At 47.9% G+C, this 60,948-nt stretch overlaps 3 long non-coding RNA genes across 3 annotated transcripts; 1 reads left to right on the forward strand and 2 right to left on the reverse strand.

Moving 5' to 3' along the window:
* Positions 1-16,680: 16,680 nt before the first annotated feature.
* LOC109249616 (uncharacterized) lies at positions 16,681-25,610 on the reverse strand. The gene is made up of 3 exons (XR_008423039.1): positions 25,511-25,610; positions 22,830-22,958; positions 16,681-18,999 (listed from the first exon to the last, which is right to left on the reverse strand). It is a non-coding gene; the product is annotated as an uncharacterized LOC109249616 (long non-coding RNA).
* A 315-nt stretch (positions 25,611-25,925) lies between these two features.
* On the forward strand, positions 25,926-38,322 carry LOC109249618 (uncharacterized). Its single transcript, XR_002072670.2, has 3 exons — positions 25,926-26,038; positions 31,642-31,940; positions 38,227-38,322. It is a non-coding gene; the product is annotated as an uncharacterized LOC109249618 (long non-coding RNA).
* Positions 27,313-44,747, reverse strand: LOC109249617 (uncharacterized). The gene is made up of 3 exons (XR_002072669.2): positions 44,626-44,747; positions 38,033-38,978; positions 27,313-28,355 (listed from the first exon to the last, which is right to left on the reverse strand). It is a non-coding gene; the product is annotated as an uncharacterized LOC109249617 (long non-coding RNA).
* Between the last annotated feature and the right edge of the window lie 16,201 nt (positions 44,748-60,948).

Here is a 60,948-nt window from a genome sequence, read left to right on the forward strand (position 1 = left end):
AAGCCAGTTGTTTAAGACAGCCATTAAAAAGTAAATTATACAGGGACACCTGGGTGGCTCAGTCGGTGGCATGATCCCAGGGCTGTGGGGTCAAGCCCTGTGTGGGGTTCAGACTCAGTGTGGAGTCTGCTTAAGATTCTCTCTCTCTCGCTCTCTCCCCCCCCCCACCCCATCCTGCGCTAACTCTCTCTCTCAAATAAAAAAAAAATTATAAATTTACACCTAAATTATATCAAAAATAAAGGTAATAATACTCAAAATTATCATTCCTTATTATTTTACTACCTTTTACTATTATCTATGCTCTCGAGGTTATTTTCTACTCTGTGCCTGTATTGTGGACATACTACATAATGATACGTTACCGAACATCCCTGTGCAACATCATGTTCGTAGCATGAAATCAGCCACAGTGGGAGTACAGTAAAACCTTGGCTTATGAGGAACTTGCTCTGTGAGTGTTCCGCAAGACAAGCAAACATTTCCAGGAAATTTTAACTTGATAAAGGAGCCATGTCTTGCAATGCGAGTAGTACCTGACATTGAATGGCACATGATCACAGCTGAGCCAATGGTTCTTCTCTTTCACTGTGGGATTGTGGGTGATCATCTCCCGTGCTCGGATGCTCAGTCTCAGGCCGCGGTGTTTGGCAGAAATCAGTGATTCTTCAGAAAGTTGGAGGGTGCCCACAGCTGGTACGCGTGTATTTTTTGTCAATTCAAAGCACCCCTGGACAGTCCTTTGCTTTTCCCGACAAGAGGAAGCTTAGGAACGCTTTGCTTCATTCTAGGTCAGGCTGCCTGCTGATAGAGACACTTCCCTCTGCTGCCTTATTGCCAGTGACATTAAATACAGTAGATGACAAGAATTTATTAATACTGCGCTGTAGTCAACATCCGTGCGAGTGCATACCACGACCCCCATGCAGAACAATATTCCAATATTCCGTTGAGCCAATCGATAACAGTGGTTCCATTAGTGATGGGGAAAGTTGTCCTACACAATAACCCTCCTCTCTTGTCTCCCTCACACCAGGCATGAAGGTTTTAAGTACAGGTTAATTTGTTTATTTTTCTTTATATTTTGTATTTTCTTTATTATTTTGTATTATATTACAGTATTGAAATCACGTTTTATGAATATTTTGGGGTTGTGGAACGAATCATCTGAGTTTCCCATTATTCCCTATGGGGAAATTTGCTTTGATATACACGTGCTTTGGATTATAAGCATGTTTCTGGAACAAATTATGCTTGCAAACCAAGGTTTTACAGTATTTACACCACAGAATTTGGCAAGCAGTACACATCAGGGCTTGAGTTATTTTTTTTGTTGTCTGTCTAGACTTAAGAAGATGATGGAGTGGGGCACCTGGGTGGTTCAGTTGGTTAAGCTTCCTACTTTGGCTCAGGTCATGATTTCACAGTTCATGAGTTTGAGCCCCACGTGGGGCTCTGTGCTGACAGCTCAGAGTCTGGAGTCTGCTTAGGATTCTGTGTCTCCCTCTCTCTCTGCCCCTCCCCCACTCACACTCTATCTCTCTTCTCTCTTTCAAAAATAAGTAAACATTTTTAAAAAATGATGGAGAAAATGTTAACGATGTAGATTAAGCATATTGTGTGTCCTATGAGTAGCTGCGACGTTGGGAATAACACATAAAACTGAGGAAATAGTCTTCTAGTATTCAAAAACCATGATCTGATTCCGTGAAGAAGTCACATATTGATGAATGAATAAGTTTCCTATATATGTCTTCATTTTCCCTTTTGTCTTATTTAAAATAAACAAAAACATCCATCAACATTCATGTTTAAACTACGTTCATTTGTCAATGCTTTAATAGACTTTGCTGAACTAGATAGTAATCCAACATTTATTTGCAGGCTAATTTTCTCAAATCATGGTCTACTTGTAACCATAGGTTGACTTTGAATACAAGAATACGGCAGAAATCAACAAAGACATTCTGTATCAAGTAGCAATTGGCTATATGAAACTTGCAATAAAGAGCGCTGTGTATTTTATCAACAAGAGAAAGGATAAAGCCATATGATCATTTCAATAGATGCAGAAAAGCATTTGACAAAGTACAACATCCATTCATGATAAAAACCTTAACATAGTAGATTTAGAGGAGACATAACTCAATGTCATAAACGCCTTATATGAAAAGCCCACAGCCAACATCATCCTCAGTGATGAAAAACTGACAGCTTTTCCTCTACAATCAGGAACCAGACAAGGATGTCCACTCTCACTGGAAGTCCTAGCCACAGCAATCAGACAACAAAAAGAAATAAAAGGCACCCAAATCAGCAAGGAAGAAGTAAAACTTTTGCTATTTGTAAGTAACATGATACTATATACAGAAAACCTAAAAGGCTCCATCAAAAAAATGCTACAACTCATAAATGAATTCAGTGAAGTCACAGGATACAAAATCAATGCATAGAAATCTGTTGCATTTCTATACACTAATAATAAAGCAACAGAAAGTGAAATTAAGAAAACAACCCCGTTTACAATTGCACAAAAACCAATAAAATATCCAGGAATAAATTTAACCAATAAGGTGAAAGACCTGTTCTCTGAAAACTATAAAACACTGATGAAAACAAATGGAAGACGATGCAAACAAATAAAAAGACATTCCATGCTCATGGACTGGAAAAACAAACAATGTTAAAATATCCACACTACCCAAAGCAATGTACAGATTTAATGCAATCCCTATCAACGCCAACAGCGTTTTTCACAGAACTGGAACAAACAATCCTAAAATTTGTATGGAACCACAAAACGCCTCAAATAACCCAAAGAACAAAACTAGAGATATCCCAATCCTAGATTTCAAGATATACTACAAAGTTATAGTAATCAAAACAGTATGGTGTTGGGACAAAAATAGATACACAGATCAACGGAATAAAATAGCCCAGGAATAAACCCACAATTATACAGTCAATTATTCTTTGGCAAAGCAGGCAAGAATATACAATGGGAAAAAGACAGTCTCTTCCACAAATGGTGTTCAGAAAACTGGAAAGTCACATGCACTGTCTTAAACCATACACAAAAATAAACTCGAAATGGATTGGGACTTAAATGTGAGATCTGACACCATAAAAATATAGAAGAGAGCACAGACAGTCATGTCTCTGACATTGGCTGTAATAACATTTTTCTAGATACGTCTCCTGAAACAAAGGAAACAAAGGCAAAAACAAACTATTTGAACTACATCAGAATAAAAAGCTTCTGCACAGCAAAGGAAACAATCAACAAAACTAAAAGACAAACTACTGAATGGGAGAACATATTTGCAAGTGACATATCCAATAAAGGGTGAGTATCCAAAATATATAAAAGCTTATATAACTCAATACCACCCCCCCAAAAACTAATCCAATTAAAAATAGGCAGAAGACATGAACAGACATTTCTCCAAAGACATCCAGATGGCCAACAGACACATGAAAAGATGCTCATTATCACTTATGATCAGGGAGACGCAAATCCAAACTATAGTGAGGTTATCACCTCACACCTGCCACGCCAACAGGTGTTGGTGAGGATACGGAGAAAAAGGAACCCTCTTGCACTGTTAGTAGGAATGCAAACTTGTGCAGCCACAGTGGCGAACAGTATGGAGGTCCTTCAAAAATGTTAACAATAGAATTACCATACGACCCAGTAATTTTACTGCTGGTATTTACCAAAAAAATACAAAAACACCAATTTGAAAAGATATATTTATTGCACCCCTATGTTTATTGCAGCATTGTTGACAGGAAGCACATTCTGGAAGCAGGCCAAGTGTCTATTGATATAGGTGAATGGATAAAGAAGCTGCGGTATATATACACATAATGGAATATTACTCAGCCATTAAAAAGAAGGACATCTTGCCATTTGCAACAACATGGATGGATCTGGAGGCTGTAATGCTAGATGAAATAAGTCAGAGAAAGACAAATACCACCTGAATTCACTCACGTGTGGAATTTAGGAAATAAACAAGTAAACAAAAAAGAAAAAAAATTGAAAACACACTCTTAACTACACAGAACAAACTAATCGTTACCAGAGGGGAGGTGGTGGGGGGATGGGGGGGGTACACTTATCATGATGAGCACTGAGTCATGTATGGAATTGTTCAATCATATATCGTACACCTGAAACTAATATAACACTGCATGTTAACCATACTGGAGTTACACATTTTTTTTTTAATTTTTTTTTTCAACGTTTTTTATTTATTTTTGGGACAGAGAGAGACAGAGCATGAACGGGGGAGGGGCAGAGAGAGAGGGAGACACACAATCGGAAACAGGCTCCAGGCTCCGAGCCATCAGCCCAGAGCCTGACGCGGGGCTCGAACTCACGGACCGCGAGATCGTGACCTGGCTGAAGTCGGACGCTTAACCGACTGCGCCACCCAGGCGCCCCTGGAGTTACACATTTTTTAAAGAGTGCTTTATATTTTGTAATTATTTGTAAAGTGTGTGGTACCCATCCTTTGTGTCAATAAAACTTATAACAAATGTATGTGCGTATGTATTTGCCCACTTTCTTTCTGGACAGCCACTCGATGGACATTTATCAGGGTACCACTTCGTATGGGGCTCCAATAAAAACAGAGTAAACCCACTCTCTCAACCTCACCTATAGATCAACCACCAGAATAAAAATGACTTAATATATTCTGAAAATTTTGTGAAATCATTTTAAAATATGAGACAACAGTCGTAGGTCGAATGGGCTATAATAAGGCACGCTGTAGTCTGGTTAAATCAGTCACTTCCAGGGCTTTGATAATTGTAGGGTATAAGAAGAAATAATCCCTTTTCTCCACGATGGCTTAATTTCTCCCACGTCTTCCATTCCTGTAAACCGGTGTTGTAGAATCTGAAATCTTCCCTGGGTTAAGCATTGCTGAAAAGCCCCCATTACGATGTGTCTGGTGACAACATCTGTTCCTTAGCGTTGAAGCTGTAGATAGAACAGAGTTATTTGGGGGATACTTGGGAAGGTATCAGAAGATTGTGTCCTCGGTTTGGCAGTTGAGTAACAAGATGGAAAATCCAACAGTACAGAAGACTTAGGATTAGCTGCTTCCTCACCAACCAGCTCTGTGATCATGAGTAAGTCACCACGGAGGGTAACCTGGCCTCCTACCCGAGGGTAGACTCGCATGGACAGGGACCTGATTTTGCTCACTGCTTTCCCCCAAGCCTCACAAGGTACCTGGCATGCGGTAGGCATTCAATCAACGTTCGCTAAACCGACTGGGTGGTGATAAATACAAATTCTGCCTTCGTATTTTTTGTGAGGATCCAATCGATCGGCATGTACGTAAAGTGTTTTGTAAACTCAAGGCTGTTTAAGTTATCATTTTATTAGGTTCCCCCGTTAAAGAGCCGCTATGTGGCTGGCCTTGCCCTGCTTCCTGCTTTGATTTCGTCTCTCTGACCAGGAGCATCTCCGCAGGCACGATCCCCACCGGGTTCCCATAGCAGCTCGAGCAGACCCTGAACACAACAGGTGCACTCTGTGTTGGAATGGCTGGGTTTACTCACCTACCTTTTTCGCCCAACTGTGGGCTCCTTCAGGGCAGGATTTCTGGCTTATTCATCTGAGTACCTTCGGAGCTGCGTGCTCCGAGAAGAATGAATGAAACACGTGTGGACTCTAGGTCATCGGTTCAACTCGTCATCAGAATGTGTGTCAGACCAGGAGGGACAAATAGGCCGTGCTGTCCTTCTCAGATTAGAGGCTGCCACCGGTATAAAACAAGGAATATGGGATGCGTTTCCAGCAGACAATGAACCAGCCCTGCCGTGTGGCACTGTGTCATTTAAACAAGATTTGGTGGGCTAGCCTAGGAATCTAATGACCGTGTTTCCAGTTTTTTTCAGGCATTTAAAAAGTAACCCATGTCATGGGACCCCTGGGTGACTCAGTCGGTTAGGCGTCCGACTTTGGCTCGGGTCATGATCTCACGGTCCGTGGGTTCGAGCCCCGCGTCGGGCTCTGTGCTGATGGCTCAGAGCCCGGAGCCTGCTTCGGATTCTGTGTCTCCCTCTCTCTCTGCTCCTCCCCCTCTCGTGCTCTGTTTCTCTCTCTCTCTCTCTGTCTCAAAATAAATAAACATTAAAAAAATAATAATAAAAAAATAAACAATTACCCATGTGGACAAAATGCCTGTTCTACTAAAAAACAAAAACACATGCTATCCCATCCTATCAGCCAGCCCCAAATATATCATCATGGATATCTGTTGGCTTTGAGTGGTTCAAATCCCACTACCCACGCCCAGCAAACATTCGTCTTTCACTTCTGGGTGGACTGGAGTCTGTGTTGAGTTAACGAAATAGTAGCACAGCAGAAAGAAATCAATTTGAATTCACGGCAGCAGCGTTTGTGGGAAGGATTTCTCCCACTGAATTCACCCTGCCAAGGGATAAAAACGCATTCAGGGCTCTGCTGGTGTTTTGGCAGAAGCAGGAGACTGTGTGTGCAGGCGAGTCACACGTGCCCCAGCTGGGACACGCTTTTCCCACGCCGAGTCCCAGTCCCCTGTCCCTCCCTCCTTTCCTCCTTTTGTCGGTTTCCTGGGCTCGCTCAGTGAAGGGCGTCCAGGTGGCGGGTGGGCCCCCAAACAGAGGACGGGTTGGCTTTAATTATTTGCGTGAACTACTCAGAGCAAGAGAGATGTTTGCCAGATGACAGAACACATAAAAGACAGAGCCCATAATTAATCTTCACGGAGTGTCCGATTCTCGGCAAGCTCAGGGAGCTGATGTTCACCTTGCACGTCGACATGGCCCTCTCGCGTTCCTCCACACATCAAATAAGTGTATATGAACCCAAGGTGGGGCACACGAACACGATCCCTAGCTCCCCTCTGCGGGATCCTGAGTCCAAGGATGGAAAGCCCCCAGGGTCCCCCGAGCAGGTGCGACAACAGCAGGAAGAACGCTAACTGAACAGGAAATGGTTTTATCTTTTTTCTTTATTTCTTACTTTTTTTAACGTGTATTCATTTTTGAGACAGAGAGACAGAGAGAGAGACAGAGCATGAGCAGAGACCGAAGTCAGACGCTTAACCGCCTGAGCCCTGCAGGCGCCCCTGGTTCTTTTTAATTGTGCGGCAAAGCCATCGCCTGCCTGGCCAGCAGAGCGACCGCCTAAAGACAGTTGTTTGGCTTTCGCAAAACGGAGTCTTTTCGGATTGACAGGAAAGAGCACATCTTCTAATCTCTGCACATGCTTGCCAAGCCCCCAGGGGTAAGGAAGGCTGCATTTTGCAGCTACCAAAGATTCAGTCCCCAGAAAGTGTGGCTGTGCCCAAAGTCCTGCTAGGGAACAGCTCGGTGCCCACCTGCATGGGCGGAGATGAACCGAAGTGTGTGTGTGTGTGTGTGTGTGTGTGTGTGGGTCAGGGACAGGGGGGCTCACGTTCCCAACCTTGATGATTCATACTGGACAGTCTATTAGATGATTCCTGACACTCTTGGTCAAAAATCAACTCCGTCACCTTCCTGTTGGTGACGGACAGATCCATGTGATCTGCTGCTGTGGCCCCCGCTGGCCAGGCTCCCTAGGAGAGCCATCTCAAGCCTGGCCCGGGGGGAGGGGGGGGAGGGGTGGTCCTTAAAGCGTTTCCCTGCCCTATAGGCTGCCGCTCAGTTCATTACCGTGCCTCTCATTCATCGGCCCTGCCCTGCTGCTGGTTGGGATTCCACCTGTCTTCTGCCACCCTTTTGCCCACACCCAGCTGTCTGGCCACAGTGCCGGCACACAGGTCAAGGGAGCAGGGGTCTCCAAGTAGAACTCGTGTTGCGTTTAGTAAGAATCACTCTCGGGGCGCCTGGGTGGCTCAGTCGGCTGAGCGTCCGACTTCACCTCAGGTCACGATCTCGCGGTTCGTGAGTTCGAGCCCCAAGTCAGGCTCTGGGCTGATGGCTCAGAGCCTGGAGCCTGCTTCCGATTCTGTGTCTCCCTCTCTCTCTGCCCCTCCCCCGTTCATGCTCTGTCTCTCTCTGTCTCAAAAATGAATAAACATTAAAAAAATAAAAAAAATAAAAAAAATAAAAAAAAAAAGAATCACTCTCCCTCATATGTGCCTATGTAAATATGTAATATGAATGTAGACAAGGACAGAGAAGGCTTCCTGCTCCCTGCTCTGGCATTTGAGGCCAATCCCAAACGTCATCTAGGGCCAAGTGGAGAATCACGGTTTCAGGAACCTACACTGGTCTTCTGGGGTCTGCCCTTTGGGTTGGGGAGAGACCCCAAAGCTGCACCGTGCCTCACCGTGGATCTGGAAGGCGCGACACAGCATTGGGTGACACTGGAGGCTGAGAAAAAGATGAGAAGGTGCCAGGGAGAAGCGCAAAAGAGAACGCTCTCAGTCTCAGATGTGCACTGACCTGAGTCAGCCCAACCAACCCCTACTCATCCTGCAAAGCCCAGTTCAGAGCATCCTCCTTAGAGCAGATTTCCCTACCCCCATCCACGTTGCCTCTCTCACAGATCCCTGGCACTTTTCTCTGTTCCTAGAACAGAAATGGTCATGGCCTCCCCGGCCTGTGATACAAACTAATCACCAAAAAGTACTTGAGCTTTACTAGCTTGCTAATGAGGTGACCCAAGTCCTAAGTTCAGCCTCAGATTATCCCCCAGTGATTCTTGTGGGCCCCCAAAGGCTACCACAAAGGTCCTCAGCAAGGCCTCTGTGGTTGAACTTTGGTCTCGGTCTTCACCTGGAGCTATGATACCCCAAGTCTTCTTGAGGAAGGCACCCCTCTTCTGCCCAGCGGACGCCCTTGTGAAAATTCATTCATTCTGGGTCCCTCTGCTTCACTGGGCTTCTCTGGCCGGGGGAGGAGCAGAGAAAAATCTCTCCTTCCATTCTATGAGAACCTGAGCCATAAGACACTCTGTGTGCACCCCAAGTCTGTAGAGCTCCCTTTCACCTTCTGTTGTGTCCCCCAACTCTCCATAGAGCCGGCCTCCCGGATCAGGTGGGGGAAGATTGCCATTCATTTCCTCTCCATGCTCTTGCTTTTCTCTTCAGTGTCCTGGGGCCCAAGCATACCCTTCCTCCTTCTTCTGGTTAAAAAACAAAACAAAACAAAAACACGCAAAAAAAAAAAAAAAACAAAACCCACAAAAGCAACCAGGCCTATGAGCCAAGGCAAATCAATGACCTGAGCAGGGGAGGTAATAGGCTTTATTCACACGTCTGCTCAGACTGAACGGGGATACCAGACACACCCCTTTGCACGAGTGCAAAGGACCCTAGTATAACACTTGTCACATGTCTGTGATCGAGTCATCACAGCCGGACTCCACACGCCTTGAGAGCAGGGCCCACCCACAGACGGATCTTTATGTTTACACCCTCGACCTGGCACCCAGTAAGTGACCGTCACAATAACTAGTAATTATCGGGCGCTCACTGGGGATGGACCAGTGCAGGCTTGGATTTGTCCAATAGTGTCCAAATTTCTAACTAAAAATCGTTTGCATTAAAAGCTAAGAGGAGGGGCGCCTGGGTGGCTCAGTTGGTTAAATGTCTGACTTGGGCTCAGGTCATGATCTCTCAGTCCGTGAGTTCGGGCCCCGTGTCGGGCTCTGTGCCGACAGCTCGGGGCCTGGAGCCTGCTTCGGATTCTGGGTCTCCCTCTCTCTCTGCTGCTCCCCTGCTCACGTTCTGTCTCTCAAAAATGAATAAATGTTAAAAAAACTAAAAACAAAAAAAGCTAAGAGGAGCGCCTGGCTGGCTCAGTTGGTAGAACATGTGACTCTCGACATTGGGGTCATGAGTCTGAGCCCCACGTTGGGTGCAGAGATTAAATAAATACATAAATAAATAAATAAATAAAAGCCAAGAAAGATGAGCAATTAACCGTTAACTTCTTTCTCTAGTCCCCATATTAATCACCAAACCTCCTGCAAGACCAAAACAGGGACACAAAGTTTCAGCAAACGACACGAAGATTAGGGGGTGGTGGGATAGAGTGCAGTGAGCAATCCTCAGTAGGGTTCAAAGTACATTTCTTCATTTGATAACGCTCCCTAAAGAAGCTGACCAATTACCTGTTTCGACTCGGAGCCCTGAGGATTGGGCATGAAATATATAGAAACATTTATTCCACGGTAGAGAATTTATAGGGTGGATCAGTGGGCACGGGATCTGAGGATTAGTCACTTCTCCCCTCAGCAGGATGATAGAATTTATGGAGTTTTACTCTATATTTGATCGAAATATCTGCTAGGCTTCCCTAATGACGTTCTTTTTTAAAAATTTTTTTAATGTTTATTTATACTTGAGAGAGCGAGAGAGAGAGAAAGAATGAGCAGGGGAGGGGCAGAGAGAGAGGGAGGGAGACACAGACTCTGAAGCAGGCTCCAGGCTCTGAGCGGTCAGCACAGAGCCCAACACGGGACTCGAACTCACGAACCACGAGATCATGACCTGAGCTGAAGTCGGACGCTCAACTGACTGAACCACCCAGACGCCCCCATACTGACATTCTTGATTTGGTTTTCTTTTCTGATGATGGTCATAGCAGAGACTTCACTTACCATTATCACCATGAATAAGAAGAAAGTAACTTCTATGATCTTCTGGAGCCGTGAAATCTCATGGTTAGAAGTTTACGATAATTCAGTCCAACTACCCCTCTGAGGTCTCAGTTGCCCCAGTCCTATGATGCAAACGGTCACGTCCAACTCACCAGGGAGCGTATTATAGAACAGAGATTCCTGGGACGTCCTTCTGGAGACTCGGATTCACTCTGTCTGGGCAAAGTCTCAGGAAAATGAGTTTTTAACAACATCCCAGGCCTGAGAATCATTGCAATTGATAACATCTCCTGACAGAAGTTTCTCGAGGCTACGATTAAATGCCTTGGATGATGCTTAAAATAGTCCAAAACTATTTCAGATTCTGAGATTTTCGTTGAGCCAAATTCTTTCCCTGGGCCTTCTACCAATTGATACGTTCTTTAGAAATAAATTGAACTGGCCAATCTTTTTCCACCCAACAGATCTTCAAACACTAGAGATAAGAAGGAATGACTCCCTAGAGCCGACCTCCTCCAGATTATAACACACTAGTTGTGGTGACAGGGCTTCTTCCAACCAGAGTCCTTTTGGTACCATTCTTCTGGATTGTAGACCTCCAGACGGCCGGACCAGGTGCCATTGACCATTCACCACAGTCCAGTTCGAAGACACAACAATTGGTTTCCATTCAGGTATTCAACTAATATTTATAAACCACCTACTACGTGCCAGGCATTCTCCTAAGCCCGAGGGTACAGCCACAAATCAAAGTCCCTTATCTCATGAAGCTTACCTTCTAATCAGGGAGACAGACAAAAGGCAAATAAAGAAACAGATATAGGTAAGAGGGGATAAAGGTGCTGAGGAGTAAAGTTAGGCAAGGTAAGGAGGTAAGGTAAAGAGTAGGGGGTGTGGGGTGCCTGGGTGGCTCAGTCGGTTAAGTGCCTGACGCTTGATCTCAGCCTAGGTCTTGATCTTAGGGTTGTGAGGTTGGGCCCCGTGCTGGGTGTGGAGCCTACTTTAAAAATACGTGTTAATTTGAAATCCAAACAGATCTTTATTTTGGTCCAGAGGTACAAAATGCACCAGATGAATATTCATGAACACAAGTCATTATTCTTCAGGCTTCAAGGGAGCCGCTGGTGGAGAGAATAATCTGTGTTCCAGCCAATAGAGGGCAGCTGAGTGCAAGACATATTTCTGTGAGCTGAGCCGAGTAAGGCATCTCACGGGGCAACAGGGCCACACCCCAGTCATCGTCAAGTGAGTAAATTAGCCCCCAGCCAGGAGAAACTTCTTAATATTTTTTATTATTAAACTGTCTCCAGGCTACAAAAGTACTTCTACGTTGAGAATTTTCTTTCCTTACTTGCACAGAACCAGTAGTCCAGCCTAACAAGAGGGCAGAGTTCAATTCTGGAACCCAAAAAAATTTTTTTTTTCCCAGGACTTCTCTGAGAGGTTGATTTAGCGAGCTACTCATACAGAAATCAGAATTCAGTTACTCATCACAACCTAAAGATATTTTATTTGGAATGTTTGCATGACTACCCCCTCCGTTAACAAGACCCCGAGTCACGAAGGAGTCAGTCGCTTTGACACAGTGTAGGTCCTGGCACGGCAGTCGTTGAGAGAAAGGGGACTCGGAAAAATGGCTGGATCTTTGGACCGAGGGAGCAGGGAGGAATAATAAATTATAATCTTATTATCCCCAACCTACAGCCGCGACCCCATGGTCAAAGTAGCCTACAATTCAGAGTAGATATCTGGTCGTATCTGACTCAGCATTAACAAGGTTTCGGGAAGACTCAGGACCCACAAAATCGCCACTTAGAAAAGTGTTCCCCATCATGTCGAACGAGCATAGGAGAGACTCAAAGCATATTTTTTACCGCAAGGCGGAAGGTGGGCATCTGATGAACATCTTCTGAACTGACGTGCCCTTTTCCTGGAGTAGACTGAGTTAACAGCTCAGTGGTTTCGTTTCTGCAATTATCTCCCAGACCATTTATTGTTGCCCCGCTGGCCTTACTTGACTGCAGGTGCTCGATGGGAAAAAACACACATCCAACGTGGAAACACGATGATAATTTTACGACCACTTACGGAGCACTTCCTGTGTACTGTGACCCATATTATTCACACATTATACTATTTAGCCCCCCACCATCAAACAATGATACAGACATTCACACTGGTTTTAAAATAATAGAGGTTCAGAAAGTTCCGGTACATGGGTAAGTAGCAGAGCTGGGGCTTCAGGCTCTCCATAAAAAGCTATAAACCCTAGACTTAAATCACTACCTGATTCTTTTTTTTTTTTTAATCTTTTTTTTTTTATTTTTTTTTAACGTTTATTTATTTTTGAGACAGAGAGAGACAGAGCATGAACGAGGGAGGGGCAGAGAGAGAGGGAGACACAGAATCGGAAGCAGGCTCCAGGCTCTGAGCCATCAGCCCAGAGGCCGACGCAGGGCTCGAACTCACAGACCGTGAGATCGTGACCTGAGCTGAAGTCGGACGCTTAACCGACTGAGCCACCCAGGCGCCCCGACTACCTAATTCTTAGTTGATGGAATTTTCAGGGCACACATTTTTTGAGATGCGTGGCTTCTGTGGAAAAGGAAGGGCCTTATCACCTAGACAGAATCATGGCTCAGAGCCAAGGAGGTTAAGACCCAACGGAGTGGCCCAGCCCCCTGGAGAAGACGAGAAAGGATAAATGAACTTTCATTTTCTTTGTCATGCTTTGTCATCTACAAGGGGCACCCATTACAAAAATCATTCTTCCCAAGAGAAGATGGCACTCTGCGTAACGGTAGGCTATTTTATCTCATTGTTTTCCTTTCCTTTCTGAACATTAAACGGCCAAGTTTGATCCGCATTTGTTCAAAAGACCTTCCGTTTCTCAGACGGAACAGGAAAATGTCATCAAAGGCCACTGGTGTATGTGAGCACTCTGTGAGGCCTGAAACAGCTTCAGTGGTCCCCTGTCTTCTCTTCCCAATGCCCTGCATCCGTAGTCTGTTGTTGATCCCCGCTTTGAGCCGGCTATTTTGGACAAGCCACACAGACAGAAGCTTCTTTGGCCCCCCGGGGAACTGGGGAAGGCACCTGAGCTAGCTCAGGGGCACCCCCTCTGGGGGACAGGAGAAGGACGGGCTGACGGCCCCTGCTTCCTTGAAAGGAATCATTAGTAACCAGTGCAGAATCTCTTCCCCATGGGGCACAAAGCCCTTTTCACTTCAGCGGCCAGCAAACACTGACTGCGCTCCTGTTCAGAACTTTGTTAAAAGACAGCAGACGGTTACCTCTTAGAGCAATAGTATCGACACCTTACCCCCTCTCCCCCACCACCACCCCGGGGGGTTTTATGGAACTCCGCACTTCAACAAATACTTTTACACCCATCATCATCTCGTTGAATTTAAATAAATGAACCAGTTGAGCAAAAGCAAAATAATTCTGTCCTCAAAAATAACTGTGAATGAGCCCGTGGTTTCTGTTCCTCAGGGCTTTGCACTGTTCATTACACCCATGTAATTAGTCTCACCTCTGCTACCAGCCTCTTGGGGGCCTCGACGCCTCCTTGGGGAGCAAGGAAACCTGAAAGAAAATCTGCGCGGAGAAGCGAGCGGGGCTTAGGGTCACTGGCATTGATGTGATGCAGATTCCTTGTGGGTCCACGTGTTCATCTGGGTCACCCGGTTTGGGTTAAGCGCTCTTGGGGGGGGGGTCTGTCCTCAGCAGGTGCCGGCCACGGGGCAGGACACAGAACTTGCCTTCGTTCTCGGAAAGCAAAACCTCGTGACACGGCATAGGGAGAGACATACTGCCGGGGCTTTGGCAAAGAGAGGGGTCTGCTGCCTGCCGCCCCGCAGAGCTCTGCCAGGGTGCCAAAGAGCATGTCCCCACAGGGCCCGGGGGCTCCGGCTGCCTCCTCACCCAGCACCCTTGCTCACGCAGGGTCTCCGGCCTCTGGCCTCGTGGGCCCCTCCCTCCTGCTCTCTTTACACCTTGTCCTTTCCTGTCCAGGGTCTTGCACTATTCTCCTGCCTTCTCCAGCCCTGCCTCCTCCCACCCACTCATTCGCTCATATTTACTGAGCAGTCACAGTGTTATCAGAGAGTGTCATAGGTGTCACAGTCATGGCAGGGAACAAGACAGAGCCCACGCCCTTCTGGGCTGTCCATTCAAGCCAGAGAGAGAGAGAGACACACACAGCAAACAGATGCACATTCAACAGACATACCCTGGTTACCTCGTGGTGCTGCGAAGAGAGAGAAAATAGAAACGGGTAGGACGAGATGCGAAGGGGAGACTTGTGACCCAGGCAGCGGTTCTCAGTCAGAGGAGAGTCCGCCTCCCTCGGGACATTTTACGACGCCTGGAAACGCTCTCTACTGCTACCACTTTGAAGGTGCTGCTGGTAGCAGGTGGGGAGAGGCCAGGGAGGCTGGGAATCCTACAGTCCGCGGGAAAGCCCCACAGAGCACGGAATGATCTGGCCCAGCGTGTCACTAGTCCTGACCTCGAGACACCCTTGAGATGGACGGGGCCTCGTTCGGATTCTAAAGACACAGGAGCAGCGGCTGTGACGGGGGGCAGACCATCCAAGGAAGAGTCTGCCCCCAGACCTGAGATCTGCCCTTCCGTGGGGAGGCCAGGGCCGCGGTCCAGCGACGGGCAGAGAAGTTCAAAGGTAAAGCCGAAGCGTGACCCTGAGTGTCCATCACCATCTTCAGGAGCGAAGGCCTCTCCTTACAAGGGCAGCAGCTGGGGATGGCAAACACCATTTGTATTCCTGCCGCTTCCACGATTTTCATTTTGACCGCTGTTTGAACATAGAAGCTGCTGCTAAAGATTTGCCCCAAATCAAATACAAGGTACTGTACCCAGGGGCGCCTGGGGTGGCTCAGTCGGTTAAGGGGCTGGCTCTTGATTTTGGCTCAGGTCGTAATCTCATGATTCGGAGCCTGCTTGGGATTTTCTCTCCCTCTCCCTCTCCCTCTCCCTCTCTCATTGTCTCTCTCAAAATAAATAAATAAACACACACACACACACACACACACATATATATATATATATATATATATACACACTGTACCCAAAGAGTACCTCGGATGTCTACACTTGGATTTGACTCCAGTTCTGCCATTTATTAATTTCTACAAGGTTACAGCAAGGATTCAGTGAGGTGATGCATGCAACCGTATGGCACAAGTCCTGGCATCCAGTTGGCTCTGTCTGGTGGCTGTGAGGGTGGCAACGATGAGGGAAAGAACATACAGACATTAGTTAGCTCGTTAGTTAGTTAGCTAGTTAAGCAGCTCCTAATTAGGTGTTTTCTGGGCCCTCAGCCCCATATTAGTACTGTTAAAAAAAAAGGGTAAGGGAGAGGATACGCCGTCTCTGACTTCCAGGAACTTAAAACGTCTCCCCAAAAGAACACACACATCTTTCTAGGCATCGAGGGAAGACAAAACTTTCGCCTTTGCCCCTGCCCCGCCTCAATTTCACCACCACCACCCCCCGCTTGGCCTCAAAACTGTTAAGATAGAAAAGCCCCTGAAGACTGAGGCTAAAACACCCATTCTATACGTGAGGAAACTGAGGCCCAGGGAGCCTCAGCCATCTGGAGCTGCCAGATGGAGTGGGGCCTGTTGCCGTCGGGCGCGGTGGGGAGAGGAGCTCACAGGGAGAGGGCTGGTTACAGGACGGCTTCTAGAAGGGGGGCGAGTTAGAGGTGAAGGGGTCCGAGCGTATCCCCGTCAAGGGCTCCGAGAGATCCCCCCGTGTGTGGTAGGCCATCCGAGACTTTCTTATTTCCGTGCCTGCGTATTTCTTTATCCTTTTCTTCTCCCACCGAAATACACGCTCTCTGAGCCCAAGCTCTTTGGGTATCTGGTTTGTCTCCGTAGCTGCCCTCCCTAACCCCTCCAGCGGAATAGTCAGTAAACGCGGGAGGAGAATTCACCACCTCTGCACATGGCCAAATGCTCCGTCGGCAGCTCAGAGGGCGTGATGAAAACCAAACTTCTGTCTCTTAGCCTTTCTCGGGCAGAAACCCCCACAACAGTTAAAACACAAAGACAGTCAAACCCAGCAGCCACCTAGTTTTATTATTGCCTTTGTCAGCAGCAACAATAGTTTGTAAAGGGGAGAGAAGTCAACAGCGGACCAGCATCGTGTAGATATTACTGGATTCTTTCCGACATATTAGCAAACTCTTTTTTAATCATGAACATTTTATTTTTAATCGCCTTCTTAGTTGGGCCTCTTGTCTCTTCCCAAAGGGTTGGGCTGAACCAGGTAGAATCCGTGCTGGAGGGGACGGCAGTGGGGTGGCAAGGTCTTGGGACCAAATATCCCCGGAATGATGATGTGCGCTCAGGCCATCTGAAGGTGCAGCCAGGATAGAGCCAACATCGCTACGAGAGAACCCCAGTTTGTAGCCAGAGACCGCACAGCACTTCACATCAAATCTACAAAAAGAAGGGGCGCCTGGGTTGCTCAGTCGGTAGAGCGTCTGACTTCAGCTCAGGTCGTGATCTCACGGTCTGTGAGTTCGAGCCCCATGTCCGGCTCTGTACCGACAGCTCGGAGCCTGGAGCCTGCTTCGGATTCCGTGTCTCCCTCTCTCTCTGACCCTCCCCCGTTCATGCTCTATCTCTCTCTGTCTCAAAAATCAATAAACATTAAAAAGAAGAAGAAGAAAGGATGGAAACCAGAAAGCAAAGAGCCATGTCTGTGATTGGAAGAGTCCAAGTAAGGTATCATGATTGAGGATGGGAGGAGGGTTCAACTTGAATTTGCAAAGGTGGAAAAGCAGCGTCTTCATTGGGTGGCTGCACCAGATGTGGGCAGAAGGAGAGTTCAGTGCCGCTTACAGAGCGGTCGCCCGGCGGTCGCCTCCCACTCACAGGCCCTGGGTACATGGAACGGGCAAGAGAGATTTGGTAGGGGACTGAATCTGACAGGCATGTGGCCTCTCTTTCTCTGCAGGCTTGTCCTCACTTGCTTTTAATCCTACAAAGGGTTTCCATGTGGGGTGAGAAGCAGCGTAAACATTCCATAAATGTTGAATCCTTACCACTTGTAAGGAATGATACCAAAGCAAAAGTCCTTTCACTGGAGAAAATGGCAACCTTATCTAAAACAGGCGCTTTAAATAATGTCTTAAAGAATTCAGAAGGAAACAACCAGCCACGGAGAAGGAAGCGCTTCCTGAGCCCGCAGTGGGTTGTCTCTACCCACTCTTTCATCCACAAGCACTGATATCTCTCTAAACACCTGTCTTCACTAGATAATTCTACTGCCCTTCTCTTCGCGGCTTGCGCAGATACAATCCTTCCTCTCTGGGCAGCGGACAGAACTGCCCAGTATGAGGTTCAAGGACAGACGTCTACAGGGGCAGTGGGGCTCCTCAGGAATCCCCTTCTCCCTTGGCATTGGCAGTCAGTCTGGGGCTGCCGGCATCTGCCGTGCCTTATCAATGCAGCTCAGGAGGCAGGATGAAGTGACTTCACCAGGCCTGGAGAAGAATCGCTAATCAGGATGGTTCCAGAACATCTCTTCAGACGCTTAATAATAAATGCTTCTGTGGCGGTGGCCTCGCCCTGATTCTTCCGTAGGGAAGGATGACAAAATCAAGGCTACCGCCCTGGTGGCAGAATTACTGCCCGTGACCCCCGCTACACTCAAGGAATTGGCTTTTACACAGCCCGTTTAAAAAAAGGACACATGACAAATCTCTCAAAGGTCAGTGGAAACAGGCACAATCTGTTTTAAAATCTCAGTAGAGAAAAAAAACACACAGAGTGAAAGAACATACAAGATTAATGATCTCCCCGCAGTGCGGGGAGAAATCAACACCAGCTGGGGGATAGATCTGTCAGAGGCAATGAATGCCATGAGCAAAGGCTGTTGATAAGTTCATTTGGTGCGGAATTTGAAATATGATTTATAGATGCACACGGCGCAGAGAAGAGCGTCACTCCTCGCAGAGTGTAAATACCTCCAGAACACGCACGGCCCAGCTCCAGAATTCAATTTTTTTTTTTTTGACTTCTCATTTTATCCTGACCCTGTTTCGTGGTTGCCACACAACTCGTGGGATATGAAGTAGGAAAATCATTAATATTAGTTGGGTCTTCTGTTAAGGCGTAATAAAGGAAATGCGTTTGCAATACGCACGTTCGTAACAAAATCCTCTCAAAAAGTCAACTTCTTATTTACAAGGACACTTGCTGATTCAAATATTTTAGAGGCAGAAACACACCAAGTATGTCTCACTTCCGTGTAGTTCATTATATCAAACCTGAAGCTGGAGAGAGATTCCACTCCAGTTGTGTTGATACCTTGGCTGGTAACGTCCCCGCTGTGGAAGGTCACCACCTCTACCATGAAAGCATGATGCCCTACAGAGAGAAAATAAATGCAAACTACATTACGTGATAGGACTGATTTTAAAATATTTTCCCCAGACATTAGACTAAATCCGCAAATGTAATAAATAAAACGAGGGTTTGAAGCCATTAAGTCATCTAAATGCAGCCAGCACGCAACTTCCTTCCCCAAACCTTTTGCCAAAGCGTATCTTAGTGCAACCAGTGGCCTTAGGCGCCCCCTCTCCCTGCACCTCTCCGTGATCCCAAGTGGGTCAAGTGGCAAAAACTTCATGGGCCAAACAGGACAACGGAAGAAAGCAGGAGGACCGTGATTGCCCACAAATTAGGGCAGCCCTGTCAGCCGAGGGCCAGTCAGGGTCCTGGAATCTTTGGATGTTGGAAGTGGATGATCACTTGGAGGTTCGGGTACAGGGCAGCAAAATCAAGGCTTCCAGGTCACCCGCCTGGTTGATGGACTGGAATCCAGCGCGGCTAAGTCCTCTCCCAAACAAAACAGAACAGAACAAACACAGACGGTGGCTAGGCGGCCTCTAAACCATGCGTTAGCTCCAGCCCCAACTACGTTGCGGCTAGCACAGACAGCAGAAATCCAGAGGAGTCAGGAGGCCTTTTCAGCAATAATTAGCAAAGAATTAAATCTCAAGTTTGCGATTTTAGCCCAAAGAGGTTTTCTTTAATGGCAAAAAAGAGGGAACGACTTTGTACTTAATGAATGAGGAGCACTACAGCTTAGGTGTGGATACAAGGGTCAGCTAAAAACGAGTAGCTGGGTGTGTTTGGTGTGGTGTGGTCGTAGTTTGGCTGCGGCTGGGTGTTTTTAACCATGAAATTGGTATTGGAAAATGAGAAAAAGAGGGTCTTTCAAAACACCCAGGGTTTCCAGATCCTGGGGAGAAAGTAAAACATTTTAGAGAAGTTTCAGATACTATCTTCCTCTTATAATTGGGGGTGTGTGTACTTGTGTGTGTGCATGCATACGCATAGACATGTGTATACACGTGGACATGTGTGGACACGTGGATGTGTGTGTTTGGCAATGTGTACACGTAGACATGTGCATGCATTTACATGTGGATGTGTGTGCGTGCGTGTTCACATGTGTGTGCACATGTGTGTGGGCACGTGCACATGTATATGCGGACATGTGCACATGAAGACATGTGTATACATGTACACGTGCATGTGTGTGCATGTGTGTACATATGGACATGTGGGGGTGTGTGGACGTATGTGTATTGTGTACATGTGAACATGTGTGTGCATGTATGTGGACATGCATTTGGATTATGTGTGCATGTGCTCATGTGTGAGGGCATGTGGGCATGTGTGTATATGTGGATGTATGTGCACATAGACGTGTACACGTGTGGACGTGTGTGCGTGTGGACATGTGTGTGTGTGCATGTGTGTACACATGGACATGTGGGTGTGTGTATTGTGTACATGTGAACGTGGGTGTGTGTGTATCTGGAAGTGTGTGCATGTATGTGGACATGCATATGGATTATGTGTGTGTGTGCTCATGTGTGTGGACATGTGGGTGTGCGTGTGCGTGTGGACATGTATGTGTATTGTGTACCTGTGAACGTGTGTGTGCGTGTGTGTGTCTAGATGCATGTGCATGTGTGTGGACATGTGTGCATACATGGGGGTGTGTGCATGTGCTCACGTGTGAGGACATGTGGGCATGTGTGTGCATGTGTGTATATGTGGATGTATGTGCACATAAATGTGTACACATGTGGACATGTGTGCATGTGGACATGTGTGGACACGTGGACATATGTGTGTATGTGTGGCTATGTGTGTGCACGTAGACATGTACACATGTAGACATGTGTGGACGTGTGTGTGTGCATGTGTGTACATATGGACATGTGGGTGTGTGTGGACGTGTGTGTGTTGTGTACATGTGAACATGTGTGTGCGTGTGTATCTGGACGTGTGTGCATGTATGTGGACATGCATATGGATTATGTGTGCGTGTGCTCATGTGTGTGGACATGTGGGTGTGCGTGTGCGTGTGGACATGTATGTGTATTGTGTACCTGTGAACGTGTGTGTGCGTGTGTGTGTCTGGATGCATGTGCATGTGTGTGGACATGTGGGCATGTGTGTGCATGTGTGTATATGTGGATGTGTGTGCACGTTGATGTGTACACGTGTGGACATGAAAAATGAACTTTAATTTATTTTTGTGTCTGAGTCATTTCTAAAGAATCTTACACCCTCTGACGTTTTTCCTTCCTGTAGCTGCAGGAACCCTTCGTAGAAACTCGGTTCTCCCTCTGCCACTCTGCTGAGACCACATCATGAAGACCACCTCTGCGAGTGAGCAGGAAATTCATTCCCCCCTTCCCGGGGCCCGAAAAGAGAAAAATAATCAAATGGTGAAACCCCAGTGTTTGTGTACCCACACGATGGGTTTGGTTTCTCCAGGGCTCACTTTCATCTCAAGCGATCCTTTCCGCGCCCCCACCACCCACACCCTGGCCCCTCAGCCGGGAAGGGGGGATGTGTCCCGCTGTCCCCGTGGTGACAGCGAAGAACATGTGAGGTATAACAAAAAGCCGCTCAGCCTGCAAGAGAAGCGCTGGTCTGGACGGAGGGGCTCGCGGGCATCGTGCCATGAAGTGTTATCATCATATTTCCAATTTTAAAAATCAATCCTGCCCAGAAGCATGAAGATTTCTTTCTACTTTATTTTTCTTGTGTGTGGTCTAGTACTTTCCCCAAAGCATGTACCTGTCCGTGGGTGCACACTTCAAGAACTAGCTGAAGTGGGGCGCCTGGATGGCTCAGTTGGTTAAGCATCTGACTCGGGCTCAGGTCGCAGTCTCATGGTTCGTGGGTTCGAGCCCCACGTTGGGCTGTGTGCTGACAGCTCAGAGCCTGGAGCCTGCTTCAGATGCTGTGTCTCCCTCCCTTTGTGCCCCTCCCCCATTCACACACACACTCTCTCTCTCTGTCTCTCTCAAAAATAAATATTAAATTGAAAATAAAGAGAATTAGCTGAAGAAACAGAACAATATACGCACATGTATTATGTATATTACATATAATAGAATATGTATATTCCAACGAGGATAGTCAGGATAACCCCACAAAAACAACCCCCAAACCTCAGTGGCTCAATACGGCATTGGCTCATTCTTTGTTCATGTCACATCTGAAGCAGAACAGTGACTTGATTCCAACAGGTGACTCAGGAATCCCATTTCTCTCCATCTCGTGTTGGCACCATCTGAAACACGAGTCCTTCCAAGGTTGTCACAGGAGAGCGTGGGCCACTGCACACGGGGTTTCGCGCCAGGCCTGGAAACCCCTCACATCTCTCTTCCAGCCACATTCCCTTGGCCCAAACCCAGTCATATGGCCCCAGCCTGACTACAAGGGCAGCTGGGAAATGCATCCTCCCAGGGTGCAGGGAAGAGAAAACCAGATTGAAATGTAGCCAATCTCTGCCAGAGGTGATGTTTTCTTCAGTCTATTAAGTCATTAAGCTTTGAGTGTGCTACATAAGCAATGGAAAGAAAGAAAGAAAAAGGAAAGAGAAGGAAAGAAAGAAAGAAGGAGGAAGGAAGGAAGAAGGAAAGAAAGAGAGAGGGAGAGGGAGAAAGAAAGAGAAAGAGAGGGAGAAAGGGAGAGAAAGAGAGAGAAGAAGGAAGGAAGGAAGGAAGGAAGGAAGGAAGGAAGGAAGGAAAGATGGAAGGGGCTAAAAAAGCTATTGTTACTCTGATACAATCAGGTCTTTGACCGGACTTAATATCACCAGATGCCGGACCAAATGAGAACTAAACCAAGGGGCAAAAACCCATTGCACAGACCTAAAAAGTTACCTTTCGTTCCAAACTACACGGACGTCTCAGTTCACAGGAACTGGTGTACCCACGGAGCGTGCCAAGATCTGAAGTCCCCCTTGGAACACTACGGTGGTCAGGCCTGGAGGCCAGCGCATCAAGGGGGCCCTGGCGGAGAAAGAAGGGAAGAGCCAGTCTTGGGAATTATTCCACAAGCACAGTGTTCTTTAGGGCAACCAGGACCAGGGCTTTAGGTAGCAAGTTACACGAGACACATCTACTGAAGGATGTGGGGGCCCAGGACCATCCCTGGCAGGGCGGGGGACGAGCCGGGCCACCTATCCCCACACACGACGTGTGCCCCTCCTGTGTCTCCTGCCCTGGGTGCCTAAGCCCCCTTTCTCCCCTGCAGAGTCCCCACTCTGCTGATTCCACCCGGCTCCCCCACCCTCTCTCTCTCGTTCACCCCACTGTCTTTATGCCACTGCCATGGCCTTAGTCCAGGCTCAGCATCGGCCTCTGAGCTTCTGCAACAGCCTCTCCCTGGTCTCCCCGCCTCCATATAGTCTCACCTCATCCGCTCTATGCTTTGTGCTGCAATCCAGAGTGTTCTTTCCAAAACACAAAGCTGATGATGCCAACCCCCTGGTTAGAACTTTGTAATAGACCCCGCTGCCTTCAGGATAAACTTTAGGACCCCTGGTGTGGCCAGCAAGGTCTCACATCATCGGTGCCTTGCTCGGTTCTCCAGCATCGCCCCCGCCCCCACTGCCCCTTCTCCCCAACAGCCCCTGTGCACACGACGCTCCAGGCAAACCACCCGAGGGTCCCAGGGGAACACCGGCTCCATCGTCACCAGAGATGGGCTCCCTCCTCTGTGTGCTTCCGTCTCCCACCCCCTCCCCAGGGTACCTCCCCCTGTCTCCGAAGGGGGCGGAGAGAAGGCTGCTTCTCTGTGGCGAAGCAGAATTATTTGAACGTGGCGCCACCGTGACCAGACTTAGCATCAGAGCGCCAGGCCATTGTTTGACCAGCACTGGGGTCAAAACACGGCTATTAAGCGGGATATGCCTTCTCTGGTATAGACTAGCCCGGGGTGTGGCCACAGAGGCACTCCACAGAGCAGCCCTGAGGCACTGTTATGTGCTTGAGAGGCCCAGGGGGCACTGGTGGAGAGAGACCTCCCTGAAATGGAGGTAACCACGGGCCCCCCGCCCTCGTCCCCCTTTTCACAGATCTGAGCCCATCTCAGCCCTCTCTCCCAGAAGCCTTCAGGAGCCAGGGCAAAGGGGGACCCCTTGGACAGCCAGACACAACCTGGTGACGCCGTTCACAAGTGTCCAAGTCTTAGGGCTGGAATTATCCCACGGGGAAGCTTGCCGCGTCCTGAAGGAGGAGGCGTGGGCCCCAAACAGGAAGGGCTTCAAGGGGGCCCTGGAACAACAGATGGCGGGCGGGAGGATAAGCCTGAAGCAAGGGGAACGCCCCGGTGGCATACTCAGCGAATCCCCTGCTGATGGCCCAAGGAGGGGACTGGAAGCCGGCCAGTGCCTTCAACGCTCAACGAAAGGGGCTGCGCCATGTCTGGGGGACTTTCTGAGGGAAGCCAAGTTTGTGACCTCAAGCGTATCACCACCTGCAGGGGGAGGGGGGACAATGATGAGGGAGAAGAGTGGAGGAGAGGGTTTCTGCCTGTCTGGAGGGGCTGGGAAGGCAGGAAGGGGAGGGGTTCCCTGTTCTCTTTCCCTTCCTGAAGCCAGACAAGGGGTCTGTAAGGGAACCCCTTGAGGAACGTGATGTGACCCCGGAGTCTGGAGGACGTAGACAGAGACTGGTGCCCGGCCCCTGCCTGCAGCGTTCTGGAAACCGGTCCAACCAGAGGCATCCTGATGGGAGAGCTCGGGAGAAGCAGGTTGGGGGGGGGGGGGGGGCGTGGGGGTGGGGAGCGGCCTGCTTTCCCAGAGCTCGGAAGAGGGAGAGAGCGTTTCCCACAGACCAGAGCGGGCCCTGCACAAGGTCATGGGGCTTGAGCTGCCTTGAAGGGAGCACTCCCAATGGGGTGCCTGGAACAGTAAGAGAGCACAAGAGAAGGGTCTGCCAAGGGTAGAGCTTCAGAAGGGTCGTCACCTGCACCTGTGCACCAGGGAGCCGTGCCTTGAACGGACGGCCCCAAAGGGGGTCCCCCAGAGGGACACTGTCAAAGAACTCACAAAGATCCGAGCTCACGTTGGGGCACCCGGCCCTGCCAGAGGCCGGCAGCGACGAGGCTCCCAATCCCTGTCTCTCCTCCCTCCCCCTCAGCCCGGAGGGGAGGCCGAGGCAGCCCAGGGAGCAGACAGGAGTGTAAAAGGGAAGACGAACACAGACGTAGCAGCGGAGCAGACGTCACTGCCATTCTCCTCACTGCGGGCTGCCGGGTGAGAAGCTGGAAACTGGAGGCTTTGATCTTAGACTCAACGAGATTAAGGGAGGGAGGCCGCCCACGAAGGCCTAAAAGCGACCGGAGAAGCATCGGGATCAGACAGGCATGTGGGAAAGTCCGGGCGGGAAGGGCAATGGGTGGTGAGGAAGCATGGATTTTTCCTGCCTGCGTGGCCCCCCGGACTGGCCCGCTCGGTGACCTGGCTACACCCGCTACCCTGGGCCATACCCCCGGTTAGCGGAACCTTTGGGCCTTACTGAGACAAGAGAGCTCTCGGACATCTTGGATTGCCACTCACCTGGGCTTCGGGAAAGCTTCGCTTTGGGGCAGTAAACAAAGCTGCCCCACACCCCTGACTACCCTTTCTTAAAGTTGGGTTATCCAGAGCTGGGGCGGGGGTGCACCTTGGCCTTGACCTCCTGAAGCCACCAGGGCTATGGAGGCAGCCTGTGTGATTCCACTTGGAGGACATTCTTCGCTCACCATGGAGCCTCCGGACACGCCGTGCTGTCTTCGGGGGAGGGAAGGAAGGGGGAGGGCCACATCCAGGCAGCCGAGGGAATTCTGCGGGGACATCCTGGGAGATTTGTTCAGCCTGCCTGGTGAGGGTTGTCGATTCCAGGCACAGACCCAAGAGCTAGGACATGTCCGGCTTGGTTCGGCCAGGCTCCCCTGTGATTGAGAGAGCACGTGAGTTTGGAAGCAAAACAAGCGGGCAACTGTTTAAAGCAGCTGAGTGAATCCAGCGGCCTTTCTCTGACCCGGGAGAGGGAGCAAAGAAAGAGACTTGGAGAGAATCAATCCCTCCCAGGGATCCCTCCCTCAGGTAGGGAAGACGGGGCTTTTCTGCGCACGCGAGGTTTTCACAAGCTGAAGCCCCAGGATACGGGTATTTCTCCCTACTTAGTTTTCTTTCTGCCATTCTTTTGGGGGGCAGAACCGTGTGTGCGCGTGTCTGTGCGTCGGTGTCTGGGTCTCTTAGGACCGCTGTAGCAAATTACCACAAACTTGGTGGCTTGAAGCAACCGAGAAGTTGCTTCAGCCTTCTCCCGCTGTTCTGGAGGCTTCAGGTACCAAATCGAGGGGTCAGCATGGCCGCGCTCCCTCCGAAGGCTCTGGGGAGGGACCCTTCCTTGCCTCTTCCGGCTTCCGGTGGCCCCAAGCCTTCCTCGCCTCGTGGCTGCCTCGTTCCGACCTCTGCCTCTGTCTTCACGTGGCCCCCTCTCCTCTGCGTGTTCCGCTCTGCTGTTCTCCTGTCTCTTGTAAGGATACTCGTTTGTCATTGGAGTCAGTGGCAGTTTGGATGATCCAGAATGATCTTATCTTGAGATCCTTAATTATTCTGAAAAAGACTCTTTTACCAAATAAATTCACCTTCCCGAATTCCTGGCATCCACTTTGTAGTCATGTCTTTGGCGGGGGGGGAGGTTGGGGAAGAACATCGTTCAACCCACTGCAGGAGGCCAAGAAGACAGCAAGAAAATGATGAGCTCTTTAGGCTCCAGGAATAAGGAACTGGGATTCTTAAACAAGAAAAGAAACGAAAAGAAAAGAAAAAAGAGAAAAGAAAAGAAACGAAAAGAAAAGAAAAAAGAAAAGAAAAGAAAAGAGGAAAAGCTCTCCCTTTCTGGAGGTATGAGGCCAGCCTGTCCTAGTCTCCACACGGGACATCACAACAGGGACCCCCCACACCGCTGCCTCTTTGGAATCTCTAGATGTGGACCAGTTGGAGGCCTGAGGATCAAGAGGACATAGGGCTTTGCACCAAGCCCCACCCCTTCTGCTGGGTGGTGCCGGATGGCAACATCAGTGTTCACAAGGAGACGGAAAGCCGTTCTCGGTTAAGCGACCGACTTCGGCTCAGGTCATGATCTCGCAGTCCGTGAGTTTGGGCCCCGCGTCGGGCTCTGTGCTGACAGCTCGGAGCCTGGAGCCTGTTTTGGATTCTGTGTCTCCCTCTCCCTCTGCCCCTCCCCTACTCACATTGTGTGTCTCTCTGTCTCTCAATAATAAATAAATAAATAAATAAATAAATAAATAAATAAAATTAAATAAATAAATAAATAAATAAATAAATAAATAAATAAAACGTTAAAAAAAAAATAGAAAAAAAGAAAAGAAAAACAAGGAACAAGTGGATCCTCAGGGGGTTAGACCTGGCGACAAGCGAGCTATTCCTGACGGGTTGAATCTAGCATTCTCTGGCTTTATGATCCTAAGTTTCTAAGCCACAGTTCTGTTGTGCCTCCAAAAGGCTTTGTGGAAAAGGGGTTACAGGACTCGAGGCCCTGGGCTGCTCTTCAAGAGGTATTTATGGAAACCGTGTTAGGCGACAGGTGCCTGCAGGGAGGTTCAACCTGGCTGGGGAGAGGGAAATCAGAGCAATAAGAAGAGTGTTCTGTGTGTCCTTTAGCCAAGAATTTGAGCCAGTGACTCCAGGGTGGGATGCCATGCATATAAAAGCATAAGGAATTGCTAGGTAAATTTGCCTGACACCCAAGTGCCCCAGACCCCTCTAGCCTACATGAGTCACATGCTCAATAACACCTTGAAGACAGTGGTCCGAGGCCTGTATTCTATGACGCCCCAAATGACACCGTCTGGTTCTTGTCTGCTCCTCCGGCCCACGTCCAGTCACCCGCATGGACCGGACTCTAGCTTTTCCGGGGTTTCTGTTGTTTCCAGAACTGCTCTGCTCAAGCTTGAACCCTGGACCATCCCTTAATGCTAAATACAGATTATAATAATTAACAAGGTTTTGGTGAACGCGTGGGGATAACAGAAGCTTCGGCTGCTCTTGGAGCCAATGCACCAAGGCTTCCTCGGGTTTCCATTGGACGCCGTTCTCCGTAGGCCCTATCCCATGGTCATGTGAAAAGGCCAACCCAGCTTCCAAAGGGCCATGTCTTCCCAACTTGGAGTCCAGATGGGTCTTTTCTGAGGCTTCCACAGAAGGGCGGAAAAAAGTTGTTTCTAGAAGGAAATCATCTGAGATTTGCAATTCTGCCCTCAGTGAAGACATTTTAATTATGGGAAACATTCAGATTCTTTATTCCAGAAGATGATCTGGGATTTATGAGTTTCATAAAGAACAAGTCCATTAAAGTGTTATTCTGCACATAATGAAGAAGTCTGTCTTCTCTCTGTGGAGAAAAAGAAACCGTACAGGCTTCAAAGCTCCTTCACATATAGGTGTTGTTGTTGTTGTTGTTGTTGTTGTTGTTGTTGTTGTTTAGAAAATGAAAAAAAGAGACTCTAGACTCCCCCGGAGCACACTGTTCTATGCAAAGAATAAAGGGATGGAAAGAAGGGAGATGGGAGGGAGGGAGACAGAGAGAAGACTTGATCACTTACAGAACTTGGTCGTATAGCATTTTAGTTTTTTGATTACTCATTTGTCCCTCACTATAGCAAGCAACTAAGACAGAAACTGTCTCCTCATAAATTGTATATCCCCGTGTGCTTACTTTGGCCTAACAGGTGGTCCATGAAAGTCGATGGATGGATGGGTGGATGGATGGGAGGAAGGAATAGCATGGATGGATGGATGGATGGATGGTGGAAGAAGGAAGGAAGGAAGGAAGGAAGGAAGGAAGGAAGGAAGGAGGAAGGAAGGAAGGAAGGAAGGAAGGAAGGAAGGAAGGAAGGAGGAATGAAAGATGGAAGGAAGAAGGAAGGAAGGAAGGAAGGAAGGAAGGAAGGAAGGCAGAAGGAAGAAGGAAGGAAGGAAGAAGGAAAGAAGGAAGGAAGGAAGGAAGGAAGGAAGGAAGGAAGGAAGGAAGGAAGAATGAAAGATGGAAGGAAGAAGGAAGGAAGGAAGAAAGGAAGGAAGATGGAAGGAAGAAGGAAGGAAGGAAGGAAGACAGAAGGAAGAAGGAAGGAAGGAAGAAGGAAGGAAGAAGGAAAGAAGGAAGGAAAGAAGGAAGGAAGGAAGGAAGGAAGGAAGGAAGGAAGGAAGAAGGAAGGAAGGAAGGAGGAAGGAAGGGAAGAAGGAAGGAAGGAAGGAAGGAAGGAAGGAAGGAAGACAGAAGGAAGACGGAAGGAAGGAAGAAGGAAAGAAGGAAGGAAGGAAGGAAGGAAAGAAGGAAGGAAGAAGGAAGGAGGAAGGAAGGAAGGAAGGAAGGAAGGAAGGAAGGAAGGAAAGAAGGAAGGAAGGAAGGAAGGAAGGAGGAAGGAAGGAAGGAAGAAGGAAGGAAGGAAGGAAGGAAGGAAGGAAGGAAGGAAGGAAGGAAGGAAGAAAGGAAAAGCATGCTTAAAATAGTGTGTTAAGGCAGGCAGTCATTTTTTTCCTTCCTTTATACCATTTGAAATGAAACACAATTCTATCAGCCTTTTCGCTTGTGTTGGTGATTCTCATGGAGGTGGGGGTGTGGTGAGAGTGTGCAAACCTTCAGGTCACATTTGGGGGCCTGGTGTAGTGTACAAGCGACAAGTTCTCACTGCCAGCATGAAAGGGACTGAGCTTCCAGGCTGCAGATCCTGGAGGAGAAACCATGTGGAATATTTTTTAACCTTCCGTGCCTGACATCTGTCTGAGCTTTTGTAGAGTGAAGAGCTCTTTCAAAGAATGACCTCATCTGAATTCTCACAGCCGCCTGCCAGGAGTCTCCACTAGGCACGTCCAGTGTGCACAGGGGGAAACTGAGGATAACCAAGTTACGGGACCCACCTAAAGTCAAGCAGCTAGAACTTGAACCTAGCTTTTCTGGCTCTCAGCCCGGGACTTACCCCATTTGACCACAAATTGGAACACAGTACTGGCTGTGTCTTCATGTCACAGGAAACAATGGTCTTTGTTCATGTTTAACGTCTCAAGAGTCTATGCAGCCAAAGCGGACACCAGTTACGGACTTGATGCATCAACCGTGAGGGAACAAGCCGTCTCCTACTCCCTGGGCAATGATTCTACTTAAGTCATATTTAATCGCACTCAACAGAATGCCAAAAAGGGATCAGATCAACTAGAGGGAAAAAAAGCAAGGTGTACTTATACAGCCGATACGGGAGAGGCCCCTTGAAGATGCCCCTCTGAGCACCAAGGTGGTGGAGGAAAGACCCCTGGACCAGGCAGCGGGGGCCACACTTGTGAGCCCGCCCACTCCACCGTGACAAGCCGGTGCGTCCTCGGGCGGGCCACTGTGTTGGCCATGCACCAATGGAAGCGCAAGATGACGAAAACAGACTCCTGGAGGTGGTGCCGGGGGATCAGGTGGGGCTGTCGGGCTGCCCTGAGACAGGAGCACAGGCACCGGGAGAAAAAGGACACATATGGGCTGCCCTTGCTTCGAGGTAAGCTGTCATACTCAGGGGATGCCGTGCCTGGGCACAACGTCGCCAGGGCAGGGCTCACGGCCGAGACTTCCGAGTACATAGAAGCAGAAGCATGAAGGAACGAGAAACGTGCTCAAAGCCAATCAGGGTCAATGCCCCCCACCTCCGTGCTGCCCACCCCCAACCCCGAGCCCCCAGCAGGCATTCGGGTCGCTTCCTTACTGTCCCAGCCGCAAACTCCACCAGCCCCTTAGCCTGCGAAGAGGCAGCAGGAAGAAGACGATGTGGCAGAAAGAGGACAGGTTTCTGACTCACACACGCCTAGTCAGAGGCTGGCTCTGTAAACCACTGGCTGTCGACTCAGCTCAGGTCGTACAACTGCACAGGCTGCTTCCCTCATCTGCTCGGGGAAAGATGGAAATATTCCACCCCTGACAACCGCAAACCCTCCCTACGGCCTTCGAAGTATCTTGATAGGATCAAAAGCTTCAAGCACTCGCCTAAAGACTCCTTAACCCTTCCATGCTTGGAGCACTTACCACACCAGATGTCTGGTCACGCCAGACGAGACCGCACAGGAGCCACAGTTAAACTATTCTGCGTTACGAGTAATAAAATGAAGAAATTAAAGCATGCATGCAGCGGTCCAATCGTGATTAGTTTCTCTGAAAAGCCGTATCCCTGAGGAGGCTATTACAAATTAGGAATCCAATTTGCAGCAAGGTTTTTAGAAGTCGAACTCCTACACCCTGAACTAGCACCGCCTTGAGTTAAACTGTCAAACGTGACTCAGCTTAATCCTGGTTCCCTCGTTTATGGACGTGCTTTCTTATTATACCAAATCTTCAGATCTGTATTTTTCTTAGCAGTGTCATTACTTTGAGGCTCCACAGAGCTACGTGTTTAAAAAAGAAAGCACGGAAGGGGAAAAGGGAGGGGAGGGGAGGAAGGAAGACGGAAGGAAGGAAAGGAAACAGAAAAAAGAAAAGGAAAGCCTCTCGGCTTCGTGGGATGGCGTGTGACTTCTGCTCTCAAGTTCTACCAATTAGCTCTGGCGCCTAGATTTTCTTGGCAGCCTTCTGTATCCCATCACAGATGGTGTGGAAAAGCCTGACTGCTGACTTTCTGGCTCTGCTTTCTTATTTCCTCTCCCCACAGCTAATTTAAGAAAGTCGACATGATACCAGGACTGAGAGCCCTGCCTCACTTCCCCTGCCTTCACCCTCTCCAGCCTCCCACGGCCACATCTCCTACGGGACCCCTCTAGCCCCGGAGCCTGAATTCAGAGCAACAGGAAAAAAATCAGCATCCTTAGCCACACGAGCCAGTGTGGTGTGGAATTAAGTTGCAGCCCCAAACGAGGAACCCGTGACCCTGAACTTCTGGGCTCCTGCAAACTCCAGCTGCCTCAAGTCTCAGCACCGCGTGCCCTTGTAGCGTAGATACACTCCACGGAGGTGAGCGTCTCCTTGGCCCTGCTGACCCCGCCTCGGGTTCCAGTCCCTTACTCACCCTCTAGGCAGGGCCGTGCTAAAGCTTATAGTCCATAAACCATATCCTGGCTCCTCCAGCCTCCCCCAGGGGCGGGCCACTCATTTCTCAGGCCCATCAGTAAGTAGACAGGATTCAACAACCCTATGTGAACCTGTCTTTGATTATAGGCGCGGGGCCAGCGTCCTGCCTGGGAAAGGTCCTAAGCCGCATGCAAGCTTCCTTCACACAGCTTCCAGAACGCAGTGGCTGGCTACCCAGGGAAGGCAAGGTGGAGCAGAAGCCTCTGCTAGATGGGAGAGAGCAGGAGAGATGGGGCGGGACAGGGTCTCAGTGGTTTCTGCTGATGAATGTCCAAACTGAGTCTGTGGGAATGGAAAGAAAGTAACAGCTTTCCAAGCGCCTCAGGTACTGTGACAAGAACTCCTTCCTGATGGCTGACATGACAGGACCCCGCTGCTGCCAGGGAGGGGCGGGGCACCCTAAGGTCTCTGGGTACCCCAAAATAACAGCTACATTTGGGCCCAGACAGGGACTTTATTAATACAGCTCTGACCCGTGACTCCCCTGCTCAGTGACTTCCGGCGGTTTCTTCCTGCCTGCGAAACAGCTTGCTTGCCAGCTTCCTTCACAATCGGGGATCAGTATTGTGTCACAGCTCTCCAGAGAAACAGAACCAGGAGGGTGGAGGTGTGTGCACGCGCGTGCATGCGTGGAAAGAGAAGGAGAGACAGAGAGAGAGAGAGGGAGAGATTTTAAGGAATTGGCTCATGGGGATACAGAGACTGACAAGCTCTAAATCTGCAGAACAGGACAGCAGGTTGAGACCCAGAGAAGAAGTGATGTTGCAGTCTTCTGGCAGAATTTCCTTTTCCTCCGGGAAGGCCAGTCTTACTGCCGTTAAGGCCTTCAACTGATTGGATGAGACCCACCCACGATGCTGCTCTACCCAAAGTCCACCGATTTAAATGTTCATCTCATCTAAAACAAACCTTCACAAAAAAAACATGCAGAACAATGTTTGATCAAATATCTGGGTACCATGGCCCAGCCAAGTTCACACATAAAATAAACCATCACACACATGGTTTTCTAGCTTCTTTTTCCAACATGGTCCTTACACGAGCCCCTTTTCTGGCCACTCAGAGGCTAGTAACTATTCCTCGGATACACCAGGCTCTGGGCCTTGTGCATCCCCGAGTCCTCCCAGGACCCTATTTCTCTGTCTTAGCCCATTTCATTGTAATGAGATGTTGACCTGCCTGTCTGTCCACCGGATTTTTCTACCTCCTCAAAGATACTTTCAGTCTTATTCATCCTTATTCAGCCAGCATCTAACACAGCAGTTGGAACTCAAAGACCTTCCGGGGATGTTTGTGGAACAAAAATCAGTCCAGAAAGCTAAAGACCCACACCAAAGGTGAGGGCTGATGTAATTGACCCTGAAATGGACAAGGAGCTGAGAGCCCAAGAGGCCACAACAAAGCCCAGATTCGCTTCTGGCTCGGGAAATCTCGGAAGGCTTTCTCAAGGAGATGGCTTTTGCGTTGTGCGCTGGAAAATAATGGGATTTCAACAGGTAGGGAAGGGGGAAGGGCATTCCAGTGAATGAATGCCTTCAGTTAGGGCACAGAAGTGGGAAAATGCAGAGGTGTCCGGGAAAGTGGACAGAGTGATCGCAGTGTTCTTAGAACACAGGCTCCATGCAGGTGGGGTAGGCGGGTGGGGTGGGGGAAAGAAGCTGGAAAGGCAGCAGGGGCCAGACTGTTCGGCACGTTCAGGCCGGGCACAGCGCCCTGGATGTGTCCAGATGCAGTGGTAAAGCATCGGAGGCCGTCTACGCCGGCAAGAGTGACCTACTGGTTCAAGCTGGGCTGTCACTTCTGCCTCTGCCAGGAAAGTTATTAGTTCGAGGTCGCTAATGTGCGGGTCCTGAGAGGTGAGCTCACTGACGCCCGAGTGAATTAAATGCCCGGGGTGGGCGCCAGAAGCTACCCTCACTATCATTCATTTGCTCACCCTAGCCGGGGCCAGAGACCGGACTGCTCCAGCGGGTGGCGTCATTTAGACATTGTCTGAAGGAAGTGAAGGAAAATGTTCCAGAAGCGGAAAGACCTAAACAATGGCTAAGCTTCAGTCCTGGGTAAAGCTTTAGTCCAGGCCCATCAGTAAGTAGACAGGATTCAACAACCCTATGTGAACCCGTCTTTGATTACAGGCGCGGGGCCAGCGTCCTGCCTGGGAAAGGTCCTAAGCCGCATGCAAGCTTCCTTCACATAGCTTCCAGAACGCAGTGGCTGGCTACCCAGGGAAGGCAAGGTGGAGCAGAAGCTTCTGCTAGATGGGAGAGGGCAGAAGAGATGGGGCGGGAGCAAGCCAAGGGGTGGATGGAAAGGGCCGCTCTGGGGCCTGGGGGAGTGGATGGGGAGGCTGGGGTCGGCCTCTCAGCAGGGTCCGGGGTGCTGGGCTCCAAAGGCCCCGGATGCTGCAGACTCCGGAGGACCGCGGCCTCCCCCAGCACCTGGGCCACCAGCTGCTGGGCCGCTAGGTGCGTGGCTGCGGGGCCAGGCCCGGCCGGCCGGACCCCGGCTCTCTCCGCCAAAGCACCTACAGACAGGCCTGCCAACGGCCTACGGACTGCTCTGCGATGCTAATCAATTCCTTCACTTCCCCAGCCTCCGATTTCCCCCCAGTTCAGTCTCAAATATGATTGCAAAGGAAGAGCTCCCCAAACACTTCTTTCAAGGGATTTACTGGACCTTCAGCATCCAGAGAAGGAGTCCCCACTATGCCGCTCAACCGTTCCTCGATTTTCGGGGGTCCTCACTCCCAACAGCTGTTGGGAATGCGTTTCCAATGGCCTTGGTTTCATGCCTGCACCTCTCCTGCAGGACAGAAGCTCGGGGTGGCAATGGCCGTGTGCCTGTTCTCTGGGTTCCCCTGCCCCCGGTCAGCCAGGTCGCAGGTGCGCTCAGTTGGACACTGGGGCTCCCGTGTGGCAGGGCCAGGGCTGGACGCGGGCCCACGTGTGGTGCCAGGCTCTGTGCCTAAAACACTCAGTGCCAATATTGGGGTGTTTAAGGTAAAGCCTGCCCTAATCTGTGGGGCCCCAGGCAGTGAGAAGGCAGGTCCCTGACTCTGGCCCTATTTCATTCCTAACTGGGTTTTAAAGCCGAGACTGCAATGTTTTGATGTGATTGAAGCAGAGCTTTAGGAAGAAGAGAAACAGCAGAGGACTCAATATTAAGGTCCTTTAAGGTCTCCCAGGGAGGAAGAAATGAACACAATTATTTTTCCATTTTAAAAAAGGGGGAAAAAAATCCGAGTAGGAAATTAATGAATGCGAGGCTTAGTAAACACAGAAGTATTTTGTTTACTCCTTACAGGCTGCATTTCACAATTATTAGCCTCTCTTTCGTAAAATAAAAAAATAAATACATTTTAATCTAATGAAAAAAACCCCACCTGCTCAAAAGGTGGGCTAAATTGTCTGCCTTCAGCCTTACGAAGCTTCACTGAAGCAAACCTTGTCAGGAAGATCATGTGGCAGTTTTTCCAGTAAAACTGCCAGTGGCAGGTGGTTCCAAAAGCTGTGGCAGAGGTCCCCCCGACTCCCTAAGATGAGGCCATGGGACATCCCAAACTCCTCCTCCCGGAAAGAAAACCTACAAAGACCGATTGAACAACAGCAGCGAGGCTGGATTTTGAGCCCTAAGAGCTAAGGAGGGAAGGGGGCCCTGTAAGCAGTTAAGGGCCCTCCTGCTCAGCCACCCTGTCCTCCGGAGCCCCTGGGGCTGTGGAAGGCAGTGTTATGAGGAGAATCACACCAGGTGCTAGAAGTGTAGATCCTTCCTGAGCTATGCTATTCACGGCATCCCCTGACTTAGTCCTCACTGCAGCCCCCTGGGTTAAAGAGGTACCACGATTGTCTCCATTGTTAGCATAAGAAAACAGAGTCCAGCGAGGTTAGGTAACTCGTGCCAGCTCACGTAGCCAGTAGAAGTAGAACCCAGGACTTTCTATGGTATTGGCACAAAAACAGACACATTGATCGAAGGAATAGAATAGAGAACCCAGAAATGGACCCACAAACGTATGGCCAACTCATCTTTGACAAAGCAGGAAAGAATATCCAATGGAATAAAGACAGTCTCTTCAGCAAGTGGTGCTGGGAAAACTGGATGGCGACATGCAGAAGAATGAACCTGGGCCACTTTCTTACACCAGACACAAAAATAAACTCAAAATGGATGAAAGACCTCAATGTGAGACAGGAAACAAAATCCTACAGGAGAAAACAGGCAACAACCTCTTTGACCTCAGCCGCGGCAACTTCTTACTTGACATGTCTCTGGAGGCAAGGGAAATAAAAGCAAAAATGAACTATCGGGACCTCATCAAGATAAAAAGCTTCTGCACAGCGAAGGAAACAACAAATAGAATGGAGAAGATATTTTCTAATAACATAGCGGATAAGGGGTTAGTATCCAAAATCTAGAAAGAACTTACTAAATCGAACACCAAAAAACAAATAATCCAGTGAAGACATGGACAGGAAACATGAATAGACACTTCTCCAAAGAAGACATCCAGATGGCCAAGAGACACAGGAAACAATGCTCAACATCACTCCTCATCGGGGAAATACAAGTCAAAACCACAATGAGATACCACCTCACACCTGTCAGAATGGCTCACATGAACAACTCAGGCAACGACAGATGTTGGCGAGGATGAGGAGAGAGAGGATCTCTTGTGCTTTCCTGGTGGGAATGCAAACTGGTGCAGCCATTCTGGGAAACAGTATGGAGGTTCCTCAAAAAATTAGAAATAGAATTGCTGTATGACCCAGCAATTGTACGACTAGGTATTTTTCCCAAGGATACAAAAATGCTGATTTGAAGGGGTACATGCACCCCAATATTTATAGTAGCCCTATCAACAGTAGCCAAATTACCGAAAGAGCCCAAATGTCCATCTACTGATGAGGGGATAAAGAAGATGTAATGTATATACGTGTATGTACGTACACGTGTATATATACATACATAATAATGGAATACTACTCAATGATAAAAAAAAAAAAGAATGAAATCTGGGGTGCTTGGGTGGCTCAGTCGGTTAAGCGTCTGACTTCGGCCCAGGTCGTGATCTCACGCTTTGTGGGTTCGAGCCCCACGTCAGGCTCTGTGCTGACAGCTCGGAGCTCAGAGCCTGGAGCCTGCTTCGGATTCTGTGTTTCCCTCTCCCTCTGCCCCTCCCCTGCTTGCGCTCTGTCTCTCTGTCTCCCAAAAACAAATAAATATTTTTTTTAATTTAAAAAAAAAAGAATGAAATCTTACCATTTGCAACAACATGGATGGAACTAGAGGGTGTCATGCTAAGCAAAAAGACAGAGAAAGTCAGAGAAAGACAGATATCATATGATTTCACTCATATGTGGAATTTAAGAAACAACAGATGAACATAGGGGAAGGGAAGGAAAAATAAGATACAAACAGAGAGGGAAGCAAACCATTAGACTCTTAAATGCAGAGAACAAATTGAGGGTTACTGGAAGGGAGGTGGCTGGGGGGATGGGCTAGATGGGTGATGAGCATTGAGGAGGGCACTTTTGGGGGTGAGCGCTGGGTATCACTTGTAAGAGATGAATCACTGGGTTCTACTCCTGAAGCCAAGACTATACTGTGTGGTTACTAACTTCAATTTAAATTAAATAATAATAATAATAACAACCCAGGACTGCCTATGTCCAGAGCCAGAGACCCTACCTTTAACTATCGGCCTCCCACTCCTTTCTATCCAAGCCCTGCCAGTTGGTCACTCGGGAGTGGGAGGACCAGGGCCAGGAACATGGGAGAGCAGAACAGCCATCACCTACGTGTAAGGAGAGAAACACGGACACGGATAGGGGCTGCACATATCCCATTCATTCCTCCAGCGAGGATATCAAGGTTAACTGAAACTTCTCTCAGTACCCCTGGGCATGACCCTCATTTTTTGACTGCAGCTAGCCATAGATAACTTGTCACCCAAATACAGGAGACCCTCCCTCTACCTGTGATTTTGCTCGCCACCATTTCAGGCACCCACTCAGGGTCCTAAAACGTATCCTCGGTGGATAAGGGGGGATCTGCTGTATTCCGGGTATTGCAGATGTAAACCGAAAACATCCAGCCTGGTGAGACCCAGCATAAGACAGCCAATTTAATCCACGTGGCTCTGCCCTTCTCTCCCTTTTCGCCTGTGCAGGGGAACAGCGTGCATCTACCGACGATGGTAGTTTTCTTCACCTTCTCTACCCTTCTCTGTTGAGCTGCCTGGACAGTTCAAGGAGTGAGAATCATCAGGAACAAACGAAACGTGGAGGAGTGTCACTTTCAAACGTTTAATCAGTTTTGAAGACCAGTTGAAAAGGCCGGCGCGTAAATCCGCACCCTCTGGCCGGGCTGCGTGAATTTGCCTGTCTTCTAGACGCCCCGTGCGGAGACCTGACAATTGCTGGTCTCTGCCTGGTGATCTACTGAGCTGCCCCAAGTCGGAGGCATCTTCTTCCTCATTCGCTGTCCATGGGTAGGTACCCCGTGTGATATGCAGGGTTTACACAAAATCAAGCGTAAGTGAACACAGAGCCTCACACTTAGCATCTTTGTTTCCATCGGTTGAGAGAGCGCGGGAAAGCCGTGCCTCCGTTTACGCGATTAAACCTCAGCAAGGCTTCTTCTCAATCCATCTCAAAAAGGAGCCACTCATTTTCTGCAGGGCTACGATTACTTTCCAAAAGCTTGGAGAGAGGGGGAGCCAAAGCTTCCATCGGCTGTCTGGGACGGGTTCTAGGATACCTGGTAGGCTTCTTCCTGGCGGGGCGACGAGAAGGCAAATAGTGGCTTCTCGTTCCTGAGAGCAGTGGGGTGTCGGGATGGCTCAGCTGCTGGCGGTACTCCAACCAAAGACCGAAGTCTCGAAGTCTCAGAAATCACCTTGCCTCCGGACGCCATTAATCCCTGATGAGAAAACGGCATTCACTTAGTCCACGCGGTCTCTGGGGGGAACGCACCTACAGGAAACCTATCCTAACGGCACAGGATCCAAATGCCTAGTTGTGGAGAGTCACCTCGTGTCTCGTAGTGGGTGCAGCGGCACCTGTTCCCGGCGCTGCTCCAGTCCCTCACCCTACCTCTTCCTGGTGGAAACCCACCAGGAGGAGATAGCCGATGCTTTCTCTCTGCTATAACTCAAAAGAATTAAAGAGCACCAGAGAAAGGAGAACTTTGGAGAAACAAGTAAGTAGCGGCCAGAACAATTTACATAAGAGACGCACACTCAAATGTTGGTCTACTCCCAAGACCTACAAGCCCTACTTATATATAAATCAGCAGTTGAATCGCTTGTGAGCGCCTTCGCGTAAATAAATGCTGACCGGGAAACATCAGTCCGCAGCAGGAAAAAAAAAAATGTTCTTAAGGGACAAGGGGTGATCTAGAGATAGAGAGAAATAATTCATAGCCCTGTTTTCACCAGACCTGCCCCTGTGCGGCCTTGAGTGAGTTGGTGACGCAGGGAATTTAAATATTCATTTGTAGCAGCCATGTATCTACTTTTTGTCTACACCGCAGGACTTCCTTTTGGGAAATGCAGCTCCCGGCCTGCTGAGCTATCCCCCAGGGCTGGCATTCCTGTCATCCTGCCTTCCAGGCACAGGAATGAGTGTGGTCCGCACCCTGTACCCTCGTTGTCTGAGGAAGAGGAAGGCAGCTTCCAAATGGTCTCCAATGATCCTGCTTCCTGGGCTCATACCCTGGTGTAGGCTCAGGCACGATGTACCAGAGCTGGTCTGTGTGACCAACAGAATAGGGCAGAAAGGATGGTGTGTCACTCCCAAGATTAGGTTATAAAAGACTGCGGTGTGATACTGGGCTCTCCCCTCCCCTCCCTCCCTTTCCCCTCCCCTCCCTTCCTTTACTCTCCTCTTCTTTCTCCAATCAGTCACTCTGTGAAACCAGCTGTCTTTGGAAAGGACATTCATGCAGCCTATGGAGAGGCCATTCGGTCAGCAAACCCACAGCCAGTAAGAAACTGAGGCTTACAAGCAACCACATGGGTGCCCTCGGAAGTGGATCCACCAACCCCCCAAGAGCCTTGGGAAGACAACAGCTTGACTGCCTCCTTGTGAGAGGCCCAGAGTCAGAACCACCCTACCAAGCTGCTCCCAGATTCCTGTCCCACCGAAATCACTTGAGATCACAAATGCTTGAAGCTGCTAAGGGTTGGAATAATCTGCTGTGCACCAGTAGGTAACTCATGTCTTGGCCAATCAGATTATACCAAACTCCTCAATACATCAAACACCGTGACTGGTCCAGGGGAAGAAACACAACCTAAGCAGAGCCAATCAGAATCCTTCTCAAGAACTAATATGGAAAACAGGTGACAGGGAGTCAAGCCATCTTCTTTGGAATCTCAACCAGAGGCCCTATTATCTCCCTAAGGAGTATTTGAAAGTGGGAAAGGGAGGACATATTTAATAGGTCACATTTTATGGAATCCCTCGTGTCATTTGACGGCTGGAAGCTAGAGGTGGTAACTGTCCCGCAATGCATGGGAGAGTCCCACACGACAAAGGATTACCAGTTCCAAACTGTCCATACCTCCACAGTGAGAAACCCTGAGCTAGAACTTTCAGTGGATTTGTCTACGTGTTTGTTTATTTATTTAGGCAGGCCGTATGGAGAGATCTTCATTGAGAATGAGGTAAATTTGGATGTCAGCAGAAAGCAAGATATACTGAAAGAAGGAAAGAGTCCTGATGACAGAATTTGAATCCCTGGGTCCACTCCTACCTGAAGCCAGAAGCCATACCCTTTGATCTTCCTGACTACACGAGCTGAAAAATGTTCTTGTGTGGTTAAAAGAGGTCAAATTGGGTGATTGATGTTTGCCACCCAAAGCAGCAAGACCGCTTCATCATTCAACCAACCATCCGTTCATTCAAGTCATATTTATTGAGTATTTCCTATGTGTAAGTCACTGGTTTACATCCTGGGGATACGGAGCTAAAGACAGCACATTCCAGAATGACAAGGGATTAACTAACAATTACCATACGTAGTGATGTGTATTCTCTCTCTCTTTTTTTAATGCTAAGAAAATACAAAAGAAGACAATCAGCTCAGTCTAATGGTAGGAGGAGGTAGTCAGGGAAGATGGCGCTCAGATATAAAAGGAAAGTGACAGAAGAGCCTTGCTTGGTAAACAACAAGTGACTCATTGCACAGGCCAAAGCTTTTGATATAGCCTAGCCCTGGCTATTGAGGCTAAGATCACAGTGATTCGAGAATCACTTACTGGCCATTTGGGAAAACACAAAGTAGTAAGACACAAAACAGCATCGATCCAATGAAGTGTCCCTTATAAAGCACTCGGGTCATTCTCTTTGTCCACCTCTTTATGATCTCTAGTATTTCATCTTGAGAAATAAGCCTCTATTATGAAAGCAACTCTGTTTCTTAAAAGCGATAAAGAGAGGAAGGCATTCTTTCGCAACCAGACTCAGGTCAAAGTATGAAAAATCATTTTCGTTGTAATGTGACCTCATTACATCTCCTTCCCTCGGTACACGGAATTACCGAGGAAGTTACATGCTGTTAGCAGCTGGGTGGGTTGCCATGATGGTATTTCCTAATTCCCGGAAGAAAAGAAGTAAGGCTGCATGTCAAGGAGGCTCTCAATCTCTTATAAGCACTCAGACTGGGTCTTGGGGATGAGGACAGAAAGGAGTGGACACTGAATTTTTTTCCAGAGACCTCCAAGCATTCCCTGACTAGATCCCCAACCCTGAAATTTCCAGGTCATCAATCAATCACAGAATAATATCAATTAGGGGTCTATGAGGACAAGGCATTATTTCAGGCGCCATAGAAAATGGGCCAGAGAGACAATGTCCTTGTTCTCAAAGAGCTTACTGGGGAGGTAATCAGGAAATGACAAGAATCAGAGGTGGCAGAACTGACTGACCTACAACAGAATAGTTAGGAGACGGTTCATGGCTGCCTGGCGGGGTCTTGAGCCAGACCTACGGAATGGGTAGAGTTTGGTCAGAAGAGAGAAGGAAGAACACTCCCCCTAGGCCAGAAAGATCAGCACTTGGACAGAGACGATTAAGCAGCCCAACTGAAAAGTTGGAGGGTGTGTGCTGGGAAATAGAATTCGTAAAGCCGCGTAAGCCAGACTGGGGAGCAGTCAAGGTCAGGGGCCGGCTGTTGATCTGTTGCTCTCAGCCTCAACGCCTCGCTTCTTCAACTGCTCTGTGATAAAGGAGCTGTAAGCAGCTCTCGTTCGCAGCAAACGCAAGCTGTGTCAGCACAGAGCTCTGGGTCCAGCAGGAGGAAGGAGCTTCTCTTTGTGGTTCCTCGTCTGCTGCTGTCTCATCTCCTCTGGGGCTGCCTGGCTCCCAGTGGCTGGCCCCAGTCCTACACCCAGCAGCCTCCACCCAGCCCCAGCCCCTTGGTTGCCCATGGTGACCACCTGGCCACAGAGCTCCTGATGTAGCACCCAGCACCCCAATCCTTGCACTGCCCGGCTGGAGAGCAGGCTTCTGACGCCCCTCTGCCTTCTGTGAGCTCTCCTGCCGACCTCCACCCACCTCCACCGCGGACGGGTGTCTCCTTCTTGCCCACCCAGAAGGTTGCGACTGCACCCTCTCCGGCACCGTCAGAAGCGCAGCCTAAGAGAGGGGTCCCCTTCCCGGCTCTTCCACCGGTGCTCTCCACTAGCCTTATGGTGTTTTGCAGGGGTTTCTTTACCTCCGCGTGACTTCCTCCCCTGTTGTAGTTAATACATCTTTATATTAAGCTTTCCACATTCAGCCTACCTTGTGGTTTGTTTTGCATCTGACACAGGCAGGCAGAGGAGTCTAGATGGTGTGCAAGGGACGGGTGAGCCAACAGGTGGGCCTGGGCCCGGGGAGGGGAGGGAGGGGGAGGGTTTATGGGCCGCCTGCAAGGGCAGGGCGCCCTCTTCACACCCCGGGAAAGGAGGGAGCAGCAAGGGGGCACCAGGTCCTGGGGCAGGGGAGGAAGGGACCCCAAGTGAAGAGAAGGTGTCAGAAAGAAGGAGGGAACGTGGCACAACTCATAACTTTGCAGGGGGCTTGTGGGTTTTTGGAATTCTAAACTAATCACGCTGACACAGTTTGGGGATGTTACTGTTCTTTTTAGCAGGGCAGGGTCATTGCATGGGTTTTTTTTTCCCCATTGTCATCTACTGCCTTACATTGGTGGGTCAGAGGTCGCCCTGCCCTGTGGTGACACGCCCCAAAGTCAGGAGAAAATGGATGTGTTACCTTTCTCGGGGAACTTCCTGCCTCTAATTTTTTTTTTCTTTTTACACCTGTGATCTCAGAACAGTCCCTGAAGGTTAATTAAAAGCTTCAGCCTCTGCTGTGTTGTGCTAAATATATTTATTGGTTTGGATGTCAACAGCAACTGATATTTGTGAGTAGCTTATGCAACATCAGAAAGTAAATGAAGAGGGAGAAAAAACCTTCAAATACTATATGTCACAGTCCAGTAACTGCCTCACCTTCAGGGCTAATTAAAATAATCGAATTCCACATAGGAAGCACTTTATTAAAAAGCTTCAGGTGAATAAATATATTCGAACAATGCAGACTTTTTTTTAAGTTTATTTATTTATTTATTTATTTATTTATTTATTTAAAAAAATTTTTTAGCGTTTATTCATTTTTGAGAGACAGAGAGAGACAGAGCCTGAGTGGGGGAGGGGCAGAGAGAGAGAGGGAGACCCAGAATCCGAAGCAGGCTCCAGGCTCTGAGCCGTCAGCACAGAGCCCGACGCGGGGCTCGAACTCACAAACCGCGAGATCATGACCTGAGCTGAAGTCGGCGCTTAACCGACTAAGCCACCCAGGTGCTTCAGTTTATTTATTTATTTTGAGAGGGAGCAAGAGAGAGCCAGGGAGGGGCAGAGAGGGACAGAGAGAGAATCCCAAGCAGGTTCCACACTGTCAGCCCAGAGCCCGACACGGGGTTCAAACTCACAAACCGTGAGACCTGAGCCAAAACCAAGAGTCAAACGCTTAACCAACTGAGCCATCCAGACACCCCTCAAACAATGCACACTTAAAAGTTTTTTTTAATGTTTCTTTCTTTTTGAGAGAGAGAGAGAGACAGAGAGGCAGAAAGAGAGGGAGACACAGAATCCAAAGAAGTCTCTAGGCTCTGAGCTGACAGCAGAGAACCTGACCCGGGGCTCGAACTCAGAGACTGTGAGATCATGACCTGAGCCAAAGTCGGCCGCTTAACCGACTGAGCCACCGAGGCGCCCCAACAATGCACACTTTTAAATAAAGTACTCCACTATTCATATTTGTGTATTAGAACATGATCACGCGTTGATTGGGTAATTGACAAATATTATGTGATTAAAAATGATTGTATCTAAGTCTTAAATAAAATCTCTACCTCCCTCCCTCTCTCTCTCTCACACACACACACACACACACACACACACACACACACCACCCTGGATGAAAGGCTGAGCAGGCTTATTCATCATACTCTATTATATACATTAAAAATAAGAATCGGGGTGTTGGTCAAGGGTTTCCATCTCTTAAGCCAGAATGCTCACCTTCATTCAGATTCTAAATCTGATGATGATGATGATGATGATTTTTTTAAAGGCTGCAAAACAAAAACAGAAATTTTCATTAAAACGCACTTTGAGATGATTTTCCCTTGGAAAGCTAGCCCTCCTCAAACTGGTTCTAAACCCCGACACCCGATTTCTCAGGAAGAGGTTCATGCTAATTAGATCTGATTCCCTTGGCTTATCAATAATTAGTTACCATTCAAAACAATTTTCATTAAGTCCTTCTCCCAAGTTCTGAACCTTCCACTTCTATTAATTAGTTAACGATTGTACAAGGTATTAGGGACCCACTTGGAAACGCCGGAGGGAACGTTAGAGTCATTTAGTGCTTGCTTACTTGGCTTCTCAGCAAGTGGATGTGTAGGGAACTAGAACTCTGCTTCAAAAAAATTTTTTTAATGGCTATTTATTTTTGAGAGAGAGAGAGGCAGAGTGTGAGTGGGCGGGGGGGGGGGGGGGTGGGCAGAGAGAGAGGGAGACACAGAATCCGAAGCAGGCTCCAGGCTCCGAGCTGTCAGCACAGAGCCTGAGGCGGGGCTCGAACTCACTGACCGCGAGATCATGACCTGAGCCGAAGTAGGACGCTCAACTGACTGAGCCCCGCAGGCGCCCCTAGAACTCCGCTTCAGTGATGTTGTTCGGGAAAGCAGAGGCCAGCGGGTGTCTGCAGGTGCCTCCCGTGGCAGGCACCGTGGTCCCACTGATTCCACCACCCTTGCCCAATCTTCATCCAATGTCATCTGTCATTACCACATCCTGGGGCTGTGTCACCCTTGTTTCCATGCGTGGCTTTGCCTCATGTACTCAGCTACCCAGCAGCAGGCTGAATGTGTCCGGGAAACATGCTTGCTTTTGAGCCCGGTTACTAACACTAGCCAGTTCCCTGCCCATGAGTGAATCCAAAGCCCAATAAGGATCAAAAGTAATAGCGGGGGCGCCTGGGTGGCTCAGTCAGTTAAGCATCTGACTCTTGGTTTTGGCTCAGGTCATGATCTCACAGTTTTGTGAGTTCGAGCCCCACATTGGGCTCTGTGTTGGCAGCACGGAGCCTGCTTGGGATTTTCTCTCTCTCCCTCTCTCTCTGCCCCTCCCCCACTTGCGCTGTCTCTGTCTCTCTCAAAATAAATAAACAAACTAAAAAAAAAAAAAAAGGAATGGAAATACTGTGGAAAACCAGAAGGAGAGAAAACACAGGAAGGATCAATTGTAAGTGGTGAGAGAGGGACAGGTAATCATAACACAGCGTTGTCTCTCAAGGTTTAGAATCCAAGAATCTCAGGATTAGATGGAACCTTAAAGGTTCTCAGATTAGGCAAGGTAATAACTGCTAGCTGCTAAAACAAATAAACCCAGAAATCTCAATGACTTCATAAAAAAGAAGTTGAAAGCCTCGAGGGAGGTTGGGAAGGGTACTTGGTTTGACACCTAGGAAGAGAACAGGTTGATGGGCAACCAGTCAAGCTGTACGATAGAATAGTTCTCTAGGACAATCTTTCATACCTGTCTGTAATCACCTCTAAGCGGATGGCATACCTGTCTTTGAACATGTCCACAGAGGGGCGCCTCATCACTAGCTGGAAACTCGTATATACTCAGGGCCCAAACACATGGGTAAGTGCAAGGTCCTGCCTGCAGCCAGAGAGCTTTCCACATCCTGTGTCGGAAGAGAGATACAGCAGCGGGTTTAATTCTGAACTGACTCCAGGGTTGTCAGAAATGCAGGCTCTATAATCATGAGACAACTGGGAACTTTGAAAGCTAGTCCAATATTCTTCTGGAAAGGTTTGAGTCAACAGAGATAGAGACCATGGGAATGCAAGCTGGTGCAGCCACCATGGAAAACAGTATGGAGGTTCCTCAAAAAACTAAAAATAGAACTACCCTATGACCCAGCAATGGCACTACTAGGCATTTATCCATGGGATACAGGTGTGCTGTTTCGAAGGGACACATGCACCCCCAGGTTTATAGCAGCACTATCCACAATAGCCAAAGTATGGAAGGAGCCCAAATGTCCATCGATGGATGAATGGATAAAGAAGATGTGGTTTATATATACAATGGAGTATTACTCGGCAAGCAAAAAAGGATGAAATCTTGCCATTTGCAACTACATGGATGGAACTGGAGGGTATTATGCTAAGTGAAATTACTAAGAGAAAGACAAATATCACATGACTTCACTCATATGAGGACTTTAAGAGACAAAACAGATGAACATAAGGGAAGGGAAACAAAAATAATATAAAAACAGGGAGGGGGACAAAACAGAAGAGACTCTTAAATATGGAGGACAAACAGGGTTACTGGAGGGGTTGTGGGAGGGGGGATGGGCTACATGGGTCAGGGGCAATAAGGAATCTACTCCTGAAATCATGGTTGCACTCTATGCTAACTAATTTGGATGTAAATTTTAAAAACTAAAAAATAAAATTAAAAAAAAAAAGAGAGAGACCAAGAGCACTTCTGGAGTATCTAAGGCTGAGTGAGGACCGCTAGGCTATTGGTAAAAATCACCGCGTAAATCAATTCTCGTGTACTCAATTGTCGGCAGAAACCCTGAGATGCTTTGTAACCTGTAAAGGTCTAGACACAGGTAAACAACTATTGTTGCTAATTTGTATCAGCAGGTATGTATTCATTCGGATTGGTTGTGTAATAGGTTTATTAGTGAATTCGTTATTCCTTGGGAAGACTAAAGAAAAAAATCACACACACACGCACACACGCGCGCACACACACACACACACACCCCTAGCATGTCTTGCCTTGCCTTTACTCTGTAAATACTGTCACGATCACGTCTGTAGACACTGACTTCTCCTCCAGGGTTCCAAATGCTGTGCAGCAGCCCTAAGCATGTGGATCTTGACTCCCTGTACAGGTTACTCTAACTAAATGTGATCGATCCTCTTGTGACAAATTGTCACCTTACTGGTGTTTATTTGCAGCACGCGACGGACAGATTTTTCTCTCCTTAAAAACAACAACAATACCCTTGATGCCGACATTTATTTCTCTGGCTTCCCAGGTGGTATTTTCCACGCCACCAGAAGCATCTTCGCATGCTATGTGAGGCTGACGGCTGCTTCAAAGGGCTCAGTAATACTGAATACAAATGTCTGAGGGAATGCATTTTTTTTTTTTTTGTATCAAGCCCGCAAGAATTTGTACGACAGGAAAACAGGGAAACAATTTTTTTTGTAAAAAGCTCAGAGCACTGGAGCGCGTTCCAGGTAACCTAATTAACAGCTTTATGCGGTAGGGCAGGTAAAGACCCACGTGCCCATTTTACAAGCGGAGAAAGAGAAACCCAGAAAAGGCTTTCCCAAAGCCCAGTGGCACATTGTGCAGGAGAAATGAGGGGGACAGGTAGCTCAGAGCCCGCTGCAGACAAGTGCCTCAAAACAATTTCTGATGCTGATGGGAAATTAAGGGCCTCTGAATCAAGGCAGAGAAAGTTATCAGCACCCCTAATTTTCTTCACTGACTCTCTAGACTTTGCCTTTATCTCAGAGAGATGTTTCAGAGGGCAAGAAAGAACTTGCTAACCAGCAGTGAAACTGAATCAGTAATCAAAAACCTCCCCCAAAAACAGGAATTCAGGACCTGTTCACAGGCAAATTCGACCAAACATTTAAAAGAAGAGTTAGCATGTGTTCTTTTAAAATTTTTTAAATGTTTGTTTATTGTTGAGAAACAGAGACAGAGCATGAGCAGGGGAAGGGCAGAGAGTAGGGGAGACACAGAATCCAAAGCAGTCTCCAGGCTCTGAGCTGTCAGCACAGAGCCCGACACAGGGCTCGAACTCACAGACCGTGCGATCATGACCTGAGCCGAAGTTGGACGCTTCACTGACTGAGCCCCCCAGGCGCCCCTAACACCCATTCTTTTTTTTTTTTTTTTTTTAAACACAGTTTAGCGCTCAGTCAAGCTGCATTTTATTTTTTTCAACGTTTTTTATTTATTTTTGGGACAGAGAGAGACAGAGCATGAACGGGGGAGGGGCAGAGAGAGAGGGAGACACAGAATCGGAAACAGGCTCCAGGCTCCGAGCCATCAGCCCAGAGCCTGACGCGGGGCTCGAACTCACAGACCGCGAGATCGTGACCTGGCTGAAGTCGGACGCTTAACCGACTGCGCCACCCAGGCGCCCCAACACCCATTCTTAAACACCAGAGGAAGGAAAACTTCCAAGTTCATTTGAGGCCAGAGATCACCCTGATACCAAAACCAGATAAAGACACCAACAAAAAAGAGAACTACAGGCCAATATCTTTCATGAATGTAGATTAAAAAAATCCTCAACAAAATATTAGCCAACTGAATGCAACAATGTATTTAAAAAATAATACACGCCACAATCAAGTGGGATTTATTCCTGGGATGAAAGCGTGGTTCAGTATTTGCAAAATAATCAACGTGATACGTCACATCAATAAGAGAAAGGATAAAATCATATGATCATTTTGATAGATGCAGAAAAGCATTTGACAAAGTACAACATCCATTCATGATTAAAAAAAAAAAAACCTCTGCAAAGTAGGTCTAGAGAGAACACACCTCCATGTAATAAAGGCCTTATGTAAAATACCCATAGCCAACACCAGCCTCAAAGGTGAAAAACTGAGAGCGTTTCCCTTAAGATCAAGAAAAAGACCAGGATGTCCACTCTTGCCACTTTTGTCCAACATAGTATTGGAAGTCTTAGCCACAGCAAGCAGCCAACAGAAAGAAATAAAAGGCACCGAAATCAGCAAGGAAGAAGTCAAGCGTTCGCTATTTGCAGGTGACATACTATATATAGAAAACCTGAGAGACTCCCCAAAACACTGCTAGAACGGATGAATGAATTCAGTGAGGTCCCAGGATACAAAATCAACGTACAGAAATCTGTTATGTTCCTATCCACTAATAATGAACTGGCAGAATGTGAAATTAAGAAAACAATCCCGTTTACGGTTGCACCAAGAACAACAAACTATCTAGGAATAAACTTAACCAGAGGTAACAGACCTGTACTCTGAAAACTATAGCGCTGATGAAAGAAATTCAATGCAATACAAAGAAATGGAAGGATATTCCGTGCTCGTAGATTGGGAGAACAAATATTGTTCAACTAACTACACCGCCCAAAATAATGTACAGATTTAATGCAGTCTCTATCAAAACACCAACAGCGTTTTTCACAGAAATAGAACAGTCCTAAAATTTGCATGGAACCACAAAAGACCTCCAATAGCCAAAGCAATCTTGAAAAAGAAAAACAAAACTAGAGGTATCACGATCCCAGATTTCAAGTTATATTACAAATTGGTGGTAATTAAAACAGTATGGTACTGGCCTAAAAAGAGACACATGGATCAATGGTATAGAACAGAAAGCCCAGAAATAACCCATAATTATATGGTCAATTAATCTTCGACAAAGCAGGAAAGAATATCCAATGGGTAAAAAAACAGTGTCCTCAACAAATGGTGTTGGGAGAGCTGGACAGCTACGTGCAAAAGAATGAAACTGCACCACTTCCTTACACGATACACAAGAATAAATTCAAAATGCATTAAAGACCTAAATGTGAGACCCGAAACCATTAAAAACCCTAGAAGAGAGCCCAGGCGGGTAACGTCTCAGACATCAGCCATAGCAGCATTTTTCTAGATACGTCTCCTGAGGCAAAGGAAACAAAAACAAAGATAAACTATGGGGACTCCATCAAGAGAAAAAGTGTCTGAACAGTGAAGGAAACAAGCAACACAATTAAAAGACAATCTACTGAATGGGAGGAGATATTTTCAAGTGATAAATTTGATAAAGGGTGAGTATCGGAAACATACCAAGAACTGATACAGCTCCACACCCAAAAATCGAATGACACCATTGAAAAATGGGCAGAAGACATGAACAGACATTTCTTCAAAGAAGACATCCAGATGGCCAACACACACATGAAAAGTTGCTCAACGTCACTAACCATCAGGGGAATGCAGTCAGAACTACAATGAGATATCATCTCACGCCTGTCAGAACGGCTAAAATCAACACAAGAAATAACAGGTGTTGGCGAGACTGCAGAGAAAAAGGAAACCCCATGCACCGTCGGTGGGAATGCAAACTGGTGCAGCCCCCTGTGGAAAACAGGGTGGATATTCCTCAAAAAGCTAAAGATGGAGGGATGCCTGGGTGGCTCAATCGGTTAAGCATCTGACTCTTGATTTCGGCTCAGGTCACGATGTCGCAGCTCATGGGATGGGGCCTCGAGTTGGGTTCTGTGCTGACCCCAGGAAGCCTGCTTGGGATTCTCTCTCTTCCTCTCTCCCTGCCCCTCCCCCACTCACACACATGCATGCTCGCTCTCTCTCAAAAATAAATTTAAAAAAAGATGTAGTATCTATATACAATGGAATATTACTCAGCCATAAAAAAGAATGCAATCTAGCCATTTGCAACAACATGCACAGAGCCGGAATATAATGCTAAGTGAAATAAGCCAGTCAGAGAAAGATGAAGACCATATTATTTCACTCATATATGGAATTTAAGAAACAAAACAAAAAAGCAAAGGGGGGGGGGGTGGAAAGAGAGAGACAGAGAGACAAACCAAGAAACAGACTCCTAACTATAGAGAACAAATTGGTGGTTACCAGAGGGGATGTGGGTGAAGTAGGTGATGGGGATTAACGAGGGCATTTGTCATGATGAAGTAAAATAATGAAATAAAATAAAACAAAATAATAAACATCAAAAAAGGACAAGACTTGCTGTTCCGTGACAAACGGGCATGGAGCAAACATACACTTAGAAAGGGACTTTTATGGGGCGCCCGGGTGGCTCAGTCGGTGAAGTGTTGGACTTCGGCTCAGGTCACAATCTCACAGTTTGTGAGTTCGAGCCCCGCATCGGGCTCAGCGCTGACAGCTCAGAGCCCGGAGCCTGCTTCGAATTCTGTGTCTTCCTCTCTCTCCGCTCCTCCCCCACTCATGCTCTGTCTCTCTCTCTCCTTCAAAAATAAAGAAAAACATTTTAAAAAAATTTTTAGGGGCGCCTGGGTGGCGCAGTCGGTTAAGCGTCCGACTTCAGCCAGGTCACGATCTCGCGGTCCGTGAGTTCGAGCCCCGCGTCAGGCTCTGGGCTGATGGCTCGGAGCCTGGAGCCTGTTTCCGATTCTGTGTCTCCCTCTCTCTCTGCCCCTCCCCTGTTCATGCTCTGTCTCACTCTGTCCCAAAAATAAATAAAAAACGTTGAAAAAAAAATTTTTAAAAAAAAATTTTTTTTTAAAAAAAGGGACTTCTATGATTATTATACAGAGAGACTGAGGCAAAGAAAGCAGACGGCTTCCTCTGAACACAGCCAGACAGGAACTGGGTTCTGATTCCTCCCCCACCCTGTCTCAAGGCTGAACCTGTCTTCCAACCCCTCACCGTCAACAGAGAACAGACAGGCAGGAGTAATCACTGTTTGGGTAAAGTCTGTGTGATATCTGCTCAGACTCCGCTAGGAGATCGTCTCACTGACGTTTTGATTTCTAAAATGTCAAAACGTGTAAAGGATCAGGGAGTTCAAATTAAATCTCGGGCGAGCTGGAGAAAATTGTCAGTTTTTAAGAAAGAAGGAAATAAAATAAAATAAAATAAACCCCGCTTAGCGTCTCTCACGTAACAGCGGGAGCCACAGTCAGCAGGGCACCGTCTTCAGTGACAAGATCGGACGGCCACCCTGCAAAGGCTTCCCAGCCACCCCCAAAGCATTTGGTGAAGGAGATCACCCACGGCACCGGCTCTGGGAAAGGTCTGTGGCGGACGCGGAGAGGGAGAGTCCTTGAAATAAAACGTGTATCATGGGAACATTCGAGTGAGGGTGTGAGACAGGATGGGAATAACTCTACTTACAGAGACTCCTTCCCTCCACCCTAGGGGACCCATGGAGCCTAAGAAGGCACTTATTCCTTGGGAGAAAGGAAGAAAGAGAGTGAAGCAGGGAAGGGGGGAGGCATATGAATCTCCATCGTTCCTGTCTGGGAGAGGAACGGAGGGGAAGGGAAGGACGGGATGGGAATCCACCCTAAACGATAAAGACGTCACCCAAGACCTGGGAGGCACCTTCCCAAGACACCTGCTTCATCTGCTTTGCTCGCCAGGCCTCACTTAGGCGCAGAGAGAACGAGATACAAGAATCCCAGGGAGGGGCCCCTGGGTGGCTCAGTCGTGTCTGACTCTTGATCTCCGCTCAGCTCATGATCCCGCTTGGAATTTTCTCTCTCCCTCTGCCCTTCTCCCCCGCTCGTGCTCTCTCTCTCTCTCTCTCTCTTTCTCAAATGAATACATACTTACATGAGTACATAACTACATAAATAAAAAACAAAAGAATATTTTTAAAACGAATCCCAGAGAACAAATAAGTGAGTAAATCTTTTCGTATTAAAATACAACCAATAGACTAAGAAAACGAGTTTTGACGAACTGTTACAGATTGCGTCTTCAACTCCGGCTTTGCAGAGAGCATGACCGTTTCACTTTCAAATGAGCACAAAAGGCAGATCTGGGCGTGGAGCTGACGGCCACGTGGTGGCAGGAGGAGTCCAACGGGGTGACAAATGGGGGTGCCCACCAAAGGGGAGGACAGCACAGGAGACGCCGTGTCTAAACGGCACGTGCGGGGCTGGTGTGGACTCCTCCACTCGTCTTACATTTTTCAGGTCAGTCTGAAGACAGATATGGAGGATTTCCTGAAACAGAAAATAGGTTTTTTTGGGGGAGTCAAATCTCAGCAAAGTGCAGAACGTGGGACTCAGAGAGCCCCCATTCTAAGGGGCACATCACCTCCTCTGCTCTGGGCTTTCACTGGTCTCCTGTGGAGTCACAGCGGGATCCGTCTCTTGTTTGGGACAAATTAAAAGAGCCTTGAAATTCTACAGATGAGTCCTTCTTGGAGCAAAAAGAAGACACCAATTTTCTGCTGGAAGCGCATCCCTCAAATGTAGGGAGGTAGGTGTCCGTGGTCCTTAATTTTACGCCGTGTGAAAGGAAGCCCTGCGTCGAGCAGGAAGCGTGGCTATGTGCCCATGACCATGCATGCAAACACCCGAGTGATTCTCTCAGCGCTGCCCTGAGGACTTAACCACTGGAGAGCTACGGGCTGGGCACCCACCCTCACCTGGAAAGTAGCCTTGAAGTCCTCTGTTCGGGTCATAGCACCGGAATCTTAATATGAGGATTTTTCCATTTCGCTCGTGCTCCGAACACGTTCCCATGGAGGTAGACACTGGTGCAAGAACAGCGGGTTTTTCTGAGAAAAGTCGTGGCAGCTGGGTAGTGTTTCTCACAGCTGTCAATGGCTCCTCACCGTTCATACCTGCGAGGCCTGGCATTTTCCGTTGCTATGGAGATTTGCAGTGGGTTGAGGAAACGCACTGACTTGTGCTTTCACTCTGGAATTTGAAAGGAAAATATGTATTCTGGAGGCACCTGGGTGGCTCAGCCAACTGAGCGTCCAGCTCTTGGTTTCGGCTCAGGTCATAGTCTCACGGTTCGTGGGATCGAGTCCCATGTCGGGCTCTGTGCGGACAGCACGGAGCCTGCTTTGGGTTCTCTCTCTCCCTCTCTCCCTCCCTGCTCCTCCCCTGCTCACGATTTTTCTCCAAATAAATAAATAAACAAACATTAAAAAAAAGAATATTCTGATCTAGGCCTTGGCTATCACACAGCTCTATATAGATTAAGAGATCTAGTAAGCCAGGAGTCTAGGCTTATTCTTCAAATCTTTCCATTCACGTTCCCCCAGCTCGTTGATTTCCAGCAACAAAATCCAGCAAAAAGTCTCTTTTATCAGGATAATTTAGAAGACAGCAACCTCCACAACTGGCTTCCATCACTAGCAGCTTCCGGGATAATTCCCAGTCTTCAGCCTAAACTCCCTTTGTCATCCAAACGTGAGCTCCTGGGCACAACTTCATTATGACTGTGGCATATGACCCGCAGTGGAAATGTCATGGGACATGAAATGAGGGGGAAAAAAATGGCCCCTCGACACTATTTCCCCTACAAAGCTCCACAGCCCAAAGCATCTTTCTCCATAGTTAGTCAACCAATACCGAGCAAATGTCTTCAACTGGCAGAGGACTGAGTCCAAGAGCTTATGTGACTCACAGCACAGCCTTCCGGGAGCAGGAGTTGATATTCTCGTGCCCCAACTAACAAAAGAATGATACAGGATGAAAGAAACAGGCTGTCTGAAAGACATTTGGAAAATCCTGGCAGATATAAAGAAAAAATTAAAATGGCCTTACTCTACGATCTGTCAATAACTACCATTAACATGTGGCCTTAATCCACTCCTCCAGCTTTTTCTGTTTTTTCCCCCACAGTTGAAAATTGTGCTGAATGTGTATACATTTATGTCTTGTTTATTTTCCTTTCAACATTGCAAGAAGAATATTCCCCCTATCACCACAGAAACCCCGTGGGCACAACCTTTTCCTAATGAATCGTTTTGCCTTTGTCCTCCTATGATAGACTCACTTATCACATTTTAAATGTTTTTGTTGCAAAGTTTCATTAGGTTCTGATTAAGCGATGCTCTGGGGTTGCTGAATCGTGTGCGATTTTGTTTTAAAATCTTGGGTATTAAGATGGACGGTGGGGGACCATCCACACACACACTCAAGGTTCAGAGGGCGAGCAGCTGACGTTGATGGGGAAGAATCCGCCCTTCCGATTGGAAAAAGTGCCAGAATGTCAGACTGGCAAACGCAGAGGCAAGGGGACAGCAGAGGGATTATTGAGAAAATCAAATTAACTGCTGATCCAAAGCCCAGATTCTCCTTCTATTAAGTACAATCAAGTCCAAGAATCTCTAGTTAGAGGAAAACACAGTTGGTAGGCAGTAGTCCTCCATGGAGCTAAACTCAGGAAAGTTTGAAGGATCTGAAATCTGGGGTTAACATGGAGACGCGTTCCTTCTAAGCCCAGACGTGGGGAATGCCAGCGTTCGATGAGCAACAGCTAAAAAGGGCTAAGGAATACTGCACAGGGCTATTAATCGTAATTAGGCTTTTATATCTCTTGAATCTGGTTGAATCACAGGGTGATTGATTGGCGTTGTCGCGGGTTGAATCGTGTCCCCCCCCCCAAATTCATGTGGACATCCTAGCTCCTGTAACCTCAGAATATGCCTGTATTTGCAAATAGGGTGGTTGCAGATGTCATTAGTTCAGATGAGGTTACATTGGAGTAGGGTGGACCCTAACCAACGTGACCAGTGTCTTTATGAAAAGGGGAAATTTGGACACAGAGACGGACACACAGGGGAACACCACGTACGGACCGGAGTTACACGGCCACAAGCCAAGGCAGTGCTTGAACCTGGGAGAGGGGGAGGGTGGCCCCGCGGTCACCTTGATCTCAGACCTCTGGCCTCCAGAACTACTGTTGGAGCCGCTCTGTTTGCAGTGTGTCACAGCAGCCCCAGGAACACAGAATACAGAGGGAATCCTGGGAGTGATTTCATCCAATTTCCTATTTAACGCGGATCTTCCTCCCCGTATGGATAGACGCTCCCTTCCGCCAGCCTCCAGGGGACATTTCCAGGGATGCGGAGGCCACTGTTCTTGGGGTAACACATTCAACTGAATGGTTCCAGTTATTTCATTGTGTGGGGTACCATGCTTTTGCGATACAATTATTTGCAACACTAGTTAACATGAAGTTGCCCCCTTTTCATTTCTTATATAAAGTGCTGTTAACATGCAGGAAAAGGGCGATGCGTAGAAAAGTCTGTGCGGATCGCCGGCTTAGCCTATAACCAAGGCCCCATTGTTCGCTGGGAGGTAACAAAAGTACTCGGTGCTTGGATGGAGGCTCTGGCCTCCCTAATACGAACTAAAAAGGCAAGAGCACACTTTACACTCCCTTCTGTGGCTTGCAGAGCCCGCTGCCCGACCCAGTGCCCACGAGGAGCAAATCAATGCTAACAGGCTGGCCGACTGAGTCATAAGAAGCCCAACTCGTGAGCCAGAGCGCAGCATCTCCCTTTCCTGCTACAAAAGAACAGGGACGGAAACAGAGCTGTGAGTCACAGAGTAATGCTGGCAATGGGAAAATCCCACTGGAGTAGTCGAGGGGACGGGGGAAGCATCTTTGATGCATTCCATGACCTTCTTTCTTTCCAACCAGCCACATTTCCGAAAGGACCGGAGAGCTAGAATTCCTGCCATCTCCCCTCAGCCCATTCAACAACAGCATTTGTCGAGCACATGTGCGGACCATCTGCCCCAAGGAGAAACTGCTCGAGCCACAGGGCTGATTAACTCTTATGAGCTACGAGTTGGTGCCTGGAGGCTAAGTGACTCATGACGAGAGATCAGTGCCTTAGGAAGAAGTGGCAAGTAGATTGCATGTCCAGAATGCCTGGCTCTGGATGCTGATGAAAAATCCTGTCCCTACTTGGTCATGTTCCTCTGCGCCCCACCCCCCAAAACCCAGTGATGAGATCAAGCCATCTCATAGTGGAAAGCAGAGTCTGTATTTTCACATACACACACATGCACACACACACACACACACACACACCCAGACCTATTAAGAATGTTCCAAGCCCCTTTCCACTGTGTGCACCTAGACCTCTCGTCTCCCACACTCACGTTTAGTGTAATTCAGCAAACGCTCACTGGGTGGTGTTTACACTGGGCAAGCCCCATGCTAGGAGCTGTGGAAGCTACAAAAATAAGACCCAATGCCCTGAAGGAGCTCGGGGAGGAAGCAAGACGATCCCTCTGTCTTCACGTGCTGGCACCAGTTCCTAGGCTGACATTTCTATCTCTTTTTCATATGGGAGCCGGGGAGACCGAAGTTCCTATTCTGTCACCAGTGCCTCCTCGCTGTGGAACACGAGGCCAAATCCTAGGGAGGATTTCACCAAATTTGACAAACCGAATTAGAAATTCATAAGAGAAGCAAAGGACCGGGACTAGCGGAGACACCCGTAAAGGCGATAGCCAACGTGAGGGGTCTTTCGCTGCAAGATATCGCACTCATAGCCGTGTAGAACTGCTGTGATTAAAGCAATGTGGTCAATGGGTATCACAGCAGAAGCAAACAAGTAGAACAGTAATGCCCAAGAGAAAGCCGATGGGAAACACACAGCCATGTGAGAGCCTGTTATGTGACCAACATGGCATAATCAATGGGAAATCACGGACTCCTCGAAAAACAGCGTTGAGACAGTTGATTAGTCCAAGAAAAAAATTCGTTTCATTCACTAAATACAGCTGTTTTCTTCTCCTTCTGGGCGCAGGAGGGAGTTGCATCGTCCCGAACCCTCTGAAACTAGACATGGTTATGTGACTCGCTTTGGGCACGGAAAGGTGATCAGAAGACACACGTGTCCCTTCAAGCACGGCCCTAAGCACCAGTATGAGACTCACCGCATTCACCCCCTTTATTCAGGGATCCCAGAGGTCCCTGTCTAGATAAGCCCCCAGCATCCTGGGTCCCCCAGGGGCTACGATGAGCAGAGACCCTGCACTCCCACAGTGGACGACAGTATAAATGAGACATAAATTTGGGGTTAAACCTCTGGAATTCGGGTTTATTTCTGCAGTACAACCTAGCCTCTCCTATTACGAAAAGAACCCAAAATTAAATTTCCATGGATTAAAAACCCAGATGTGAAAACTTTAAAATTTTTAGAAAAAGATACAGGCAAAGATCTTTATGACCTCAGAGTATGGGAGGACTCTAAAAGTTTTTAAAAATTATCAGCCATAAAGGAAAAGATCAACGTATTGACCTCATCCAAGTCAACGTCTTCTGTTCATTAGAAAACACCATGGGGCGCCTGGGTGGCGCAGTCGGTTAAGCGTCCGACTTCAGCCAGGTCACGATCTCACAGTCCGTGGGTTCGAGCCCCGCGTCAGGCTCTGGGCTGATGGCTCGGAGCCTGGAGCCTGTTTCCGATTCTGTGTCTCCCTCTCTCTCTGCCCCTCCCCCGTTCATGCTCTGTCTCTCTCTGTCCCAAAAATAAATTAAAAAAAAAAAAAAGAAAACACCATACATGGAACAGATAAGCAACAGACTGGAAAGGGGATTTGCAGTGTGCGTAACAGCTCAGAGGTGAGTGTTGAATGTGCATAAAAACACTCTGAAGATCAATAAAGAAAAGACAAATGAGCCAAAGGGAAAAATAAGCAAAGATATGAAAAGACAAGGAACAGAGAAAACTACTGAAGTCATCTAACCGTTGAAGAAATGCACAGTAACGTGATTTAAGCCATTTCACATAGTCGGTTTAGCAAAAATTAAAATTGCCACAACACCTCAGATTGTCAAGGATGTGAGGAAGAACTTCACAGAAGAGCAATTTGGACAAATCTAGTGAAGTTGAGTACACTTGCCTTTCAAGGCAAGAATAGTCACTCTTCTCAGTGCATTTCCTAGGAACCCCTGCACTTTTGCACCAGGAGATGGGTAGTCAGGAACACGCTTTGTGGGCTTATTTTTAATGGCAAACAATTAGAAACGATTCCAATATCCACCCCCAGCAGAGTAGATGAGTAATTTGTGATATATATGGTGGGATATTCACAACCACTTGCATCCACGTGGATAAATCTCGAAAACACAAGCCAAACAGTTAAGTTGCAGAAAGTTGTGTGCTATGGGTGCCATTTATACAAAGTTTGAAACCCTGTACGCTTTAATAGAGACGTACATAAGCAGCACACGGTAAGAGTATGAAAGCCTGCAAGGGAACGATGCACATAATCAGAGGGAGAGGCTAATGGAGTCAGGCATGTAGGTTTCCAATGGGTCTCGCTTTAATTAAGAAAAATTGAAACTCATATAGCACAACTTTAGATTGGGTTGAGGGGTGCCTGGGTGGGTCAGTCGGTTGAGCGTCCAACTCTTGGTTTCTGCTTCAGTCACGATCGCAGTTTCACGGGTTCGAGCCCCATGTCAGGCTCTGCGCCGACCGCATGGAGCCTGCTTGGGAGTCTTTCTCTCTCTCTCTCTCTCTGCCCTTCCTCCACTAGCGCTGTCTCCGTCTCTCCCAAAATAAATAAATAAACTTTAAATAAATAAGTACATAAAGAAATAAATACATACATGTATCCTAAAAAATTTTTAAAGAAATTAAAAGAAGACAACAATGAATTGGCCTCATTGATCGACTCTTCATGAATGATTTCTCTACAGCTTGTGATGCCGTTTGACAGCATTTTACCCACAGTAGAACTTCTTTCAGAATTGGAGTCTGTCTTCTCAAACTCTTCTTTTTCAACTAAGTTTACATAACATTCTAAATCTTTTGTTGTCATTTCGACAATCTTCACAGCATCGTCACCAGGAGAAGCTTTCATCTCAGGAAACCTCTTCCTTTGCTCGCTCACGACAAGCGACTGTCATCCTCCAAGTTTTATCATGGCAGCAACTCAGTCCCATCTTCAGGCTCTAGTTCCTTCTTTTGTAATGTTTATTTATTTTATTTTGAGAGGCAGAGAGAGAGAGAGCGTGTGTGCATGTGAGTGGGGCTGGGGCAGAGAGAGAGAGACTCCCAAGCAGGCTCCACACTGTCAGCTCAGAGCCCGATGCAGGGCTCAATCTCACAAAACGTGAGATCATGACTGGAGCCAAAATCAAGAGTCTGGCGCTTAACCAAGTGAGCCCCCCCAGGCGGCCCAAGACTCTACTTCTAACTGTAGATCTCTTGCTGTTTCCACCACATCTGCGGTTACTTCCTTCACTGAAATCCTGAACCCCTCAAAGTCATCCATGAGGGTTGGCATCAACTTCTTCCAAACGCCTGTTCACGTTGAGATCTCAACCTCTTCCTAGAAATGATGAACGTTCTGCAAGGCATCTAGAATGGTGGATCCTTTCCACAAGGTTTTCGATGGACCCTGTCCAGATCCAGCAGAGGAATCACTGTCTATGGCATCTATGGCCTTATGAAATGGATTTCTAAAATAATAAGACTTGAAAGTTGAAATGACTCCTTGATCCACGGGCCGCAGAATGGGTGTCGTGTCAGCAGCATGAAAACAACACTGATCCCCTCGTCCACCTCCCTCTGAGCTCTTGGGTGAACAAGTGCCTGGTCAATGAGCAGTAATATTTTGAAAGGAATCTTTTTTCCTGAGCAGTAGGTCTCCACAGGGGGCTTAAAATATTCAGCAAACCATGTGGTAAACAGATTTGCTGTCATCCAGGCTTCATTGTTCCTTTTAGAGAGCCCAGGCAGAGTAGATCTAGCGTAATTCTTAAGGGCCCTAGGAGTTTTGCTGTGGACTGGCTTCAGCTTAGAGTC

Source organism: Panthera pardus, unplaced genomic scaffold (genome assembly GCF_024362965.1).
Source record: "Panthera pardus isolate Hobbes unplaced genomic scaffold, ASM2436296v1 HiC_scaffold_17, whole genome shotgun sequence".
NCBI classification, from domain to species: Eukaryota; Metazoa; Chordata; class Mammalia; order Carnivora; family Felidae; genus Panthera; species Panthera pardus.